This window comes from Zingiber officinale, chromosome 8A, assembly GCF_018446385.1.
Source record: "Zingiber officinale cultivar Zhangliang chromosome 8A, Zo_v1.1, whole genome shotgun sequence".
In the NCBI taxonomy this organism is placed as follows: Eukaryota; Viridiplantae; Streptophyta; class Magnoliopsida; order Zingiberales; family Zingiberaceae; genus Zingiber; species Zingiber officinale.
The window spans coordinates 309,013-381,101 of NC_056000.1; the positions used below are offsets into that span (position 1 = coordinate 309,013).

Here is a 72,089-nt window from a genome sequence, read left to right on the forward strand (position 1 = left end):
ATCTATTAAATTTTAAATTTAAGTCAACCGGAATAAATCCGAACCCAACTCGATCTTAACCCAACTAAAATTCTCCAATTCAAATCCAACTAGTTAACCCCTTGATATATTTTGGATCCACTTAAATCGGATTGTCAGGTTAAATTCATTTTTGACACCATATAAAATGCCTTAGTTTTCTTTAACAAAATATTTATAAAAATACAATTAAATGCCTAATATAATTACAGCTCTGAGATTATTTCTAAATTGCTAATATATAAATAAATTAATCAATGACCGTTTAAAAATATTATTGTTAAGTCAAATACCAGAATAAATTTTAATTATAGTATTAAAATATTATCATTGAGTTAAATAACAGAATAAAATTTTAATTATACCTTATTTCATACATGTTAAAGTGACTATTATGGCCATTTTAACACTATTGAGAATTTATATATAATTATTTTTACTTCGACACTAACCAAATTTTAATTACAATTTTGTTGAATACCAATCTTAAAAATTATACTAATTCTTAAACGATATTACAAAGTGTAGGCGAAATTAATTCCCATGCCAAGTCAAGAGGATTTTCATCGAGAACAAGAAGGTGGATCATCCAAGTAGAAACTAATTCAAATGGGCATGAAAATGACAGTAAAAAAGAGTTCTTTGGCATCTAGGATAATTTCAGATGCGCCCCTGAAGCATTTTTTAACTCTTATTGCATGATATGAAAAAATCACCAATTTTATTTTAAAAAATTAAGTAACTAATTATTGAAATAGTTCGAGTACCTTCATTTTCTTATTCTAATTGCATTTTTATACACGACTAATTTTAAACACGATGTGACTCGTGAGTCATTATCTTTGTGGAAATATACCCGTTCACTGGTTTCACCGTCGCGAGCAGATTTTTTTAGCAAAGAAGTGGCACAAATTTGGTTTCAGCAACGGTCACAGTAGTCTGCTGAGAGACTTGATTAACAACTTCAAATTCCTCCTTGTAGCCTCATCGCCGGTGAAGCTGGATATGTCTGAACTGATACTCTGGAGACAGATGAAGTACTTAGATGTATTTTTTTTTGTTACGAAGAAAGAATCAGGGAAGAGAAGGATGCCTAACCTCGATATTCTTCAAGGTGAAGATGAGGGTGAAAATAGATTGTTTAATTAAATCAGCATTCTCAGGAGTTAGGATGGCAGACTGAACCTTCCTACAAGATGACGGAAGATTGAGCCTACAAAATGCATAATGCAAGTAGCGTATGGAACTTGATGCATCATTTTACATTAACATAATGATAATCGTACTCGTGATATGGATGTATAACTATACAACTTAAAAAAAATGGAAAAGCTGTGTAGTGGTGATCAAGTAGAGTTTACCTCAAATCCTCGGTTGCCATGGCTAGGCTCTTGGTTAAGCTTTCCACATCCTTCAGCAGAGTACTATCGCGCACCTCAGCAAGCAAAGGTTGAATGTCTTCAGCCAATACTTCAATCTGTTGCATTACTACAACAAATTCTTCATACTTCAGATTCAGAATGCACGTACTTGAAAATGGCTAGCAATCAGAAAGACCCAAAGTAATGCAGGAATAGGCACAACAAATCAACTGTATGCTTAGAATGAAACTCTAGACAAAAAAGAGTGAATTATATGAAGTCATTCAACTACGATGATTTGCAGCAATAAAGCAATTTAACATGGCGATCTTAATATTGCCAAGATTATACTGCCTTCGCTAGATATAGTATTAGTATACATCAAAATTTTATAAACTAGAAAATTAAAATCTAGCACAATGGATCCTAAAAAATTATAAGTATCCAAGACTAGAGGTTATAATGTCCAATAACACACGTTAGTAGTAAAAAATTACTTTCACCTTGGCAAGGAGGGGTTGTGCTTCTTCAACAACAGATGCCACCTTTTCAGCCAATCTATAACTTCTTGAGACTCCAATTTCCTCCATTTCTCTTCCAAGACGTGTAAACACTCCAATCAAGGAATCCAAGCTTACTCCTTGTTGCCCTTTTATCTTTTGTCTGTCACACACAATTAGAGCTTCTTTGACACAATCAGTATCAAGAGGACCTACAGAAGGCTCAGGAAGTGGATCTCGTGGTGTAATATCAATCAATGTCTCCATAAGAAGGCCAGATTGATTCACCTCAACTAATGAATTTCGAGGTACAAAGATTTTATCATCCTCAACCTGCCAAGGTGAAGGTTAAAGTAGTTACAGTTGCTAGTCATTTAATTGGAATAAAGTAAGCAAAGAACAGATGTACATAATAATTTTCCAACTCTCAACAAACATAGCACATCAATATTAGTCCAGGACAGCATATTACATGTGAAAGCGACTTCATCACTAACCAATTTGAACACAATGAAGAAATCACTGGAAGTGCAGAGAACTAAGATTCTAGTCAAATAGCCAACAAAGCAACATAATATTTATTAACCAAGGCAGAAAAATGGCTAATGGAAAAGGCAACCAGGTTATGAGTGGCTCGCAAGAAAGCACCACAACTGTATAAAGGATTGCACAGCAACACACTGAACAAAATCTAAACCAGTAGCTCAAATTGTCACGCTTTTTGGTCAACTTGGAAGCTCTTCTATTATCATCGTTTTCATTTTTAAGGATTGGGACAAATTGTGTGTCAAATTTCAAATGATTCTTCTAAGCTGCATTATATTTATTCAATTAAATATTTGTCTCTGAATTTGATGAATGAAAGATAAACACATTAGTCAATCTCTGTGGTTTGCTTTTAGAGGTAGAAATATCATTCTAGTTATCATCACTCTCATGGAATAATAATTTTGACAAAACCGTCTCTTTTATCATAATCAAGGCTTCATTCCAATTTCCAACACAAGTTTTCATGTTCCCTATCTTGACAGATGACCTATCTCCTTGTCATAGAGTTCCCATTAGATAATATTTCTCCAGCACACAGTATCAAGAGGTGTCAGAGTGGATTTAGCTTATTGGAAGGATTATCATGGTAAAATTCTAAAACAAGTAAATAAATTTAACTGCCTTGATTGTCTACAATGATGGCATATCAGGTTGGCACACAGATGTTCAAAAATCAATCACCAACTAACCAACACTAATAAGTGTAGAAACAAAAAGTGGCAGATGATATATTGCTATCAAACATGTCACTCTTTGAGGACCATCCCTCTCTTTTTCATCAAGAGTATCACATCTTGAATCAAAAGAATGTTCTTCCATCAATTCAAAGACAAATACTTATCCGATAGCATGTGATAGAATGGATCTGATTATTTGCAAATATAATTCCCTGTTACTGATTTTTGTAATTAGAATAAAAATAAACACTAGATGTTAAATCCGAATATTTTAAATTACTTCTTTCTCACAGAATATGAAATCCGGCATATAAGAACAAGCTTTTTAAACAAACTATTCTAAATGTCTATTTCCTCGTGAACTTTAACAGGGAAAGAAACTTTTTTGAAAAATGATCAGTGTACATACCTCAACTACGGCATCGATGCTCTTCAAGCTGGAACCAACCCGCACCACGCTGCCCACAGTCACCCCCCGGATCCTAACAGGGGTGCCCACACAGATCCCAGCTGCCTGGGAGAACTCGAACACCACCTGATATTTCCTGAACCGCGAACGCATCTGGATACCACGCAGCCAGACTATGGCGAGGGCGAAGAGAGCTGTCCCGGAGACCATGAACAACCCAACGCCTCCCTCCCACACTCCTCGCCGCCCAAATCCGTAGTCTCCAAGAGGTTGCAGCGTCCTCCTCCACAGCGTCTTGGGGACCTCCAAAACGGACGCCAGCGTGCTCTTCCCCGTCGTTCGGCTCTCGTCGGAGCCGGCTGAAGAGGCCGTGATCCGAAGAAATTTCTTGGAGGGGCGGGAGAATCTTGGGGAATTGACAACCAAAGAGAGGATCGACGGCGACAGCGGCAAATTGACTGAGGACATCATCCGGACTCGGAGGACTAGTGCGCCGGTTGTATGGGGCGGATTGGTCTTAACCCTAGAAAGCTGGCAAAATGAACATAATAATGAGAGGAGACAGACAGACAGTCAAGTAGAGGAGAGAGTAATTAAGATCGAACAAACCAATGGCACGTGTGGAACGAGATCGGTCCGGTTCATTTTTTCGGGACATGAACATTTTGAGTCGCCCGGATTTGAAAACAAAATAAGTTTTTATTTTATCAAAATTACATCACCTATCAAAATATATATATATATATATATATCCACTATCTTAGCGGACCCTCTAGTGTCGGTCCCATGGATATGGAGGGAGGTTCATACAGGTACACAGGCCATAGGCATATGACGGGATAAACCCCAGGTCATCAGTTCCTGAGAATCGATCTCTGACCATTACACTAGAGATATCATACGTCAACCGTCTGTGTTACACCTTAGGGCAAAAATTATATCAGCTATCAAGCATATATTTGATGAGGAGCGGAAAAAAAAAAAGTGAATGAGAGGGAAATTCAATAGCGTAATCAGAATTGTTTTATAAAAAAAGAGAAACTTGGTGTTGATAAATTAAAATTAGTTATCAAATAAACAAGTATCTAAATTGATAGGACTTAAATTGTATATAGCTCCATAAAGGTGTCTAATAAAAGTATTATGTGTCCAAATAATTTTGGAAACAGATGAAAATTTGACACGTTGGATTATATTATATTTATAAAAAAAATAAAATAAAATAAAACGATAATTTTAATTAACCTTATTTAGGATTTTTGGATGATCGATCTGGTTCTATAGAAATTTTTTATCGGTTATCAAGATAAATCAAGAAGTTCATCCGACGACCAGAAGCACAATATCTTTTAATTATATCTTTTATTTTTAAAAAAATCTATAAATACATCATAATTAGAATTTAAATATCCAGGCCTAGCTCAAGGCATAGGCCATTAAAGCCTATTAATTAATTAAAAATATTGAAAAAATTAAATTAGCATCATTAATATTAATTAATTATAAATGTCTTGCTAATTCAATTAATTTATTATCGATTCCACTTTCTATTTATACTTGTACTTATCTTTATTTCCTCATTAATTGTCTACCATAATTTTATATGAGATTTTATTTGCCTTAAATATAATTTATTTTTAAATTGACATATTTCTTTCTTTTTTTTATTATTACTCCAATTCCCATTTTATTTTGCAATTAGTAATACTATTCTTATAAAACCTAATGAATTCTTTTCTCCTCGATAAAATGTATTAGCAAAAATAAATTTTTTAAAATTAAAATTAATAAAGTGTATTTGACATTCTAACTAAAAAGATTAAATAATTTAATATTTTTATTAATAAAAAATAAAAATATTATCAAAATACCCGTGAGAAAACTAAATTTTATATCAAAAATTAGTTTTTTTAAATAATATTTAATTGTTTTTAATAACTAATTTTAAAAAAAATAAAATTATTATTTTCGGTCTCAAATCTAAATGAAAAATGTTAAAGAAAATTAAAAATATATTAAAAAATTTTGTTTTTAAATTTTTTTTACCTAGGGCCTCAAGCACTACAAAAATGCCTGTATTTAACGACGGGAGTACCGACGGAATCTCAACTCCGTCGGCGTATACCGACTGAATATACCTCTGTCGGTAAATACCGACGGGATTTAAATCGGTCGGTAATTATCGACGGAAACACTATTCCGTCGGGGCGTACCATAATATTACCGTTAGAGTTTTGTGTATTTTCGACGGAATTCTTATTCCGTCAGTAAATAGGCGGGTGCGGGCGTAAACATGACTGACGGAATGATATTCAGTCGGTAATTAACGGATTTAGGGTTTTATTATACCGACGGAAAGTTAATTCCGTTTGTGAGTTTCCGCCTGTACCCATTTTCTTTGCATTCGCTAAACCTTACCCGATAACTAGCCGAAATCACCCTCGCGGATCGCTGCCGGCGACCTGCTCACGGCCGGCAGGGTGCTTGCGGCCGGCGCCCTGCTCGAGGCCGGCAGGGTCCTTGCGGCCGGCGGGCTGCTCGCGGCCGCTTGCCTGCTCGGGGGTTCCTGGGCTGCTCGCGGTGCTTTGTTACTGTTCGTAGCTGAGCACAATGTAAACCCTAGAAAATTTAAGTGTCGTGACATATTTTGATCCATTTCGCTATTGTACTTGCATAAAATGTAGTAGTCAACAGGTGTTTGATCGATGCTTCTCATATATATATGATTATTTCATTTGATAATGCTATAAGGAACAACATGTTTATAATAGTTTCATTTAATTGTTCTAGTGTAGAGGTGATTTATGGTAATATGATATGATGATCGTGAGATGAAATTGTGCACATAATTCTTTATTTAAACTTATTTCAAGTGATACAACAAGTTTAATAATGTTTCAATTTATATTCTCTTTAGGTTATAACAATGTATATGAACAAACCTTGGATGTACAATCGATTAGACAATGGTTTTATTAGAGATGATTTTATTGCTGAAGTTGAACAGTTTGTGATTTTTGCTAAAAGTCATCCAGAATGTATGAATGATTCTGAGTTACGGTGTCCGTGCAATCATAAAAAATGTCAAAATAGAGCATTTCGTGATGAGGATACCGTAAAAATGCACATATGTAGAAATGGATTTGTGCCAAATTACTACAATTGGTATTGCCACGGAGAGCCTTATTTATATGAACCAATTGGGTCATTTGGTGGTTCGTATTCTGGGACTACTGTTACAGCTCCTGAAGCATCAAATAATATTGATATTTCAATGCAATCAATGGTTCAAGATGCCATGAATGCAGTTGATTATTCGAATATAGATGAAATACCAACCCCTGAATATCAGCAACTATATGAAATGTTAAAGGCTAGTGAAAGAGAAGTGTGGAAAGGCATTCCTTCTGGTCATTCACAATTATCAGCTACAGCAAGGTTATTGAATATGAAAGCAGAACATCATTTCTCAGAAAGATGTTACGATGACATTTATCAATTGATGTTAGAGTTGCTCCCTACTGATAACATAATGACTGATAGCTTCTATGAAACAAAGAAATTGATCAGAGGTTTAGGTTTGTCTGTAGAGAAGATTGATTGTTGTATAAACAACTGCATGATATTTTGGAATGAAGACAGTGATTTGAATGAATGTAAAATCTGTACTCACCCTCGTTTTAAGCATCGTAATCGCATACCAGGGAAGAAGAAGAAAAATATTGCTTGGAAAGTGATGTATTATTTTCCGTTAACTGTTAGACTTCAACGCTTGTATGCATCTGCAGCTACAGCTAACCACATGTTGTGGCATCATGAGCATGAGCATGAGCATGAAGAAGGTATAATGTGTCATCCTTGTGATTCTCCTGCATGGAAACATCTTGATACTGTGTTTCCCTCCTTTGCAATGGAACCATGAAATGTGAGATTGGGACTTTCTACAGATGGATTTCAACCATTTGGTCAGTCGGGACAACAATATTCATCTTGGCCAGTTATATTAACACCGTACAATTTACCACCATGGATGTGCATGAAAGATGAATTTATGTTTCTTACCGTGCTTATTCCTGGTTCAGCCAATCCAAAAGATAAGATAGATATTTTCTTGCAACCTCTAATTGTCGAGCTTAATGAATTATGGAATGTAGGGTCGGTTACTTATGATATTGCAAGTAAAATTAATTTTACATTGCATGCGACCTTATTATGGATGATCAGTGATTTTCCAGCATACTCAATGTTGTCGGGATGGAGCACGGTTGGTAAATTAGCATGCCCACATTGCATGACAGAGTCCGATGCATTTTCATTGCCTTGCAGTGGGAAGATATCTTGGTTTGATAATCATCGTAAATTTCTACCACTGGATCACCCTTTTAGGCAAAATAAGAAAAATTTTCTAAAGAATGTTGTAGTCAGAAAACCTCCCCCAGCAGTCCATGCTTCAGGTGAAGAAATCATTGAACAAATAGATAGTTATGGATTACTCCCAGTATCTTAGCCTAATTCTGATGAGATAAATAAGTATCTTGTGAGGATGAGCAAGTGTGGTTGGAAGAAAAGGAGCATATTCTGGGAGTTGCCGTATTGGAAGTATATACTCATTCGACACAATATAGATGTGATGCATGTTGAGAAAAATTTCTTTGATAATATCTTCAACACTGTGATGAATGTACCTGGAAGAACTAAGGACACTGCAAAATCACGTGAAGAATTAAAAGAACTAGTCAACAGACCAGAATTGCATCAGAATGAAACAACCAATAAGTTTCCAAAAGCTTGTTATACATTGGACAAAGATGGTAAACAAGCTTTATGTAGTTGGTTAAAAGAAATCAAATTTCCAGATGGATATGCTTCGAATATAGCTCGATGCGTTGACATGAACAAATTAAAGATGTTTGGAATGAAGAGTCATGACTGTCATGTGTTCATGCAAAGACTTATTCCAATAGCTTTTTCATGATTTACTTCCCAATAATGTTTGGCAAGCACTTACAGAGTTGAGTCTTTTTTTTCAGAGATTTGACAGCGAGGTGTATTATGACGGTTGATATGATTCAGCTAGAGACTGACATTCCTCTCATACTTTGTAAGTTGGAGCGCATATTTCCACCAAGTTTTTTTGATTCAATGGAACATCTACCGGTACATTTACCATATGAGGCACGAATAGCTGGTCCTGTGCAGTATAGATGGATGTACCCATTTGAAAGGTTTTTAAGAAAATAAAAAAATAATGTTCGTAATAAAGCAAGAGTTGAAGGATCAATATGTAATGTTTATCTGGTGGAGAAAGCATCTTCGTTCTGCTCTTATTATTTTGCTGATAATGTTAAAACCAGACACCGCAAATGTCCTAGAAATTCCGATGATACTCAGAATATAGATCCATCGATGCTTTCTATTTTCAAATTTTCTGGTAAACCAATGGGTGCATCTGTTTCTAGATGGTTAACTCAACAAGAAAACCATGCTGCAATAACATACATACTCTTAAACTTTGATGAGGTCAAACCCTACATAAAGTAAGTTAACTTCTCTAATCAAGCTTTTATTTCGTTGTAGTTAATTGCTTGATATCCTAATTTTCTTATAATTATCTTTTTTCAAAGCTTGTTTGAGCAACAATTACATCTTCAAAATCCATCAATGACTGCAAGTGAGGTTGCTGAAAAGTTAGAGACCGAATTTGCATTATGGTTTCAAATATATGTGAGTTAGAGAAATTTTCATAATTATTTATTAAAATAAATTCGGTCCTAATTTTTCGTATTACTATTTTGATAGGTGAAAGACCGAAGAATATCTAATGTACAAGATGATAGAATATTGAATCTTGCATCTGGACCCCTACGCCAAATAATGGTCTATTCGGGTTACTATGTTAATGGTCTCAAATTCCATGTGAGACAACGAGATTCGCAGAGATTAACTTTTAATTCTGGTGTCTGCGTTAAAGGATCTATCGACACCAATAACACTAAGTTTGATTACTATGGTAGACTTGAGGAAATTATAGAGGTTGAGTATCCTGCATTACCGATAAAAAAGTGTGTGTTGTTCAAATGTTCATGGTATAATCCAACTCCAAGAACAGGTACCAGAATACATCCAAATTATAATTTAGTAGAGGTTAATGCAAACAGAATGTTCAATAAGTTTGAACCTTTCATTTTTGCAATATAAGCGGGTCAGGTGGTTTATCTTGAATATCCTACAAAGAGAAGAAGAGCTAGTGAATGGTTGTTTGTTTGTCGATTGAAGTCTCGTTCTACCATAGAAATCCGAACACTATTACTGCTCAAAACCATGATGCATTTCAGAATGACGAAGTAGAGAGATATTCGGTTGTTTCACAAATCCAATCTACATCACAATTACTTGTAGATGGTAATGCCACTGACGAGGAGATAGATGATGGAGAGAAATCCAGCAGTGAGGATTTTGTTGAACTAACAGAGTCTAGCGACGACGACTTATAAACTGTTAATGTTGAGTAGAAATGCTTCCAGAGTCTAGCATTGATTAAATTTTAGCATTATTATTCATCTAGTAAGTTATGCTTTAATCATGTTTTGTTGTTTATTTATCATGTTATTAAAGACTTATTATGATGTGTTGTAATATGTTTTTTTAGATATAAGGTATCATGGCAGATCTTCCAACACCACTCCGTGGATCCACCGTACTTAGGGTTGTTGGAGAGTCGTAAGTATTTTTTTTATTATTAGTAATTCAAGTTCTTTATTTATAGCATATATCTTATGTCTTAATATTGCTTATATGTAGGTTTACTCCCGACGGCCATCGAGTATCCACATATATCACACGGAAATTTAAGGAAAGAGTCTGCATATCTGGGACTACATGGAGACATGTAGATGCTGGAACTAAGGATTTCTATTATCAAGAATTTGTGGTAAGTAAATTGAATATGTACATTATATTTATCCTTTAATATTCTAAAATTTTATTTTTAAATTGCAGAAAAAATATACATGGGAGGAGGGGCACGAGGTAGAATTTGCAAAAACTTGGAATATTTATTGTGGCAAGTTGTACAAAGACCTATTATACTATGTGAGAAAGGATGACACACGACCTGCTTATGTATCCGAGGAGATTTGGAGTGCATGGACGACCACTTGGTCTGCAGAAAGATGGCAGACAAAGGCTCTAAAAGCTCGAGCGAATAGGAATACAGAGCCAGGTGGCCCGAGTACCGGATCTGCTCGGCATACATCAGGATCTCGATCTATTGTTGAGCACGCTATGGATCTGGTGATTTTAATTTAAAGTTATATAAATTAAATTTTTATTTATTAATGAACTTGTATAATTTTAGTCAAATTTATTTGTGCATGCAGGAGCGTTCTTTAGAAAGACAACCCACTTGCTTGGAGATCTTTCTCAAAACTCACAAGAGAAAGGATGACACATATATTGATGATCGATCAAAGGACATTGGGGTTTGAATTATTAACTTGCAATTTATATTTAATCTTTAATAATGATTAATTAGCTTTAATAATTGTGTATAATATATAAATTGTATATTTTTTCTACACGACAAGCAGGGTTGCTCAGGCATCTCAGCCACCAGTAGAGGGAGGGGAGTCACAGGATCTATCCACCCAGGAAATAAATGAAATTTATTATGATGTTGTGGGTGGAAGGACAAAGAACTCATCCTCTACGGCCTTAGTTCCCAGGACAAGGTGGTATTTGATCGCTTGAGAACTCCTAGGGGTCGTACGAGTTCCTCTTCTTCTTCTTCTGAGGTGGAGTCATTAAGAAAAGAAAACCAAGACTTGAAGACTCAGATGACTACCATGGATCAGAAGTGGGAGAAGAAGTGGGCTGCACAGGAGCAGGCATTGGCCCAGATGCAAGCAATCATTGCACGATGGGACCCATCACAGCAGCCCCAGTCAGAGGAGACCCCAGACCCATCAGACCCAGACCCAGACCCCGCTGATGATTAGATTTTGTCGAGGTATGTTTAACTATAACTTGATTTTTTTTAGATTTTTTTAGAAATTCATTAAGTCAAATATATTTATTGTATATTATTAGATGCTTATCTTAAAGTGTTTTCCATTTTTCAGGAGTTCATACTAATACATTCACCATCATCACTATTATTGGTTATCCAAAATATAATCCAGGTATTTTTTTTTACAAGTAAAATTAGTTATATATAACAATGTTTGAGTTATATTACATTTGCATCGATTTATTCTAATCATAATCTATTGTATTTGACTTTTACAGGATTATATTCGGATATATGTATAAGTGATGTATCATGGTATGTATTTTGGATATTTTGTATTTGTCGTTCACTTGTATACTTTTAGATACTTTTGATTGTGAGAACTTGATACTTAGATTTTATTATAGTTTGGAGATTTTCTATTTGTCGTTCAGTTATGTTTATATATTTGTTGTATGTTGTATTTTGGAGATTGTGGATTGATTTATATTGTGATCTTGTTGTTGTATGTTGTTAATATATTGTGTGGATTGTGTTTGTGATACCATCGCTTGTGATGGTTTGTATTTGTATTAAATTTGTATATGGGAAACAAGCAAAACAGGGGCTGGATTTCAAATTTTTTTCAATTTTTTACCGACGGAATTATAGTTTTCGTCGGTATATTATCGAAAAGCACAGTGTTTTCTACGATATATTCCCGACGGAATTAATGTTTCCGTCAGTAAACACCGACGGAATCACTGTTTCCGTCGGTGTCTACCGACTGAATCCGAGTTTCCGTCGGTAAACACCGACGGAAACAGTGATTCCGTCGGGAGTCTCCGTTTACCGTCGTTTGATTTTTTACCGACGGGTAAGAATCTCAGTTGGTAATGTACTGACGGAATTATATATTTAGTCGGTACTTACCGACGGATATATTTTTCCGTCGGTAAAGTGAATGCCGACCAAAATACTTTCGATATCAGAAATTCCGTCGGTATTCCGTCGATAATGTCATATACCGATGAAATACCGATAGAATATTCAGTCGGTAATAATGGTATTTTTTATAATGAAGGAATCTTGAGGCGGTCTGTAAATATCCTATCATAGTATATAGTCCCTGGACTATATTATATATAAATCTTTGAGATGAGCGGAATTAAATTATACTTAACTTAAGAATCATCTATTCCTGCTACCATAGTGATGGAAATGTACAATTAGAGAAAAAAAGAATGGAAAAACAAAAAAGTTTTAAAATCTCCATTTTGAATTTGGAACATACAGTGATTTTTGAGTGATGTAAAAAAATAAATAATAATTTTAATTGGTTTTATTAATTATTTTTAGATGATCAATTGGTCCTATAAAAATTTTTTATTGATCATCAGGATAAATTAGAAAGTGCACATGTCAGATCAAAATTCCAGCAGTCTTTGATTATGTCCTATATTTGGAGAAAAAATTCTTGTAAATACGTCGTAGCTGGAATTCGAACCGCGAGTACCTAGGACAACCTGGATGTCCTACCATGGTACATAGTCTCGCACCCGCGATTCGAACCCAACTACGATGTATTTGTAAAAAAAATTTCTCAAAATGAAGAACGTAATTAAAAGATATTGAAATTCTGAACTGACCACTACATGCACTTCTTGTTTTATTCTAATAATTGATAAAAAAAAATTTATAGGACTAAATCAATCATTCAGATAGTCAATTTAGTTAAAATTATTATTTTTGAGTGATGCAAGTATCTTGATGAGTTTGAATTAATTTATTTCATTGCACGAACCAAGCTTAGCAATTCCTATCCTACTATCTATCCTTTTTACTCTTCATGAATAACTTCTGTATTCTTTATCCTCAATGAAAAGTTAGAGAGTCACTATCAGTAAGAAAACAAAATAATTGAGGAATAAATATTCTTTATTTAATTTTCCAAAGAATACCTACTTTACTGGTGGACGAGCGGGTTAGCATGTTGGCTGAACCAGCCAGACCTGGCGAAGTGAATCATTATCTACTACTTGTGAAATTTTTACATTTATTGTGAAGACTTATTCCTATGAATAAAATACAAGAATGAAAATGGTCTATTTAATAATAATAAAAAAATAAATTTAATTAGTCTTATTGACTAATCTTGGATGGTCGATCTAGTCCCATAAATTTTTTTCACCATCTACTAAGATAAATCGAAAAGCTCTGGTTATTATATATCTAAGAATCTAGAATTAACTACTTTAGAAGAATTATTTTCAACATTTAAAGTCTATGGAACAAGATGTGCATATCTGAAGAAGGAGCCAAAACACAACATTACCATCGCTCATGATAAGAAAATTTAAAAAAATTATTTAAATCTAATAAATTTAATCAAATGCAGTGTACAAAAAGAAAAAGAAAAGTAACATGCTACCACTGCAATGAAGAAAGACATGTTAAAAATAATTGCCCAAAGTTGAAGAGCAAGGACAAAGACAAGGAAAAGAACAAGAAACTAGTTCAATCCAAGTATAATCTAAAGACGACGTGGGATGACACGTCATATGAATCGGAGATAGAAGCCCTCGTCGGACTTGTGCTAGTAGCAAGTCACCAAGAAGAAGAAGACGAAGCAAGCTCGCCCGAAATGAGCATCGAAAGCATCGATGAAGGGGGTGTGACATCGGAAGAAAGAATACTTCATGAGAAGTTTCAGATTACGAAATCGATAAGGTAAGTCAAGTACGATATCTATCTCCGGATAAAATATTTGAATTTATAAAACTATTATCAAAAAATTACTGGAAATTAGAGAAAGAAAATAAGGATTTAAAATCAACCTTAAGTGGTTCTAGTCTATTAGAAAATTTCGATAAAGTAAAATTAGAAAATAAAAAATTTAAAATTTAAAAAATCATACATGCTCAAAGTTTATTCCTTCTAATTTTAGAAATTATTCAGGACTTAACTGGTATCTCAAAAATCATAAGGATTAAATTAGAAAATTATCTAGAAAGTAAATTCCTCGAAAATTTATAATTAACCCAGTAGGAAGGAACCTATATTGGGTGTCAAAAACATGCTTAAGTTGATTGTTTTTTTTTGGACTTAAGACTTTTAGAGAGCAAATTAAATATCCAATTTCTTTAAAAAACTTTGTCTAGAAAGTGGTTATTGTTCTAATATCTAAGAAGATCTAGTGTCTCGCCGCAGCCTATAAGTCAATTATTGAAATAAGTATTTAATTGATTAACTGTTAAGCATTTAATAGTTATAAAAATGCTTTAAAATTATCAATTTTCTGATCATTAAAAATTTAATTAATAAAAATCAGATTTATTAGAGTTACTTTAGCATTTTTTTTTTTTTTTTTTTTTTGTGAAATCTTACCCAAACAATTTTTATTTTAAAATTTTTCGTTAGAAAAACTTTTTCAAAATGCAAATTTCTTTAAATTTCACTTAAACTTCCAATTTTACTTAAGAGTTTTTGAAACTAAGCCTTTCATAACTTTTTGATTCCCCTTGGACTTTAAATTTAGATTTTCCAAAATCATTTTAAAGCACTCTATTTAATATGATCAAAGGAGAAGAATAGAAGATTAAATATAGGAGGGTAATTTAATTTTTTGTAAATTATTAAGTTACAAATTTATTACCTTCTTATTTCTTTATGGTTGTTTACCTTAACTTAACTTGAGTTTCTCACATCAAAAAGAAGAATATTGTTAGTACTTCAAAGTAGTTTTGATGTGATTAACTAAGTTAGGTTAGGTCATGTTGGTTTCTAACCTCTGTGTCTAAGTGTATAGGAACTTAGGAACACAGGAAGTCAAGCGAAAGATGCAGTTAGCGAGAAGGACGACACGGGAGAGAGTCAACGGGCTTGGTGCGTCCGAGGCACGAGGTGCTGCAGAAGAGTACGTTGGCGGACGAGAAGGAGGCGCACGATGTCTTCGAGGGACGAGAAGCAAGAGCTGAAGTTTGTCCGAGAAGGTCGGAAGTTGGGTTCGAGTGAGTCATATTCCGGATGGCCAAGATCACCCAAGCGAGTGGAACCGGAGCGAAAGAATAGGACGAAAAAAATCAACAAAGGCTGATTTTTCGATCCGGGGCGCCCCGAGCTATCCGGGGCACCTAGACCTGTCTAGGGTGCTCGGGCTCCAGGCGCCTGGAACCCTTCCGGGCGCTTGGAGCAGGAATTTATCCAGAACGCGACGTGACACATTTTGATATGACGGGGATAAAAGTTTATCTCCTCCCAGGAGCCTAGAATCCTTCCAGACGCTCCGACCAGAGCTATAAAGACAGCCCTAGTCTCAATAATTCAGTACAACACTTGTAATCGATTCCTTTTAAGTTTAGCTTTCTAGTTATGAGATTTAATTGTTGTAAGAGGCTTCTCTGCCCAAAGGAGATTTTTACTGAATTTTTCATCTTTCTTGGATTAACAACCTCCCCGATTGTAACCAAGTAACTTTTTCTGAGCCTCTTCTTTTTTAAGTCTTTTAATACTTTTTATGCAAGTGTTTATTTTGATAAAGTTATAAGTCAAGGAAGGTCTTTTCATTTTATTGTGCAAGCTATTCACCCTCCCTCTAGCCGGTCGCCAAGGGTCCAACAAAGGGATGGATACCCAAGTTGTACTTGAGAGTGCCTTGAGTTTAGAGGTACACTGGACACGATTCATTTAAGAGGAGACCACATATTAAGTATCATTGGTCATTCCTCTTATGAACGAGTGTAACTGATTTTTTAACTTAAGACCTTCATTTATTATATGCGTGGAGTTATGTGCTTTGACATCGTTAAAAGCAGTATTTAATCAGATTATGATTAATACAGTAGTTGGTGTATGGAAAAACGTAGAGAGAATAGTGTTGAGCCAATAGAGGATTTATCGCTCTCTTGGATTAAGAGTTAACATCCTGACCGCTTGATAAAGATATTAGTAACTCGAAATGTATGACTATGGGAGGAATGATTTATCATTCAAGAGGAGACTATTATATATTGGAAATCAAGTAAAACAATTAATAATGTACTGAATTAATTGGGATATAGACTTAGATGAAGAGATTGAATTCCACAATAATCGGTTCATGGTGGTTTATAGTTTATAACTGATATTAATTTTATCACGTTGGGTGGCTAAAAATTGCTGTTAGACGGTTACTTTAGTCTGTGTATTAATTTACATTACCTTCGTGTATAAAACCTAGAGGATCACATGTATAGCACGTAGACATGAACATTATTTATAATTGATTGTTTTAATAAATATTAAAATTAATCAAATGATTATTTTAGAATAAAAATTAATTGGATTATTAATTAATTCTGAAATATCGAAAGTTAGTTGAGATCAAGATCAAATATGGATTTATTTGATACAAAGAAGAGAAAATTTGAATAGTCATAATCATGATGATTGATGGAGAATTCGAAAAGTCGTCATAATGATGATTAATGGAGAATTTGAAAAGAAGCTCATAAATGAAGAATTTATGGAAGTTATAACTCTTCATCTTCCTAATTAATGAATATCATAAATGATGAATTAATTGAGACTTTTAACTTTTCATATTCCTTGGAGGCTATAAGTAATCATCCTCAGAAAGATTCAAGTGACGAATTCATTCTCTCCATTTCTCCCTCGTCAACTTCTTCTTCGCTTTCTTCCATCGGAAGAGATCAGTAATGCTTCCAAGATTTTGTTGATCTAAGAGGCTAGTACCTAACAAATCATATCAAGTTCGTGATCTAGTGCGCGTGGGTACCGCTAGAGGAGTTACATGTAGGGCTCTTATCTGTCTGTGATATCATTTACATCTATCGATGACTCGAGGTATGTTTTTATATTATTTTGTATAAAACTATATGTACCACAAAAAAATCCATGATTCAGTATATATCTTCAGCTGCACTCCGAACCCAACAAGAGCAACAATGACGGTCCCCATTGTGATAGGGAATTCTTGAAGAACTATTAAACTTGTTGGATGCTAGGCTCCGAAGCCAATAGTGGAGGAGCCATCAGCGCTAGGCAAAGGGATTCGAAGGGGGGGTACAAATGCTTTCTATTCCTTGAGTTGTCATCTTTTCCTTGTAGAGGAAGGGGTTTTTTTTTTCCAAGATTGGTTTTAGTGTGCAAATCTGTAAAGGAAATTGTCATCTCAACCGCCAAGATTTCAATTTCTTTCTCCTTGTCTTGAACAAAACTCAAAGACGAAGGTTCTTTCTCTTCAACTTTTTCGTCAACAGTGTCTTCCTCGTAAATTAGATCACCGACAATTGTTATCTTATCATCCATATCTTTCTTACCAAATTTTTTATTCAAATTAAAATAAAATAATTTATGATCTTTAAGATTTCAGACAATACGATCATAATATGACACTTCCTCAGTCGGAATCTGTCTGTCACAACCACATACCTCATGATCTTCAAAATCTTGTGCTAGTAGACACTAGAATAACTTCGTGAGTTGTCTCTGTAGACCTTCAAGTATCTTGTATTGGATGCTACGATCACAGACCGAGACTTTCTCAGTCATAACTTGTCTTTTCACAACCACGATTACAACCACAACAATCATTCATGGATTTAAGTCTTTGGTACCAGCTGACTTAAGAAGGAACTCCAGGTGCGACGTTTAAACCATGCTACGTAACGTCGAGCCTGGAGTGATCGGCTCAATCCCACAGAAATTTCCCACCGGCCACTAAGATAAATTGTAAAGCACTTGCGGCAGGCGACCTAGAAGCCCAGTATTCCTTAGTGCAAGTCTCATTTGGAGAAAAAATCTCTGCAAATACGTCATACCTGAAAATTGAACTGTAGATGCCTGAGAGACAATTGAGCAAAAGGGAGTTTGGTAGCCTCAATTTCTTCCCGTCACAGTTTGAAAGGGAACATAGTGGATTTTTAGGACATAAATTGATTGTGCTACTAGATGCTCCTGCATCACCTAATATAGTCCGACTCACTCAATAGGGACTGTTGGATCTCTGCTTTTACAAGAGCGAGATAAATTTGCCTCCATAGGATAAAACATATGAAACAAATGAAATTCAAGTAATCATTACATAGTAAAAGACACTTAATCTTCTCTGTCGTTGGTCACATCACATTAATGTGATGCAATCTCAGAGACACGCTAGTGTATTTTAGGCTCGTGAATTAAGGCAGATGATGCATGCGACATGTTTTAAAGAAGTGACTGCATTTTAAGACATAATGATCAAGACATGCTGACATTTAATGCGTAATCTCTTCAGAAATACGCAATGGATCCCCCATGTAGCTTAAGCAGTCGAGACAGCTAGGATTATTCTCACCACACAATGGTCCAATCAGTTGTATTCTCATCTCTTTCGACTATACTTGAAAGGGAGATTTAAGATCCGAAGGGTAATTAATAGGCGTCACGTGAATAAAAGAAGTTGGTGACCATGTTGAGATGGTTGTTCTAACAAAAGGAAAACTGAGTCAACCCCCAATTTCTTGGACGCACCCAGACTTCTTGGGCAAACCCTCAACTTTTTGGGCGTACCTCAACTCTTTAGCGCCCCGACTCTTTGGTTTCCCATCTCCTTGGCGACTTAACTCATAATGCAGGACCATTTATGGAAAAAAATAATCATCACATAATTCTCGGATTATTTCATGAAAAGGATAATCAACACGTAAATTTCGGATTATTTTGAGAAAAGACAACGGTATGAATAAGTTTTGAATTATTTAAAGAATTAAATAATGATAACATAAAGATCAGAACGGAAGGAAAATGTCTATTGTTTTTCTATAAAAAGTAGTCCTTTCCGTCATCCAAGGTGCATGCACATTCCATCATCTAAACCCTAATATTATTTTTCTTCTTCAGAGTGATTGTACTGAAAACCCTCTAACCATCATTCTAACATGTTTCTTATTATTTACTTTCGTCCAAACTCACGGAACCATATCATCATCTTCGTTATCATTCAATTGATGATTAAGTTGACAATAAAGTCAACTCATCATCCGTCGTTCACAAGTAAGATCACATTCCATGAAAAAACTTAGAAATTCTGAATCTATTCCCTATCGATTTTATTCTTCGGATACAAATATTCAATTCTCTATCAATTTTGTTCCATGGATAGCATTAAATGTTCGAGAGTAGAATTCACCTGGAAGCAATATGATTAAACAATCAAGATAGATCCATCAGCCTCCTTGGTTTTCACCTTCAACAGTTGGAGCCAATTTAGGATCCACTGGAAGCAGATCCAACCAGAAGCCGCTTAAGTTGATTTCCTCCAAGAACAAAAGAAGACAATCCGGAGTTAGAAAACAGTGGACTATCTTAATTTAAATCTTGTCTCCGCCCTACTTGAATTTATCAGTAATATAAGGGTAAGCTCAAGAAAGTAGCTTGTTCAGTGTTGGATCATGAGACAGGTACATGCACACAAAGACATCGCACTTCCCTCATGCTTTTGTTTAGGGAATTCATGGAAGAATCCATCAAAATCGTTGTTCCATTAAAGAGTTTGCCTAAAAGAAAAATAAAATTTAGCTCCGTCGAAATATCATGAAGGAAACAGAAAGAAGTTTTTTTTTTTTTTTTAAACGACCTTAAAGATCGTCCAAGCACACAACAAACTGAAGCTCGGGAGACGAAGGATGAAGTAAAGTTGGACGATGTTGGAGTATCTGGAACGATTTACTACAAGTTGCCCAAAAAACCGATCTTTGGCGAAGAAAAGACTTGAATCTTCGGGGAAATGGACAGCATCGACAGCGATGACGAAGACAAAGATAGACATGGAATTATCAAACCTCAGGATCCTGTGCTGGAGTTGCTACCCGTGGTCGCATAGGAAGAGCTTCCAATGAATCTCGAAGGGAATTCAACCACGTCCGAGGGAGGGAGATCGGGTGGGTTTGGCGGCTCGAGATAATGGTTAGATAGAGGGAGGAAGGAGAGAACGAAGCCAGAAATCTTGCGAAACGGGCGCGATGGGATTGAAGGTCATCGGATCGAGCTCTCTTGGAAGTTGGAACCAATATCGTCTCCGGTGGCGAAAAACCCTACCGCAAGAGAATTTGGGGCTCAGGTCTCTGCTGGCGCTGTTTCGTCCCCGCCACCGAGGCGTCGGTTGGGGTCCTGATTGGAGGAGGAGAAGTCTCCTCCAGCAACGACGTCAGCGATGCTCTGGCGTTCGTTTGCGTTGCTTGCTCTACCATAAAAAAGGAGAGGTACAAAGAAGCAACTTGAAGCCAAAACAAGCAATAAATAAATAACTCTATGCGTTCATTCTTGTTTTTTTATTTTCTTTTTATCTGAAAATTCATTTTTACCAAAGCTAAAGCGTTAGGAAAATAAATTATCCGGCCAAAATCATCCTCGAACGAAACGGACCATATTTTCAAGCTGCAGGGACCGAGTTTCACACGAGGCCCATTTAAAGCCCAATAAATACTGGACCTTTCACCGCGGCGATCGGTGATGGCGGAATCTTGGCCCAATAAATACTGGACCAACACGTAGGGTTTTACTTCACTCTAGTGTTTTACGGCGGCGATCGGCGATGGCGGAAGCTTGGGAGCGAGCAGTGGCGGCAGCGCTCAAGGGGCAGGCGGAGCCGCCTCGGGCCCTCACCCTCGACAGCGTCCTGAAGTGTCCCGACGGCCGCCTCCCGCCGTCTTCACTTTTCGAGGGCAAGCTCGCCGCGCTGGAGCACCTCTCCGTCGCCAACATTCGCCTCTCCTCCCTCGAGGGATTCCCACACCTCCCTTCCCTCCGTCGGCTCGTCCTATCCGATAACCGCATCGCTAGCGGTCTCGCCGCGCTGGTGGAAGCAGGCCTCAACGCGCTCTGCGACCTCGACCTCTCCAACAACCGCATCGCGTCGATCGAGGACCTTGCCCAGCTGGCAAAACTGCGCCTCGAGTCGCTGGACCTCTACGAGTGCCCTGTGACCAAGATCGAGGGATACCGTTCCAAGGTTTTTGGAATGATCCCTTCCCTTAAGTATTTGGATAAAGTGGACAAGGATGGGAATGAAAGGCCGGAGACAGACGATGAGGAGGAAGAAGAGGAGGATGTAGCGGAGGAAGAAAATGATAATGAGGAAGAAGTAGAAGATGAGGAAGATGAAGAAGAAGAAGAAGAAGAAGAAGAAGAAGAAGAAGAAGAAGAGGGTGAGGAAGATGATGAGGAGGGTGAGGAAGAAGAAGAAGCAGAAGAAATGGAGGTATGTTTTTCTACCTTTTTATGCTCTGAAGTTATGCTTTTGACATCCATGAATTGTTTGCTCTTGAGATAAGCTACCAAATGCGGTGACATTGTAACGTATATATTATATTTCATTGGTGTTTGCATAACTTTGTCCATTTGATCTGACAGCACTTTTATTAGATGGATTGCTTCACATTTGGTATTGATGCGCTGAAAAAGTGTAGCATACATTCCATTGCCCTTATTTTACATTCTGATGGGTTTTGTGATGCATCCTTCTGAGGATGTCATGTCAGTCATTGAAGATCAATATATAATTTCTCATTCATATCTGTGACAAGTTTAAGAACCTTAAACTTACTCAGAAATGAACCTTTTTCCTTATTTTGACAAGGAATTTTTTTATTCTGTCGTAATTTGCAATAGAAAGCATAGTTTTTTGAAGTGTCAATTGCCATTTGGACTGTCTATGATAATTGTTTGTTTCCATGACTAGCTTCCTCTTTTTGTTATCGTTTTTTTTTTTGTCCCTCTCGTTAAAGTTCAGTTTTGCCTCTGGTTATTCTATGGATTTTGGCAGTGATATCACAATATAAGTAACATTCGTTGCTATAATTTTATTGTAATTATTACTAGACCTGGGCGTGAGATTATAGGGTTTGCCTTTCACCACTACTCGTACCAAAGGCTTACAGTAGTAATCTTGAATAATTAGGACATGATGCGTTCTTGGAGATTTCAGTCTATGTTCTCTTTTTTTTTAGTTTCCTGATATTGAAACCAATCCGCAGGACAATGCGGCCGATCATTCTTCAAACCGAGCAGCAAAGCTCAGACACGAGAATGGAGAATCCAAAAATGTGTCCAAGGATGATCAATCAGAACAACAGAAAAAAAGCATCATCAGCAAGAGGAAAAGGGTGGGAGATGGGCAGGCATAAAAAAAAGTTATTCAACCTTCAAGGATATTTGATGATGTTTAAAAAACAATCATACGGGAGTTAGATCAATGAGGTTTACGGATTCATTTTGAATCGGGAGAAATGTGAATGCGAAGCTGCCATCCCTAGTGCTAGAAGGTTGGTCTTTTTTCATCGAGCATGTTTCCGTCAACAACTACTCTAGTGTAGTAAAACCTGGTAAAATGGAAGTGGCATTTCCAACTTCCCTTTTGTCAGCTCAAGCACAGTTGTGTAGGCATCGCGTACATTGTCTCCTTGGAGATATTTGCAGTACATGCTCGTTTTCTTCTATGCTCCTCCGCCAGAACAAAAGAATTAAAGGATACGATTGGACGACGCTGACGGTGACGATGACAACCCATGATTCTCCTCCGCCAAGGCCGACAACCATTCTTCTCAACTTCCTCGTCTACCCGTGACGAAATCTCCTGAGCATGCCTGATCTACCACTTAAAACGCCACATCCAATCACACTCCCACCGCTCTGCATCCGGCATCTTCTTCCACCCCGCTTATTCCTCCCTAAGATATCCTCATCCTCTTCTCCTAAGACATACGATGAAGCGGTAAGGACGCTATAGTGGCAGTGGAAAATTTCATCGGATCAGTCATCTACCTTCAATGTTACCGATTAATCATTAAACTGAATTCGAATTGCTTGTGAGTTTGAACCGTCTGTCAGAACTCATTATGCTTCTCGATTTAAAAAATTTGTCTTCTCGATTAAATTTTTTTGTCAGGACTGATTATGTTAAAAAAATTTCCATAGGACTACTCGGTCACTTCTCTTCTATTTTGATTTGAAATTACATAAGTAAAAAATAATAATAAGTCCAGTTATCTTTATTAAAATTACGTAAGTATAACTATGACAAGAAGGTAATGTAATTTTAATCATACCAAACAAATGAAATATAAATATAATAGTATCTAACCTATCCAAGATCATTCTAGTTCTCAAATATTTTTACAATTTATTGACAAAACTTTCGGAGCATTTTAATGGGCAATTTACTGTGTAAATACTAAGTCGCATATTTGCATAATCAAACATCTATGCAATCCGACTGACTAACACTTAAATTAGATATCACAACAGAGCTAAGATTTAAATCCATTCTATATTTTAACCGCTAACCAGTTTGAAACCAAAATTATTCAAACTTCTGAATCGATTTGGATCAGTTTTTTTTTTTTACCGAGCCCTACTATTATTCTACACCGGCGAGTAAAATTTTTGATGGTGGGTGCTACAAACTTTTGAAAAGAATAACCTCAATTCTCCAAGAAAATACATGATGACCAGGTGATGTAACCCAACAAGACATGAACAAGCAGAGAGAAACCTTCATAAACAAATACTCCGCCAAAAATAAGATAATGATTAGGTTTGTCCTATTAATGGTGTACCATTTTGATTTTTCCCTTCACAATAAATTTCCAATAAGCCACACATCTTCCACAGCCATTATCTTAAAACAACAGAAGATTGCAAATGTTTTCCAACATTTTGGACCTAAATTGTGATCCGGAACTCTGCGCATATAGCTACAAACCATGAATAATAATCTATAAGAGGAGCCTCAAATGGATAATGCAAGGAAAGCAAAGCACCGTTGTACATTAATTTGTCATACTTGATTTCCCGGCGTGAACCTTTTGTGATCTCGTTCAACATGCTCCAGTCTTCCTGATGGTCGTAAATCATCAATGCCACTCAGGCGGCGTGACGTAGGGATGTTGTGATTTTGTTTCCCTGGGGAGCTGATTGTTTTCATCTTCTTGCTGCTCGGCTCTGGTAACTGAGCCTCTTGGCTATCCACAGAGAGCTCACCTTCTTCGGCATTCTCTGTAATATCAATGCTCTTGAGTTCTTGCTTGTATGAAGGTTTGGACCAGTTGTGGCTCTTCTGCTTGTTTCGTTCGTCCTTGACAGCTAATTCCACACCATGTTCCAACTCTCTCTCAATGAGGTCATCTTCATCCATGTGATCCATTTTTCTGGAGATATCGGCCCGAGATCTTTTTGTTTTCTCCAATGCGGCCTTCACTTTCTCTTTGTCAATCTTCTTTATGGCATCCATCGCAGGTGACTGGACTTTGGTAGTTTGACTCTGGGTGAACATCCTCTCCCTTGTTTCGGCCATACCATCTGCGGAAAGAGTTGCAAATTCTTCTGCTGCTGGTTCAGATCTGTTGGACCTACTGGCTAGAATATCTGGATTATTAGTGGGTTCATGATGCCAACCGTCCCTTGTTATTTTGTTTCCAGAAACTCCGGCTTTCATCTCATGCCTTCCCTGATCATCCTGCCTTCCGTGATCATTACCATCATAACTTCCAACATGCTTGTCCGAGTGAAATTGGTCAGAGTAAGTGGATGAGTTTGCAGGGCAAGCACTCTCCCCGGCAGTATTTCTAGACACCTGAGAATATCCGCTTTGTGTAGTAGGCTCCTCGATATCGACAGGGACTTTTGCTGGAGCTCGGTGATTCACGCCGCTAGCAGAACTGCCTTCAGTTTCATTTCCTTGGGATGCTGGTGCTGGGCGGTTTTGTTCATATAGTTCCAACATTTGATTGCTTATCTCTGAGAGGAGAGAAGTTAAGAAAACACAATAAATGATAAAAGAAAAACATGATGCATAGAAGAATACCAAGTAAATTGACAAACAAGGAAGATGAATATGCTGAATTGCAAACTATCAAAATATAAACTTTCCAATAGATCTATACACGCTGAATCTCATAATATCAAAACAAAAACAAATAATAAGACAGAGAGCTATACATTATGCATTTACAGGGATATCAATGGAAAAATACCTTCCAACTGCCGCGGAGTAACATCAAATTCCTGCCACCAGACCTTCTCACCATCAGAGGGAAGCTTTACTTTAAGAAACTTGGCAGCCAGGAAGATTGCACCGGCTGCGATATGATGGGGCTTAAATTGCAAGCAAAGCGATGTTCGCAGCCTGCATACCCCTTTCCAGCGTGTAGTTAATACACATTTACGGAAATTAACTGAAAAGCAGAGAAATAGTTTTCTCATACCCATCATTGACAAAATTCCATGCAACTTGTGCAAGAGCATTTTGAGCAATCTTAAACTTCTTGATTGCTTCAACTAGGGGTTTGTATGGATGTAGCACATTTAGGCTAAAACCTAGAGTTGCAAGTACCAAACGCTCCCCAATCAAAATCAGTTCCTTTTGCTGTTCATATATTTCCTGCAGAGCAGAATGGTTGAATATAAAAAAATACAAGGAAAAATGTTATAAAAAGTCGATAGGATGATATAGACCGTTGATAGCAAAGAAGAGAAGTTGGTGAGAATTAATGCACAGGTAGTCAAATAAGAAATTTAATTATGCAAACTGAATAAAAACTTATTCATTGAGACATAATAAAAACTTCTATAGAAGAGAAGCTTTGGAAGTAACCAACAGGTTATTCATGAAATCAATTAACATAATTATTGAGTCACCTAGACAAGATAATAGAATGATCATATATGATTTGTCTGTTGAGTCTTAGACATTAAGTTGTATCTAATGCACTATTCCTCTCTTTTTGCCCTGCATTCTCAGTCTCTCCAGCTTATCTAAAATTAAAAAGTTTAGAAATAGCTCCTTTATCTCATTAGCAAAATCTTGTGAGGCTTGGAGGAGGATCAAGTAAAGGGGTCACATTATTCAATCCGCTCAAAGCATTGCATAACTGATGAGCAAGACTGCTCAAGGTCCATACCTTCAGCGAAGCCAGTTACAAAGATCAAAATCAAACCAAACAAACAAAGTGCATTGTTAATCACCCAAGTAAATTTTGCTTATTCCTGGCCCCATGGTCTTTTATGTTCTCAATGCCAACTTCCGTAATTTTTCACTTCAAATTTATGTATGCACAATTCATAAAGAATTCTTTAATAAATGGCACGCTGACTTAATAGGTAATAAGTTTATGCTGATGCTGAGTGATTGGTATTTTACAGACTAAAAGCACAATAATGATAAAGTAACATGCAGACCAAAGCTAATATTTTCTGACATATCAACCAATAATAATCCAACATTTTCCTTCAGATATAGTAAACTTCAATGCCTAATGAGGCAACACAATGAAACCTAGATCTACTACAAACACAGATGACCTGGTAATGCAAGAGAGCAAGTGATAGTAATATATTTTCCTTCGGATGTAGCAAACTTCATTACCATGAGCGTGTACACCTGCCACGACAATGAGGCAACACACTGAAACCTAGACCTACATTGACCTGGTAGTGCTAATTGAATATCATAGGTCATAGTGAAATGTCCAACAAAGCACACATTAGAAGGATGTTCAGGGCCTGCCAATGAGGAAACTAAGTAGGGTAAAAAATAAAACATGAAAAAAAGCAAAAAAAAAAAAAAAAAACTATATATATATATATATATATATATATATATATATATATATATATATATATATATATATATATATATATATATAGATAGATAGATAGATATCATGTTTTACCCTTTGTTTGATTCTTTGAACAGCAGTAGGATCCTTTTTGTGGATAATCTCATAAGAAACAAGAATGACATCCTTTAATGGCCTTGGTGATTCTTCTACCTTTCCCGCCAAAAACATGCAAACAGTAGCAATGATCTGCAAAAATTGTCAAGAAATGTTAAACAAAATAGGAAAGAAAATTTGAAGGATCACAGGTAGCACGCCGCCACCGTAACTATGGTCAATAGCTGAAGCACATATGTGGGCATTCCATTTATTCAGAGATAAGCAACAGGTTGAAGGAAAGGATGTACTGCTGTGAAAAAAAAAAAAGATCTAACATAGGCGAGTTTTTTTAATGGAATCAGCAAATTAAAAGAAAAAGGAAGACTGATATACATAAGTAATTTCTTGAAAAAAAAAAGACAGTTGGTGCATGAAACTCCCGCCATACGGGATCCCGGGGAAGGATCCATTATACGCAGCCTTATCCTGCTTTTTGCAAGAGGCTGTTTTCAGGATTCGAACCCGTGATCTTTTGGTCACATGGCAACAACTTTATCGTTGCGCCAAGACTCCCCTTCAATTTCTTGAAAATAAGCTTGATAAAATAAATAAAAAGTGAATAATATTTATCTATGAATGAGAACTAGTAAAAAACAATCTACCTACGTTTTAGTATATTTATTCATGAACAAAAGCCAACCAAATTGAAAATAAATAAACTAATTAAAAGATTAGGCAAGATTCTAAAATTCACTAGGCGCTAGTCAGGTGCCAAACCAACACTTACCGCCTAAGTCATCTAGGTGGGGACTAGGCGTCGCTAAACGGATTCATTGGTATCAACATAATTTATATAATAAATCACATATTATAATTCCAACACAATAATATCAAATTCAAAATGAGTTCAAAATTACAAAACTAATAAAATATCATTGGATACAAACTCAATATCATCAGACACAAACTCAACATCAAATTTATTCTACTTCTTCTTCTCCATAATTTTCAACAACTTGTTTTTCATCGGACACAAACTCAATATCATCATTGTGATCCTCCTCTTCTTCTTCAGATGCAAAATCATTCTCGTAAAGTTCTCTCACTCTAGAACTTCTTCGGAGTTGTAGATTTTCATCTGCTACACTGGCTTCATCGACCATTTGTCATGTGAGCCTAGAATCTACTTCAACTTCATCATCTTCCCCACCATCCACAATCCAACCTTGTGCATTTGAAGCATCTTTTGCAAGAAAGACATCGACATTCCTTTCTTTCTCTTTTTTGTTTATTCAACAATCTAGCATTAAATTGGACAAATACTAGATTGTTCAACATGTAGACATCCAACTATTGCTTTTCTTTGCATGAATCTAAAAAAAAAATAGTAAATATTAAAAATTAATAGTTTGCTTTAATTAAAGACTTGAAAGTTTAAAGTTTACTCTTTCAAATGCACTCTAATTTCTTTCGCACCCAAATGCACTTGTAGTTAATGAAAGTATCCTCAATATCATGTGATACCCCAAAGTTGTTTTGATGTGATCAAACAAGTTAGGTTAGATCATGTTGTGTTTAATCCTGTGTCTAAGTGTGCAGGAACTTAGGAGCACAGGATGTTGAGCAAAAGACGCAGCTAGCGAGAAGGACGGCACGGGAGAGAGCCGACGGACTCGGTGCTGCGGAAGAGTACGCGGACAGACAAGAAGAAACGCGCGGCGTTTCCGAGGGACGAGAAGTCAGGAGCGGAAGCTTGCTCAAGAAGGCCGGAAGTTGGGTTCGGGTGAGCCCTATTCCGGATGGCCGAGATCACCCAAGCAAGAGGAACCGGAGCGGGAGACCCAAACCGAGACGAGTGAAACCGGAGCGGTCCTGGTCTGGGCACCCGGACTCCGGGCGCCCGAAATTCTTCCGAGCGCCTGGAATAGGATTTTATCAGTATCGCGTTTGACCGTGATCCATTGCAAAGGGAATAAAATTTTATCCCTCTCATTCCAGGCGCCCCGAGCATAGCGATATAAGCAACCCTGCTCCCAAAGCTAAAGAACAACAAGAAAGATTAATACAACACTTATACGCACGCATTGTTCTGTTTTAGCTTTCTGTTTCTGTGCTTTCATTGCTGTAAAGAGACTTCTCCGCCTGAAGGAGAAAGTAGTGTGTTTTACTTCCTTGGATTAACAACCTCCGCAGTTGTAACCAAGTAAATTCTCGATGCCTCGTCTTTTTAATTTATCTCTTATTCATTTTTATGCAAGTGTTCTTTTAAAGTTCAAAAAAGGTGTTCTTTTGTTTTGTTTTTGTACAGAGGCTATTCACCCCCCTCTGGTCGGCCGCCAAGGGTCCTAACATATCACTCTTAGCAAGTTAGGTGTGTGAGTACCGTATGTGCTCCAACCATACACATGGATCAAATATATCATCATTTTTTCACATATTTTTGCGGTCAATGCTTTTCTAAATAACTCAGTCTTGTCTCTATCTTTTGTAAATTCCTTATTAATAATTATATCCTGTAGATCTAATTCATTGGCATGAAAAATTTCTATACATTCAAAAATCTCCATCGCAACCTCTTCATATAGAACAATAGAACTATCTTTATAGTAAAAATAAAAATTCAACAAAAAAGACAGAGGTATACAATGATGTATCAAGTCTATCCTTCATTTTTGACTCAATAATCACTATGAGAGGTTGATAATTTGATTTCACGTTGTTTAGGATCACCTTGATATCTTCTTTAACTTGAATAAACTCCCCATATAGAAATCTCATTAATAGCTTTCTATCTCCATCTATCAATCGAAAAACTTTTACTAAAGGAGCAAATATTTTCAAACATAGTGTCACACCATTTCAAAAACTCATACTCATCTCAGTAGAGTAAGCCAATTTCTCTTTGTTTGTTTTTGAACATTTACATTTCTCTCACATATCACTTGTAAACATGACCCTTCAACTTGATTATTTTTCAATCAAAATTTGCAATGTGAGGAAATTTGATGCAACCCTGGTAACTTCTGGTCGATCTCTCTTCTTCGTGAAACTTCTCATCAATGACAAAAGCTTAAGATGAGCACATACACTCCAGTAAACTTTTATATCGTGGAAGATTATATCGTGGAAGATTATATCGTGGAAGCTTGACAATACTTTCAAGCATGAGATTAACAGTGGGAGTTCAAAAAGAGCTCAGGTCACTTTTCTCTCATCAATTTAGCTGCAGCCATATTGTTGGTGGCATTATCGGCAATCTGAGTATTATTATGAGTTTCTACTTGTTCAACACACTTATCAACATACTTAAAAATAAGTTAAGTTATATATGCTTCATCTGAAAACTCCTTAGCCTCTAAAAATGTAGTACCCTCTTTGCAATTAACACATAAATTTAAAATGCTTCTTTTTCTATCACTCCATGCATCTGTCATGATGGAACACCCATTCTTTGCCCATTCTTCTTCATGTTTCTTCATCAGTTGTTTTGTTCTTTCAACTCCAGCTTTTAACAATGATTCCCTAAGTTGATATTGAGTCAAAGGCTTGAATCCTGGTCCAAATTGACCTACTGCCTCCATTAGTTGCTTGAAGCTATCATTATCAACAACATTGAATAGGATTCCATTTTTATAAAACTCATTTCCCAACATATTGTTGAACTTATTGAATTCTCTTTAAAAAGAGCCTCATTTATATTTTTTTAGCGAAGCACTTTACTCCCACTTGAACCTACATTTTCTGGAGCAATTACTGATGCATATCTATCCATGGGGCCAAGTGGAAAAGGTTTTTTAGATGGATCTATTCTTTCAATTTCAAAACCTTCTTATTCATCTAGATAAATTGTCACCACTGCTCTACAACTTTGTTCTTCCATTATTTTTTTTTTTTCTATTCCTCCCTTCTAAAATAGCATGTTTGCATTTATTTTTATCTTCTTGAGATACTTTTCGACAACCAGATACATTTCCAAGTATATTTCCCATGTGCTCCTTGATCCACTCCCCCGACATCATTTTTCTGCACAACTTGCATTTAATTTATCGAGGTTCTTAGAATCAATTAACATCCTAAACTCCCATCCGATGTCATTTGAGTTTCTTCTAAGAATCCCGAATTTGGATTGACTGACTAATGCTGTCAAAGATGGATTGCTTGCCATTGTAATTGTGATAACTTAGAAAAAAGATTTAAAAATAATAAGTACTTTAGAATCATTAATAGCAAGTCTAAAAAAAACTATATATATAAAATATTTATATTTTAAGACTTAAGAGCATTGAAATCAATAAATAAAAAAAATAAATCAAGAAAATAAAATTATCATAATATAAATTTAATTTATATGAATTAATAGAATTTATTTTAATTTTAAATATAAAATTATGAATATAAATATGATTTATATAATTAATAAGATTTATTAAAAATTTTAAATTTTAAATATAAAACTATTAGAATATAAATAAATTAATAAAAAAATTAATTTTAAATATGTTTTTTATATAATTTATTAGGATAATTTGATTAGGATTTCTAGAAGCATATTCGAAATATCGCATTTAGTTGAGGAAATGTTTAAATTAAATAAATAATAAATAATAAAATTTTAAAAAAAATGACACGGGGCGTAAGCGCTAGCAGCATCAAGACGCCTCCGGCGGCGCTAGACGCATCCCGCGACGCGTCTAGCACCGCCGAAAGCATCTCGTGACGTTGGACGCACGACGCATCCGACTCCATCAGACACGTCAAGGGATGCTTCCGACAGCACCGGACACGTTGTGCATCCAGCATCGTGGGATGCTTTCGGCGACGTGTCCGGTTCCGCTAGAAGAGTCTGATTCCGTTGGAGTGTCCCACGACGTTGAAAGCATCGTGGGAAGCGGAAAAAAAAAAATTTCAGTAATAAAAAACTTACTGGCAATTGATGCCTTCTAGAGATGAGAGGAGTTGAACAAGGCATGAGGGGGAGATGAATCGACGGAACATAGGTTTAGGGCATTAAAAAAAACAAAAAAAACAAAATTTCCGCAATGCCTGGAGCCGCACAGGGCCGCCTAGGCAGATGCGCCACCTAGGCTGGCCGCACACCCAGTTGCCAACCATCGAGCGCCTAGCCAGCCGCCTAGGCCGCATATTCGAACACTGAGATTATGTCACCGTAATCATCACAAAAATCTAAATGGAGTCAATATTTATTTAATAAAAAGCGACAGTTCATATTCAAGGACAAAATCAGTGGATACTATAACAATAACCTCACTTTTCACATTGTAACCACTTCCCTAAGTAGATAAACAGAAATCTATTTCAAAAGCAAAATAATATAATGATCACTAAAACATCAATCATAGATATTGATAACAGAACCATGAAACAGGAACAAGGATCCCTTTCTAGCTGCCAGTCCTGGGCTGGTATTAGGGAATCTGCCTACTTTGAACAGAAAATTCAATTAAATGGCAATGGTCCCATTGCTTTCCTTATGAAGGAAAACCAGCATGAAAACTGACATATAGCACGAGTATTCTCGTACCATACAGCTATTAGGAGAAATTATCATAATAATGTATTTAGTTGTGTTTTTTGGGGCAGGATAAGTCAAAAGGAGAATTCAGCAAACGAACTCTTTATATGTCAAGTTCGTGGGCTTTATCAAAATGGTGCTGGTTGAGGCATAACATCCAGAGCTACAGTCAATATATTGTTTCCTACATGATTTTTAGGTGGTCACTCTAGATGACTGGGGTATAACCTTGCTCTTAGTCATATTGGAATCACAAGGAGAACCCATATCAAAGTATAACCTTTTCGTGAATGAATTTATGTTGATATCTCCACATTCAGAAGAAACAAAAGAAGTCTATGGTGGACTAAAATTCATGCAGCCAATTCCAAATAAATGAGAATAATTGGTGGTGTTGTACACAAAGCAATACAAAAAATACAAAATCATAGTATTGAGGATGTGAAAATGAAGTGATACTTACTCTTCTATCATTTCTTGCATGAGATTGGCGAAGAAAAAAACGGTGACAGAATACAATTGCTGTAGCTATCGTTACTTGAGGTCTGGATCACAAAGGGCTCAAATTTGTAAGAACAATAATGCAATAGAAGCTATGCTGGAAAACCTTATAACAAAAATGTTACATTCAAGACCATAATAAATAATCATACAACTAAACATTTTCCTCTTAAGCAGAATCAGTTGTGTGTGAGTTAATGATATTAGAGAGTAGATACAAATGTTTAAAAACAGAGTTCCGAATAACAGAAATTTCAATGTTTTTGTTGACTTTCTTGTGTCTTTTTTGACTACTGTTGCAGGTTGAACACATTATTATCTGCACGGCACAGAAACATACTGGGCTTGCAGTATCCATACATGTTCATATGAATCATTATCTAAGTATAGAGCATGTAAATAAGAAAATGATATTTAAAATACTAGTAATCTGAGTATTGCCAGTGGCATACATTCTGCTGCAGAGCATCTTAAATTATTATTATTATGGATTTTATCAGTTTAGAAGGTCTCAGCAAGTATAACAGGCTGACGAACTACATATCGTGTAATATTTTCATCTATCCTACTTCCAAATTTTCATTTATGTGTCCATATTAATTGTGTTTCTTCTATGTGTGCATGCTTCATTGTATATCCCTTAAATATTGTTCCTAAAAGAACTGCCTATGCTTAACTCAAAATATCCAATATGAAAGTAGTTCAATTCACAAATGCATTACAAGTGATCTTTATAAATGTACAAGCAACCGTCTATAAATTTAATGAAAATAGTACAAGTCATGGCCGGTCCCAAGCCCGGATAAAGGAGGAGGGTTGCGTTAGGTTGCCAGCCAGCGTCAAACTATGGCAAATATTTCATGAATGAATCCATTAAACTATTGTGCTAATGCTAGGTTGTTCCCCGGAAGGAACGCGTTGCAGGGTCCGACTGTAACGTCTCGGCAAGGACCGTTACATCTCCAGAACTCGGGTATAGTGATAAATATGCAAGAGTTCGCGTTACAGGGTCCGACTGTAACGTCTCAGCAAAGACCGCTACATCTCCATAAGAACTTGGGTGTAGTGTTAAATAGGCAAGAGTTCTCACACCATAGGTTAGATAAGAACAAATATGATAGGAAAACTAATAATCTAAGATTTGGAACTTGGAACATAGGAACTCTCACTGGTAAATCAATGGAGGTAGTAGATATGATGATTAGGAGAAAAATTAATATTTTGTGTGTACAAGAGACAAAATGGACAGGTGAGAAGGCAAAGATGATAGAGAACAAGAAATGGAGTGGGTATTATTGTAGATAGCAAAGATGATAGAGAACAAGAAATGGAGTGGGTATTATTGTAGATAGCAAAGATGATAGAGAACAGGAAATGGAGTGGGTATTATTGTAGATAGTTTGTTAAAGGATGAAGTTGTAGGAATAGTTAGAAAAGGGGATAGAATTATAACCCTTAAGATAATAATGGCGAAAGAAACTATGAACATAATTAGCGTATATGCACCACAAGTAGGATTAGATGAAGCTACCAAATCAAGGTTTTGGGAGGACTTAGATGAAATATTACAAAATATTTCACCAAATGAAAGGATTTTAATAGGAGGTGATCTAAATGGACATGTCAGAGTGAAAAATTAAGAATATGAGAGAGTACATGGGAGTTATGGGTTTGGAACGAGGAATGAGGAAGGGAAAACTATATTAGATTTTGCGATAGCATATGACCTTATATTAGCTAATACATTTTTTAAGAAAAGAGAAGAACACTTAGTCACATTCAAAAATGGGAATAATAAATCGCAAATTGACTTTCTTATGGTTAGGAAGAAGGATAGAAAGATTTGTAAAGATTGCAAAGTCATCCCTGGAGAAACTTAACTACCCAACATAGGGTAGTAGTGTTGGATATACGTCTTAAACATAGTATCAATAGAAAGAAAATATATACAATTCCTAGAATTAAGTGGTGGAAGTTAAAGGATGGGAAGCAACATATATTTAAGGAGAAGGTAGAAGTACAAGCATTAGGTGAAATATACGATGACTCTAATACAACATGGGATAAGATGGTATCAAAGTTGAAAATAGTAGCTAAAGGTTTCTTATCGCCGGATCACACCGCTAAGTAAAGAATCTTGGTGGTGGAATGAGAAAGTACAAGAGAAAGTGAAGGAAAAACGAATAGCTTATAAGGAATTATATATTCGTAAGAATGAGGAAAACTTAAAAAAATATACAATAGCCAAGAAAAAAGCTAAGAAAGTGGTGAGTGAAGCAAAAAATGAAACTTTTGAACGGTTATATCAAAAATTGGATACAAAAGAAGGAGAAAGAGACATTTATAGAATAGCTAAAGTGAGAGAAAGAAAAACAAGAGATCTTAGCCAAATAAAATGTATTAAAGATGAATGTAATAGGGTATTAGTAAGGGATGGAGAAATAAAAGAACGGTGGAAGAGGTATTTTCATCAACTTTTTAATGAAGGTTTAGGAGACCAACTTAACTTGGGTAATTTAATTAGGTCAAATGAGCATCGAAATTTTAATTTTTATCGTAGAATTCAAACTTCAGAAGTAAAACAAACTTTAAATGAGATGCACAATGGAAAGAGGTAGATGATATTCCAATAGAGGTATGGAAGTGCTTAGGGAAACAAGGTATTGAATGGGTTACAAAATTATTTAACATGATATTGGAAACGAAAAAATGCAAAACTAATGGGGGATAAGTAATCTAGTTCTCTTATATAAGAACAAGGGAGATGTATAAAATTATGTAAACTATAGCAGTATTAAACTAATGAGTCATACCATGAAACTTTGGGAAAAAGTAATAAAAAAAGATTAAGGAGACCTTGGTGATCGAAAATCAATTTGGGTTTATGTCTGGAAGGTCGACAATAGAAACTATATATCTTCTTAGACAATTAAATGAAAAATATCGGGAGCAAAAATAAGATTTACACATGGTATTCATTGACTTAGAAAAAACTTGTGATAAAGCTCAAAGAGAAATTATATAGAGAATTCTAGAAAAGAGAGGTATTAGCGTAAAATATACTAAGCTAATTAAGGATATGTACGAGGATGTAACGACTAGAGTAAAGACTTCCAGCGGAGTAACCGAATCATTTTCAATAAAGATAGGGGTACATCAAGGATCAATTCTAAGTCCCTATCTTTTTATACTAATTGTGGACGTACACATTCAAGATACAGTACTGTGGTGCATGTTGTTTGCAGATGATATTGTTTTGCTAGATGAGACACATAAAGGAGTAAATGCTAAACTTGGCGTGAAATACTAGAAGGGAAAGATTTTAGGGTGAGTAGAATAAAGATAAAATATATGTAATTTAAGTTTAGTAATATTGGACGTAATGAGACATTTCCTGGGCGAGGTAAGCCCGGAGACATTTCCCATGTCCAGTTCGCCCGGCTCCATGCCGCCGGACACCCATTCAAAGCAGTGGGTTGTCTGCACCACTGCCTCTACCCCTTAAAGCCTCAACTAAATCTAAGACCACCTGATTAGACCTGCTATATTATATGGAGCTGAATGTTGGGCTATGACGCGAGCAAACGAGCAGAAGATGAGAGTTGCAGAGATGAGGATGTTAAGGTGGATGTGTGGGCATACGAAGATGGACTAAATAAGAAATGAGAGCATTAGAGAGAAAGTCGGAGTTGCATCTATTGAGGAAAAACTCCGAGAGACACTTTTAAGTTGGTACGGACATGTACTTACACGACCAATAAATGCTCCAGTTAGGCGATGTGAAACTATGATAAACATGCATATCAAACGAGGAAGAGGAAGACAAAAAAAGACTTAGTTAGCAACAATAAAACAAGATAAAATTTATTTAAATATAGATGTTGATATAATAGGAGATAGAGCTCAATGGCGTAAAAGGATTCATACAGCCGACCCCACCTAGTGGGAAAAGGCTTGATTGTTGTTGTTGTAGTAATAGTTAGTGGTTAGTACCAAAATCAAAAGACATGATCATTACTTAATGAAACTTCCAAGACAGACCATGGTTTCAAATTTATTTGAAAAGGACCATCGAACTTTGTGTTATCACATATCAATTACCTTATTCTTTATCTGGTGGGGTTGTGCTATTAGATACGACAAATAAATAATAATAAAATAATAAATGTTAATTAAGAAATAACCTTACAAAATTTTCTAAAATTTTTTGGAAATTAAACCAAATTTGTATAACATATTTAAGGAGATAAATCTATTATGCTTTGAGTGAGCCTGTTTGGAATATCGCTTAAGTTAGGAGTTGATTGATTTCATTAATATAAAGTTATAATCAAATAGCTTAAGTAATATTTAAAATCTAATTTTTCTCTCCCTATTCTTCCCAATCCTTTTTCTTCCCCTCTCTATCGCTGCTGCCCCTCTCACGTCGCCTGCCCCGACCCGCTTCCACCGCAAGCACGGGTCATCGTCGTCGACCCCTCTTCAGCCACAAGCAACAATCCTTTGGCTGTTGTTGCTAGCGTCATCATCCCGTTGTCGCTGCCTTCCCCCTTGTCTAGCCATCAAGGTTAGACACGACCACTGCGGCTCGACGCGGGCGGCAAGACTTGGCCACCGCTGCTAACCTGCAGCCACGGCCAGCTCCGCAGCATTTGCTGCCAGCCCGCACCTGCAGCTAGCACTGTGGTTTCCGCGGTCAACCACGACTTGCTGCCTATGCTTAACTCAAAATATCCAATATGAAAGTAGTTCCATTCACAAAAGCATTACAAGTGATCTTTATAAATGTACAAGCAACCGTCTATAAATTTAATGAAAATAGTAGTAGTTAGTGGTTAGTACCAAAATCAAAAGACATGATCATTACTTAATGAAACTTCCAAGACAGACCATGGTTTCAAATTTATTTGAAAAGGACCATCGAACTTTGTGTTATCACATATCAATTACCTTATTGTTTATCTGGTGGGGTTGTGCTATTAGATACGACAAATAAATAATAATAAAATAATAAATGTTAATTAAGAAATAACCTTACAAAATTTTCTAAAAATTTTTGGAATTTAAACCAAATTTGTATAACATATTTAAGGAGATAAATCTATTATGCTTTGAGTGAGCCAGTTTGGAATATCGCTTAAGTTAAGAGTTGATTGATTTCATTAATCTAAAGTTATAATCAAATGACTTAAGTAATATTTAAAATCTAGTTTTTCTCTCCCTATTCCTCTCAATCCTTTTTCTTCCCCTCTCTATCGCTGCTGCCCCTCTCTCGTCGCCTGCCCCGACCCGCTTCCACCGCAAGCACGGGTCGTCGTCGTCGACCCCTCTTCAGCCACAAGCAACAATCCTTTGGCCGTTGTTGCTAGCGTCATCATCCCGTTGTCGCTGCCTTCCCCTTGTCTAGGCATCAAGGTCAGGCACGACCACTGCGGCTCGACGCGGGCGACAAGAGTTGGCCACCGCTGCTAACCTGCAGCCACGGCCAACTCCGCAGCATTCGCTGCCAGCCCGCAGCTGCAGCTAGCACTGTGGTTTCCGCGGCTAGCACCGTGGTTTCCGCGGTCAACCACGACTTGTTGCCTATGCTTAACTCAAAATATCCAATATGAAAGTAGTTCGATTCACAAATGCATTACAAGTGATCTTTATAAATGTACAAGCAACCGTCTATAAATTTAATGAAAATAGTAGTAGTTAAGTGGTTAGTACCAAAATCAAAAGACATGATCATTACTTAATGAAACTTCCAAGACAGACCATGGTTTCAAATTTATTTGAAAAGGACCATCGAACTTTGTGTTATCACATATCAATTACCTTATTGTTTATCTGGTGGGGTTGTGCTATTAGATACGACAAATAAATAATAATAAAATAACAAATGTTAATTAAGAAATAACATTACAAAATTTTCTAAAAATTTTTGGAATTTAAACCAAATTTGTATAACATATTTAAGGAGATAAATCTATTATGCTTTGAGTGAGCCTGTTTGGAATATCGCTTAAGTTAGGAGTTGATTGATTTCATTAATCTAAAGTTATAATCAAATAACTTAAGTAATATTTAAAATCTAGTTTTTCTCTCCCTATTCCTCCCAATCCTTTTTCTTCCCCTCTCTATCGCTGCTGCCCCTCTCTCGTCCCCTGCCCCGACCCGCTTCCACCGCAAGCACGGGTCGTCGTCGTCGACCCCTCTTCAGCCACAAGCAACAATCCTTTGGCCGTTGTTGCTAGCGTCATCATCTCGTTGTCGCTGCCTTCCCCTTGTCTAGCCATCAAGGTCAGGCACGACCACTGCGGCTCGACGCGGGCAGCAAGACTTGGCCACCGCTGCTAACCTGCAGCCACGGCCAGCTCCGCAGCATTAACTGCCAGCCCGCAGCTGCAGCTAGCACTGTGGTTTCCGCGGCTAGCACCGTGGTTTCCGCGGTCAACCACGACTTGCTGCCTATGCTTAACTCAAAATATCCAATATGAAAGTAGTTCAATTCACAAATGCATTACAAGTGATCTTTATAAATGTACAAGCAACCGTCTATAAATTTAATGAAAATAGTAGTAGTTAGTGGTTAGTACCAAAATCAAAAGACATGATCATTACTTAATGAAACTTCCAAGACAGACCATGGTTTCAAATTTATTTGAAAAGGACCATCGAACTTTGTGTTATCACATATCAATTACCATATTGTTTATCTGGTGGGGTTGTGCTATTAGATACGACAAATAAATAATAATAAAATAATAAATGTTAATTAAGAAATAACCTTACAAAATTTTCTAAAAATTTTTGGAATTTAAACCAAATTTGTATAACATATTTAAGGAGATAAATCTATTATGCTTTGAGTGAACCTGTTTGGAATATCGCTTAAGTTAGGAGTTGATTGATTTCATTAATCTAAAGTTATAATCAAATAACCTAAGTAATATTTAAAATCTAGATTTTCTCTCCCTATTCCTCCCAATCCTTTTTCTTCCCCTCTCTATCGCTGCTGCCCCTCTCTCGTCGCCTGCCCTGATCCGCTTCCACCGCAAGCACGGGTCGTCGTCGTTGACCCCTCTTCAGCCACAAGCAACAATCCTTTGGCCGTTGTTGCTAGCGTCATCATCCCGTTGTCGCTGCCTTCCCCCTTGTCTAGCCATCAAGGTTAGGCACGACCACTGCGACTCGACGCGGGCGGCAAGAATTGGCCACTACTGCTAACCTGCAATCACGGCCAGCTCCGCAGCATTCGCTGCCAGCCCGCAGCTGCAACTAGCACTGTGGTTTCCGCGGCTAGCACCGTGGTTTCCGCGGTCAACCACGACTTGTTGCCTATGCTTAACTCAAAATATCCAATATGAAAGTAGTTCGATTCACAAATGCATTACAAGTGATCTTTATAAATGTACAAGCAACCGTCTATAAATTTAATGAAAATAGTAGTAGTTAGTGGTTAGTACCAAAATCAAAAGACATGATCATTACTTAATGAAACTTCCAAGACAGACCATGGTTTCAAATTTATTTGAAAAGGACCATCGAACTTTATGTTATCACATATCAATTACCTTATTGTTTATCTGGTGGGGTTGTGCTATTAGATACGACAAATAAATAATAATAAAATAATAAATGTTAATTAAGAAATAACCTTACAAAATTTTCTAAAAATTTTTGGAATTTAAACCAAATTTGTATAACATATTTAAGGAGATAAATCTATTATGCTTTGAGTGAGCCTGTTTGGAATATCGCTTAAGTTAGGAGTTGATTGATTTCATTAATCTAAAGTTATAATCAAATAACCTAAGTCATATTTAAAATCTAGTTTTTCTCTCCCTATTCGTCCCAATCCTTTTTCTTCCCCTCTCTATCGCTGCTGCCCCTCTCTCGTCGCCTGCCTCGACTCGCTTCCACCGCAAGCACGGGTCGTCGTCGTCGACCCCTCTTCAGCCACAAGCAACAATCCTTTGGCCGTTGTTGCTAGCGTCATCATCCCGTTGTCGCTGCCTTCCCCCTTGTCTAGCCATCAAGGTCAGGCACGACCACTGCGGCTCGACGCGGGCGGCAAGAATTGGCCACCGCTGCTAACCTGCAGCCACGGCCAGCTCCGCAGCATTCGCTGCCAGCCCGCTGCTGCAGCTAGCACTGTGGTTTCCGCGGCTAGCACCGTGGTTTCTGCGGTCAACCACGACTTGTTGCCTATGCTTAACTCAAAATATCCAATATGAAAGTAGTTCGATTCACAAATTCATTACAAGTGATCTTTATAAATGTACAAGCAACCGTCTATAAATTTAATGAAAATAGTAGTAGTTAGTGGTTAGTACCAAAATCAAAAGACATGATCATTACTTAATGAAACTTCCAAGACAGACCATGGTTTCAAATTTATTTGAAAAGGACCATCGAACTTTGTGTTATCACATATCAATTACCTTATTGTTTATCTGGTGGGGTTGTGCAATTAGATACGACAAATAAATAATAATAAAATAATAAATGTTAATTAAGAAATAACCTTACAAAATTTTCTAAAAATTTTTGGAATTTAAACCAAATTTGTATAACATATTTAAGGAGATAAATCTATTATGCTTTGAGTGAGCCTGTTTGGAATATCGCTTAAGTTAGGAGTTGATTGATTTCATTAATCTAAAGTTATAATCAAATAACCTAAGTAATATTTAAAATCTAGTTTTTCTCTCCCTATTCCTCCCAATCCTTTTTCTTCCCCTCTCTATCGCTGCTGCCCCTCTCTCGTCGCCTGCCTTGACCTGCTTCCACCGCAAGCACGGGTCGTCGTCGTCGACCCCTCTTCAGCCACAAGCAACAATCCTTTGGCCGTTGTTGCTAGCGTCATCATCCCGTTGTCGCTGCCTTCCCCCTTGTCTAGCCATCAAGGTCAGGCACGACCACTGCGGTTCGACGCGGGCAGTAAGACTTGGCCACCGCTGCTAACCTGCAGCCACGGCCAGCTCCGCAGCATTCGCTGCCAGCCCACAGCTGCAACTAGCACTGTGGTTTCCGCGGCTAGCACCGTGGTTTCCGCGGTCAACCACGACTTGCTGCCTATGCTTAACTCAAAATATCCAATATGAAAGTAGTTCGATTCACAAATGCATTACAAGTGATCTTTATAAATGTACAAGCAATCGTCTATAAATTTAATGAAAATAGTAGTAGTTAGTGGTTAGTACCAAAATCAAAAGACATGATCATTACTTAATGAAACTTCCAAGACAGACCATGGTTTCAAATTTATTTGTAAAGGACCATCGAACTTTGTGTTATCACATATCAATTACCTTATTGTTTATCTGGTGGGGTTGTGCTATTAGATACAACAAATAAATAATAATAAAATAATAAATGTTAATTAAGAAATAACATTACAAAATTTTCTAAAAATTTTTGGAATTTAAACCAAATTTGTATAACATATTTAAGGAGATAAATCTATTATGCTTTGAGTGAACCTGTTTGGAATATCGCTTAAGTTAGGAGTTGATTGATTTCATTAATCTAAAGTTATAATCAAATAACCTAAGTAATATTTAAAATCTAGTTTTTCTCTCCCTATTCCTCCCAATCCTTTTTCTTCCCCTCTCTATCGCTGCTGCCCCTCTCTCGTCGCCTGCCATGACCCGCTTCTACCGCAAGCACGGGTCGTCGTCGTCGACCCCTCTTCAGCCACAAGCAACAATCCTTTGGCCGTTGTTGCTAGCGTCATCATCCCGTTGTCGCTGCCTTCCCCCTTGTCTAGCCATCAAGGTCAGGCACGACCACTACGGCTCGACGCGGGCGGCAAGACTTGGCCACCGCTGCTAACCTGCAGCCACGGCCAGCTCCGCAGCATTCGCTGCCAGCCCGCAGCTGCAGCTAGCACTGTGGTTTCCGCGGTCAACCACGACTTGCTGTCCACACGTCGTGCACTTCACCGCCGTTCAACTGAGAAGAAGGAAAAGAAAAGGGTATCACTGTTTCACATCATCCTTAATTAATCGATTAATTTGTTGATGAGTTCGATTGAATTAGAAGGTTGACTAAATCCTGTTAGTTTCAATTAACCGAGTAAACCCTTGATTAGCAATAGTATTACGTTAGTTAGAATTGTATTCGGTTGATTAATTCCTCAATTAATGGTTGTTAGATTAACAGGATAATGGAGTTAAATTGGAGCATGTTAATAATAAGGTTTACTTGAATCCGATTACTAAATTGGTTTGAGAATTGGATAAGGAAATTGATTAGTGGGTTAAGGATAAATTTTTATCTGATTGATTATAGGTTGAATTAATTAGGATTTCCTAATCGATTTAGGATTAGGTTTCGCTACTTGTTTTATGGTAGAACTTGGCTATAATTTGGGTTCTATGTTACAGGATTCTGATTTGAGACAGGCGCTAAAACCTGAAGACATTCAACAGGATCTACAAGCGGGTATTTCTTTCCATGTTCTCTTAGTATATTGATCTTAGTGCAGGAGTAATGGTTTTGATCGGTAATTTTATTACCTTGACTCTATTCTTATTTTGCTTGAGCTTAATACTTAGTTGCTTGACCTTAGAGTTGATCTACTTGATGTCTACACAGTCCTTTTTTTTTACACCTGTTACTCTATTTATATATATTGTTCATAAATTATACTTATGGATATATTTGTGTTATTATTGCATAGTGATGACTATATATGTGGATATGATTATTTACATCTTGCTTATCATTGCATTGCATGCATACTGTCGACCATTATCTCCCTTGTTGTTAAGAGAGTCGTCAACCATATTTACCCACTCGACCACCGAGGTAGTGGTAGATGGAGTTGCGTGCAGCATGTCATGTCGTGCCCACTTGGCCACTCGGGGTAATGGTAGCTAGAGTTGCGTGCAGGCAAGGACATTTTCCTTTTTAGAGTATGTAGCTAGATAGCTACTTTGCATACTGCCCACTCGACCACTCGAAAGTAGTGGTGGCTAGTGTCATACAGCTGTCATGTTCTGCCCACTCGGTCACATATATATCGTAGGAGCTGGTGTGGTGAACAGGAGTGAGCATGCATATGCATGTGATGTGTGTTGCATATGCTGGTGATATATATTACATATGCCTATGATATGTTGCATATGTTTGAGATATGGTTTCTGCATGTGTTTGACATTGTCATTAATGTTATTGATATGTACGTGCTATATATGTGTGGTTACGAGCAGTACTGTTGTAGATCCTTATTTATTCTTGTCCATTATTTTATACTTGGTGGATCAGATTGGGTATATGCATTTATTATGTTCTTTTGTTATTTATGTTGATATTACCGGTGAGACTATGTACCTTTGAGCTTCTTACACTTAGTTTATGCACCATCTTTTATTATCCGCTGAGTCATCTATCCCGTTATGTTCTTTTTGCAGATAGCAGATAGAGGTATATGGAGTCACTTGAAGGTTCTATCCGCAAGTCACGTCGAGAGTTTTCCATTTTACTTCATATTGCATTTCTCTTGCACTTTGGTTTACGAACTCGTTCGTTTAAAGATCGACGTGTTTTGATTTTGACCCTAGTTGGCACTTTGTCTTGGTCATACTACTTGTTATGTTTTAAGTCGTGCCGGCACACAAAGTATTCAGTTTACATTTGAGTGGATTTTATATAGCTTTACATTTGATAGTTGGATATTGTTATTTTGTGTGGTTATGCTTATACCAGCTATGTGGTCTTGTATCATGTTGTATCTACTATTGTCACAAGGGGGAACTGTCCGTTTGTCGGACGAGTATACCTTCAGGGCGTGACAATTTATTGGTATCAGAACTAGAGGTTGTGAAGCCTTTCTTCGTGTTTCGTGTTTCGTCGTTTGCTTTCTCGATATAGTCAATGCATAGTGATGACTATATATGTGGATATGATTATTTACATTTTGCTCATTATTGCATTGCATATATATTGTCAATCATTGTCTCCCTTGTGGTTGAGAGAATCGTCATTCATATCTACCCACTCGGCCACTTAGAGTAGTGGTAGATTGAGTTAAGTGCAGCATGTCATGTCGTGCCCACTCAGCCACTCGGGTTAATGGTAGCTGAAGTTGCGTGCAGGACATTTTCCTTTTTGGAGTATGTAGTTAGATAACTACTTTGCATACTGTCCACTCGGCCACTCGAAAGTGGTGGTCGCTGGAGTGTTGTACAACTGTCATGTTCTGCCCACTCGGCCACATAGATGTCGTGGTAGCTGGAGTGGTGAGCAGGAGTGACCATGCATATGCATGTGATGTGTGTTGTATATGCTGGTAATATATATATTGCATATGCATGCGATATGTTGCATATGTTTGAGATACGGTTGTTGCATGTGTTTGACATTGTCATGCATGTTATTGGCATGTATGTGTTGTATATGTTGCTCATGTGGTTACAAGCAGTATTATTGCAAATCATTATTTATTTCTGTCCATTATTCTATACATAGTGGATTGGGTATATGCATTTATTATGTTCTTGCTATTATTTATGTTGATATTATCTATGAGACTGTATACCTTATCTCCTTACACTTGTTCATGCACTATCTTTTATTACCTGCTAAGTCAATTGAGCTCACTATCCCGTTACATTCTTCTTTCCTCATATAGCAAATAGAGGATATGTGAAGTCGCTTAGAGATTCTGTCCGCTAATCCAACATCATGTCAAGAGTTTTTCATTTTACTTCGTATTGTATTTCTCTTGCACTTTGGTTTCCGGACTCGTTCATTTAAAGATTGACTTGTGTTTTGATTTTGACCTTTATCTTGGTTATACTACTTGTTAGTTTTAAGCCATGTCGACCCGCAGACTATTCAGTTTACATTTGAGTGGATTTTATATAGCTTTACATTTGATAATTGGATATTGTTATTTTGCGTGGTCGTGCTTGTACCAACTATGTGGTCTTGTATCATGTTGTATCTACCATTGTCACAAGGGAGTACTATCCGTTTTATCGGACAAGTATATGTGGCAGGTGGTCCAGTATACACTTTTTGACATGCTTGCCATGCACACCCTCCACATCACTGATTGGTCAAAAAAAAAAAACAAAAGAAAATACAAACTATACTACAAAACAAGGATGCAAAGTCAATCAAGTTCAACTCCTTTCAAGCAGGATTTAGACAAGTTAAATGTCAACCTTAAACCTAACAGTTCAAGTCATAATTGTTATTTTAAGAGAGAAAAAATGTAGAGATGCAAGCTAAAACCAGAATCAGCAAACAAAGGCCTAGTGTTTCTACCAGCACATAAGGCATAATGATTCAAAAATTATACAAACAAAAAAAAGAAAATGGATATTAGAAGGACGAGTAAGAGGGATCCTTACACATTAAAAATTAGTAAATTGAAAGTACGCTCATAGCATTTCTTGATTGGACAACAAATAGAGAACATATAATTAGAGGAAACTTACACTTTCAATCTCATGCCTAAATCCTGAAGAAATGTGCAGTAAGACTTCCGGAGATAATTTTCTTTCTTGAGATCAATGCCATCTTGTCTGGATGGGGAGTTTTCTTCAATATCCTTCCGGCTCAAATACCAAGTAGCGCCCGGCAGTTTAACTTCCTCATGCCTGTCATGGGAGGACCTGAAGGGGCTGTCATCCGCCATTTCATGAAGTGAAAAATCTCCAGCCATATTGATAACAGTATTGAGCAGGCCAACTCAAATTGTTGAATTGCTTTCTGGTTCAGTATCTGTCACAGTAAGCTTGTCAAGCCAATAAACGCAATGGTATCATCCTGCACATGATGGTTAACAAACAAGTAATATTTAGAAATGAAACATAAATTATTAGCACAAAGGAAACAACATGTGACTATATAATTATTATGATTTTTCCATATCAATATTGGTGGCTTCAGTGTTTTTAAATCCAGATCAGACAAGGAATCAGAAGTCTTCTGGTTCCCAGTTCTTCCAGTAGAAACCATTACTAGGTGCTCTCCATTAGAACCAGACCAGCTCCCATTTATGTAAGATATCGAAAAGTGGCGAATGACGATGAGGGAATTTTCCGGAATTTTTAAAAATTTTCTGAGAATTTTTCGGAGACCGTATGACTTCGGTTACGGGGATAAAAACTGGGCCCCGGGAAAGCCTGTTTAGGCTACCCCGGTTTAGTGAGGAAAAGTCAAATTTTTATTTTTATTTTATTTTCTTTTTTTTTCTATTTTCCTCTCCACCCGTCGTCGTTTCCCTCTCCCACGCGCCTCGCGAAGCCGTGCCCTAACCGGCGGCGATTCCCTTCTCCTCGCGATTTAAGCGTGGCCGAGTGTTCTTGGCATATCCCTCTTCTTCATTTCCTTCATCGCGCCGCCGCCACCACAGTCGACCATCTTCTCCTTCCTCCCTGAGCCCTAGATCCTCCTTTCCCTCATTCTCTCCCGAATTACTCCACTGCCGTTGTCAATCGATCGGCACGGCTTGGAACAGTCGGCACCTCCTGGCGCAGACGACACCCTTCAGTTTTCCTGCCGCCCCTTCTTCCCGATCCGAGTTGTAGCCTCGGCACGGGCTGGTCTTCGGCCAAGAGAAAGAATTCAAGCCCTAGGTTCTTTGCCGACGCATTTCTGTTGGGGTTTGCTTCTGGCCAGGAGCAAGGTATCAGTGCCCTAGTTTTGGGTTCATAGCCGCTGCTGCACCTCTGCACAGTGTCGATGTCGCTGCCCTAGTGCCCTCTGCCCTTGATCAATCCACGGTGAGGTTCAATTTTGGTTGGTATTAGGTTAATAGGGATTTGATTCTATGCTATGGTTGAATCCCAAATCTGATCCGTGATCTCCACTCTTGACCTCACCTTGATCCGAACACTGTACTGGAATTTAGAAGAGAAGTGCTTGCAGTGGGGTGTTTCTTTGGTTCAGCGGCCGTGTTCTTGACTGTGGATCAGTAGAGGAGGGTGTGAAGTGAGATCTTGTTCTCTGAATCGCGGCGGTGAGTTGCAAATTGACTGCTATACCTTAAGGTGGGCATCTATACAATGATAAATTTTAGGTTAATTGGATTTGGATTTATGTTAGCTTCTCGAGAATTTGATTTAGCTAATTTATTTATATATATAATTAGTTAAATCTGGACATCATGTGCTACAGGACTTTGACGCGAGACGAGTATCTCGACGTCGGATTTGGATCGGATTGGACTTTTCGATTGGAGGCGGGTACTTTGACTTTATGTCATTTGATATGCATAGTAGTGTTTTTAACAAATAGCAATGATTATGTTTCTTATATGCTTCGGTTGATTACTACCCGATCTGTTACATGCTTGTTTTATTTATTTGTTATACATTTTATGTTAGTGTCTACCTGATGATACATACCTATAGGGGTAGTGACACAACCATGTTTTTATTGTGTTCAGGACATAGGTTTTGATACCTTATCTGACCTGTTTACCTTGACCATTGATTTGGTCAATTTGTTTTAGGGTACACATTATATATATGGATAGGTTCTGGATATTTTCTATGCTTAGTGTAATGCACCATCTCGCATGATTGCATGTTGTGCGACAGTCGGCTCCATTATTGTTGAGCACATCACCAGTTACATAGATCTGCACACATCACCACTCATGGGTTAGTGGTATGTCAGGAAGGTGTGTGGCAGTTCTGCTGTTAGGCTCCGCTAGTCCGGTGACTCAGCGTGGTAGTCGACAGACAGTTCTGCTCTGTTAGGCTCCACTGGTTTGGAGACGCAGCGTGACAGCCGGCAGACAGTTTGCTCTGTTTGGCTCCGTTGGTCTGCTCATGGGTAGTGGACGCAGCGTGGTAGCCGGCAGTAATCCCTTCTCTGGACTTGCTCAGGGAGATGAGAGCATTGAGCTCCCCCACTTATGATTTGGGGTAGGAGGATAGGTGTACTCCGACAGCATCCCGTCCACTTGGTCACTCATCAGGAATAGTGATGGCAGAGTGCACGGTTGTCACAGCCCTACCCACTCGGTCTCACCATCGTGTGTGACGGCTGACTGGAGAGTAGGGGTGACCAGGACATGTCATTGACATCATACGCATTGACTGCATTTATTTGCTGCATATTGGTTGGATGCATATGTTTGACATGCATGCAGGATTTTGATACCTCTCGGTCTGATGACCTTGTTATACTTATACCCAGGTTTTTGTTAGTACAGTTTTCTCCTGTTTATTTCAGTTGCATTTATCATTCTTATATCAGGAGACTGTACGCATGATTAGTGCTAGTTGTTAATTTCTTTATTATGCATATCAGTTGTTACCCGCTGAGGAGTTGACTCACCCCGTGGTTATTATTACATTTCAGGTTGAGGTTGTCCGGAGGGTTCTAGTCGCTAGTCCCCTACAGGTCGCAAGAATGTGTTGTTTTTCGGACTTTGGTTCTTATTTTCTTATTGCACTATCTGGACTTGTATTAGTTTACTTTATGGATGTTGTCGATGAGTTTATTTGGATTTGTTTTACTACATGCCTGCCTGGATGGCAGAAGAGGTGAGTGGATTCTGGTTCGTTGTGTTTTGAGCTTTATGGGTGTAGTTGAGTAGGGTTGTTTTTGAGTTTTCTTATCATTGCTTTAGTTTGTTTCCTATTAAACTGTGTGGATGCTTGCTTGTTGTATTTTTATTATTGCTTATTGTTTCGGCCGTGTTGGCCAAGGTATATGTAGCCCTGAGAGCAATGTATAAGTTTCAGATTGTCACTCGTACAGGGGAGATGCTGTCGAAATTTTATTCGGGCAGGAACTACTTAGGGCATGACAATTTAACTGGATGAACCAGCCGGCTTGGTCTGGGATTAAAGCACTAGCTAACTAGAAGCAAGCTAAGATTCAACAAACTCAAAAGATAGAAACATTAATGAAGTGCGATTATTCCAGTTATATAACTTCCACTGTGCACAGATGATGTTTCCAGAATTCTGCTCTTGGATAATTTAGATTCCTTTGCTTAACATAATCTTTTACTATGTATGGCCATAAACATAATTTTTAGCATAATAGAAGATTGAAAATATCAGTAGAACAACGACATTGACATGCTGAAGTGAGAACTATAATAGAAATCAAATAAAATTGAAACTTGATCATAGAAAATAGTCCAACTTACAATTATAAAGAATAAAAAAAAACAGCAAGATGAACATATGTCTAGGAACATCCCATTTTCCCAAGATAAATGAGATACAAAATTTCAAATCACATTTCTCACTTGATCTAGAGTATCCCATTTTCCCAAGATAGTAATTCAGACTTAAGAATCAATCCAAAAATAAAATAACAATAATTATAAAAACAAGATAAAAAATGGCATCTCCCAACTGTGTTTGATATATTATATGAGTATAATATGATAAGCAAAAAACCCATCTATGAATAGATCAAATTTTGTTTTTTTATATTCCAATAAAAAGCAAGAGATTGTTTTTGGTAGTTTCAGCAAAAGCATAGCAATCACATGTAGATGTTGTATGGATCCAAACAAATATTAAAATTTTATTTATCGCTTACATAAACATATGAACTTATGATTTACTTTGTTTTCTTGAGGAAGATGATGTTTTTATTGAAATCTATAATTTTTATATATGCATGGAAACTAAAAACAAAAATACAGGTTCTTTAAAAAAAATCAGAACAAAGTTTGAAAGAGACCTTTGTTGAGTTCGCCAAAGCAACAAATAAAGCCAATGATTAATTGAAGCACACATCCTGCATTCAAAACAAAGACATATCAGTTCCACCAAAGCATCAACTTTCCCTTACTCCATCATTTCTCCTCCCCCATAACAAACAAAACGTCTATTCATAGAAAATAAGGCTAAGTAAGAGCAACTTACTATTTAAGAATCACAATAGAGATCAAGTTGTTAATTGTATGCAATAAATTTTTGAATTTGTTCATATAGGAAAATATAGAATAAAACACAGCATCAAAATAACCTAGAATTAAGCATATCGATTGAACAAATAGTTATATTTGACCTAAAAAAATCCAAATGCACATGTAGAGTTCCAAATGTCCACATAATTGAAACAACAATTGTAGTGGGATTAAATCTTGGTAATTTCCTTTAACACCAATTTGTTTCTTGATAAACTATGCTTGACACAAAAGCTAATATAAGTTTTTATCAACATGTAAAGTCCAGCCAGATTCATTGGGTACATTAGAGATTGTTGCACCTTGCTCTAAAGAGAGCAATGATAGTGAAACCGATCAAACCATGAGTCCTGGTTGAATAATAGCAACTAGCAAAAAAGGCAACCATATACTTCCACACACAGCAAACAAAGGATTTTGTTGGCAAAAAAAACTTATTTCCAGACTATAATTATTCTTCCGGACACCTAATTTGCTATGATATCATGAAAGTATTTGTTTTAATCTCAATAAAATCTTCAAACGTAAAGATAAATTGAATTAACAGATAGGAGACGCTTTGGAAAGAGTGAACTGATCAGCCTAATACGTGCTCCATTTGCTCATTCTTATATGTCAGAAACTTTAAATCTGTAGCTGAAAATGTTCTGACGCCTAATTCAATCAAAAAAGTAATGAGCACAGTATTGAAAATGGTTTAGCAGGTCATCCCTTTACCAATTCATCCGACGAGTTCTTGAAAATATTGTAATTTAAACAAAAACGTAATTAGCATGGTATTGAAATGGCTTCCCCGATGGCGTACGCGGAACAGGAAGGAGAGGAAGAAGGTGTCGACGAAGTGATGCGGCATGATGTTGATGGTGGAAGAGGAAGACAGTGGCAATATGGGGAGGACGACTAGGATGCGGCAGATGCGGATGAGCTGTCGGATCGGGCCTCGCCGCGATGTATAAGAGGGAGGATAGCAGATGTCGGAGAAAGTCGCCTCTACAAGGTGTAGGGTTCCGGAGGCAGGTGCAGAAGAGGAGGAAGAGGATAAGGTGTAGGATCGGGACTCACCGCGGTGGGAAGGAGGTGTCGCCTGGTGGAGAACGCGTGTCTTTGACGGAGGTGGAGACTACGGAAGTCGTCGAGAACCCTCTCTTCGGCGGATATGAGATGCTTCTCCTTCTCTTCGAGCCGGCGGCCGCGTCGACGGCGGTGAGAGAAGACGGGGGAGGAGGAATCGGGGGATTAGGCGTGCCCTAGAAAAGCCTCCGTTGGGGAGACGAAGTGGGGGAAACACATATAGCGAAGGAATTGGACCGTCCGATCGGTGTCCGCGCCGCTGGTAGATGGGATCCGACATTCCTGTCCGTCGATTCTTACACAGACGGTGTGATCCCACGGCAAAAAAAAAATATCGTCGACGCGTATGGCCGTTGGCCGTAAACAATCGTAATTTTTTTTTTCTTTGTTTGTTTGTTTACAAGATTGATGCTTATTTATTGCTTTGTTTGTAGAGGTGCGAAGTCGGCAAAAGAAGGAAAGGGGGACCGGATGCTACTTGCCCGTTGAGCGCTCGTCTTTCATGTGATTTACATGCTCCCCGACACACTGATAGTCGCTCATCGCTCGCACGACGCACGCCCACGCTCCTAGTCGCAGCTCAACAATCGTCAATCGCTCGCTCGCCAGCTCGCTCAACTCTTATTTCTCATCGCCCAACTTTGACACAGAATGCTCGCTCGATGCACATTCACGTTGCTCGTTCAACAACTGCCAGATGATTGACTCCAACACTGCATCAGTGGAGGAAGACGAGAGACTTGATCAAAGATTTACTTCCTTTTTCGTGCTATGATTATTCCCAGTATATCATCAAATTTATCGTAAGATTGGCTGCGATAGGAATATGAAAAGGATCCGACAAAGTTTCGGTATTAAAGGTCCGTACCATCGACTTCTTGAATACATTCTCTAACTGCAAATAGAATCCAAGGAAAATAAATGGCATGTCCTTGATGTCTAATGATTTAGTTAACATTAACAATTAATGGATAATGTTGATGAGGTGTGCGGTAGTGAACGAACACGCACAAAGTAATTATAGCCTTGATCGAGACGCCTGAAGGATTACAGGTGTCTGGAAGATGATAAAATTCTATCCTCTTCATAACAAATCGCGGTAAAACACGATCTGGTCAAAATCGGATTCCAGGCGCCCAGAATCGCTCCGGGCGCCCGGACCACTAAAGTCAACCTAGTTGACTTTTAGTCTGGATCCTTTGCTCCGGTGCTGCTCGCCTCGGTCCGAGTCTTCCGCTCCGGCTCCGCTCGCTTGGTGATTTCATCCAACCGAAATAAGGCTCACCCGAACTCAATTTTGATCTTCTCGAACAAACTTTCGCTCCGGCTTCTCGTCCCTCGGAAATGTCGCGCGTCTCCTTCTCGTCCGCCCGTGTACTCTTCCGTAGCACCTCGTACCTCAGAGGCACCGAGCCTGTCGGCTCTATCCAGTGTCGTCCTTCTCTCTAACTGCGTCTTTTGCTTGACTTCCTGTGCTCCTAAGCTTCTGCACACTTAAATACAATATTAAAACACCACAAGACATAACTTAACTTGTTGATCACATCAAAATAACCTTGGGGTTCCAACAATCTTTTCCTTTTTGATGTGAGCAACCTAAGTTAAGATAGGGTAAATAGACATAAAAGTAAAACAAATAATATTGCAATAAAGTATAAAAGAATAAAAAAAAATTGTAATCTACCTCCCCCTAGACTTAACTTTTTCTTTCTCCCCCTTTGATCACATAAAAAAATGGGATACCAAGTGAAAATCCAAGGGAAATAATTTTGAAAAACTTTAAAAAAAATTTCCTTTATCCCGCTTTGTAATAAATTTTCAAAGAATAAATTTATAAGTAAAACTGTTTAACAAATATTTTTGAGAAATTTTTCTAAAAGTTTTTACAGGTAAAATTATTTTTGAGAATAAGAGAAAAAAAATTAAGTAAGAAAATTTTCTAAGTTAAAAATCCTATGGTTAAAAAGAATTTTAAGTAATTTTTTAAAAAAAATGTTTGAAAAAAAAAATTAAAGCATTATTTAATTTTAATGCTTTATCAATAAGTTAATTAAATATTTTATTTTAATATTTTGGCTTCCAGACAGTGGCGAGGCACTAGGCCTTCTTGGTTATTGGAGCAACAACTACTTTTTTAGACAAAGCTTCATAAAGAAATTTAACGTTTAATTTTCTCACTGAAAGCACTAAGTTTAATCTAGAGTTCTGGTTAAACAAGACTTTGGAACCCAATATAGGTTCCAACCAACTGAATTAACTAAGAATTTCTTGGGACATACTTTTTTAAAATATTCCTAATTTGTCCCTTGTGATATCTAAAATACCAATTTAAATTGTTGTATTTTTTAAAATTTGTAGTATGTGAACATGCATGATTTTTTAAGTTATTTACTTGTATTTTTAAAATCATTATTTTTTAATTTTAATTTGTCTAATTCTTCTAATGGGCAAGACTTAGCTAGAATTACTTTTAAATTTTTAATCTCTTTTTCTAACTTACAGCAATCTTTGGTTAATAATTTAATAAACTTAAATAATTTATTGGGAGGAAAAGATCGTACCTAACTAATCTTGTCGATCTCGTTATCCGTGTCTTCCCCTGAACTGCTGCTTTCTTCGGATGTAGTTCCCCCTTCATCGATGCTCATTTCGGACGAGCTTGAATGATACTCCTCGTCTTGATAACTTATCATTAATGCAAGTCCGAAGAAGGTCTCGACTTCCGATTCGGACGACGTATCATCCCACGTCGCTTTTAATGTCTTGAATTTGTTCGATTGGGCAGACTTCTTTCCTTTGTCTTTGTTTCTTAGCTTGGGGTAGTTGTCATTGACGTGCCCTTCTTCGTTGCAGTGGTAGCATCAGATCGTCCTTTTCTTTCTACCCTGCGGATGGTTAGTTTTCCTAGATTTACACAATTTCTTAAATCGTCTTACCATCATTACCATTTCTTCATCGTCGAGAGAGGATTCTGACTCTTGTTCGTCTCTCGATGCCTTTAGGGCGATGTTGTGCTTTGGCTCCTTTGTACCTGCACATCTCGATTCATGCACTTCAAATGTGGAAAATAATTATTCTAAAAAAATAGTTTCTAAGTCCTTAGATATATAAAGGGCATCTACTAGTGATGCTCATTTAGTATTTATAGGAAATGAATTGAGTGCGTACCTTAGCGAATCTCGATTACTTACCTTTTCTCCGAGATTCGACAGTCCGGTGATAAGCTCCTTAATTCTCGAGTGCAGATGCGTAACTGTTTCGTCTTCATCAAGTCTCAGGCTGGTGAGCTGGTTGCGAAGCAAATCCTGTCTTGCGAGCTTGGCTTCGGACGTCCCTTCGTGCAGCTCAAGGAACTTTTCCCACAGTTCCTTTGTTGAGTCATAGTTGCCAATCTGGTTGACTTCTTGTGGTGGAAGGACGCTCAGCAGATGGAATTTTGCTTTGTCGTTTGTCACGTAGTCGGCCTGCTCCTTTTTCGTCCACTGTATTTTTCTTTGTCCTCCGGTAATACAAAACCAAATTCCATGATTAAAAGTAAATCAAAATCCGTTTTGAAAAATACCTACATTCGCTTTTTCTAACTGACAAACTCCCCCTCGAACTTTTGTGGGTATATGCTTGGTCCGACCATTTGTTCGGTGCTTCGATCGATGGTTAGTCCTCCTGAAGCGTCCTGACTCTGATACCACTTATTGGACCGGGTTGGCCGACTAGAAGGGGGGTTGAATAGCCTGCATAAATAAAAAACTACCCTTCTCAGACTTTCAAAAGAACACTTGCATTAATTAAAGAAAGAACTTAAAAAGGCAGAGGCACAAGAATTTTGACTTGGTTACAACTGGGGAGGTTGTTAATCCAAGGAATGAACCATACTAGTATCTCCTTCAGGCGAAGAAGCCTCTTACAATAATGACGTATAAAAAATAGAAGCTAAACTAAAAATGGAAGCGCACAAGTGTTGGTTTGTTAATTGCTTGAATGAATGAATAGCTTCTGGACCAAGGTTGTATTTATAGTCTTGGTCGGGGCTCCTGGAGGGTTCCAAGCGCGTGGGAGGGGATAAAATTTTATTCCCTTCGCAACGGATTGCCATCAAACGTGATCCGGTCAAAACCGGGTTCCGAGCGCCAGGAATCGCTCCGGGCGCCTAGACTGGTCGAGCGCTCGGACCACTAAAGTCAACCTAGTTGACTTTTGGTCCGGGCCCTCTGCTCCGGTGCTGCTCGTCTCAATCTGGGTCTTCCGCTCCGTCTCTGCTCGCTTGGGTGATTTCATCCAACCGAAATAAGGCTCACCCGAACCCAATTTCGACTTTCTCGGGCAACCTTCTGCTCTGGCCTCTTGTCCCTCGGAAACGTCGCGCGCCTCCTTCTCGTTCGTCCGCGTACTCTTCCGCAGTACCTCGTACCTCAGATGCACCGAGCCCGTCGGCTCTCTCCCGTGCCGTCCTTCTCGCTGGCTGAGTCTTTTGCTCGACTCCCTGTGTTCCTAAACTCCTGCACACTTAGACACAAGGTTAAAACATCACAGGACCTAACTTAACTTGTTGATCATATCAAAACAACCTTGGGGTTCCAATAAACATGACCAAAGCACGACTTGTTTAACTTAAATGAACTTATTCAAGTTGAAAACAAGATCTTAAGCACATAAACAAGGCTCTTAATCGCTTAAAACCACTCTTAATCGATTAAAGTTGAGATTTAATCGATTACCACCGTGTTAATAGATTGATGTAATCAATTAAGATCTTTAATCGATTACTGTAATCGATTCCGTAAGCTACTGTGCTCACGGAAATTCGCCTAATCGATCAACCTGATCGATTAGGATGTGGTAATCGACTAGCTTAGTCGATTACCATTTCTAATTTCTAAATTCGATCTCTGTCGAATTTCATAAATGTCCCAAAAATTCTACAAAATTTTAAAATTCATGAAAATTCATGTAGACATTATTTAAGGCATATATTTTTATAAAGAAAATAGTTTTCTAAGAAAATACATCTTATTTTTAAAAATTGACACAGAATTGGAAACTTGTAAAAAAAACTTCAATGGTTCTTTCAAGTTTGTATCAAACTATACAATGGTGATTACTATCAAAAGATAGCCTTCACCAAGGTTTTCCAAAAGTATTTTGAAATCATTTTCAAAACCAATTTCCAACCATGTTCTTTGGGCTCAATGCACATGACTTGTACATTAGTTTTCCTAATGATTGGATAACACATAACTATGTGTTTTGATGAAATCAAAGCTCAAACAGATGCACTAAATCAACATCTTAAGTTTTGTTCATCATTCTAATATTTCACTTGTATCTAATGTGTACTAAACCACATACAAGTCACCTTATGGTTCTTTATGAGATGTAGGTATTGGTTTTCCTTAAACTAAGTGTCCATGCATATCTATCTAGGCATATGAAATGTGATCATCCACCTTGGATGTTATTTGTTAACTAATATCATTATCCTTAATTACATGAAATTAACATAATGTATGATGATTTATAGCATACATCAACATGACTATTTTTCAAAAGAAGACTACTATGACTATATGATATATGTATGACATGACATGGTATTTTTGTAAATTTTTCATAAACATGTAAATGCAAAATATAATGTTAGCATATGATAGGCAAACAATCATGACAATTTAGCATAAATAAATATACCTAGATTATCTATCTAAGTACCCTTAATTATTGCTAAATTAAAAAAAAGTTCTAGATTGCTCCCTTTTTTCTCTCAAGAAAATGTCAAAATCCCAACTTGACATTTATTTTTCTTTTCTTATTTGTGTCAATTTTAAATTAGACTCAATTTCTCAAATTTTGACATATTTTACTCTTCCAAAAAGTAAATCACTTAATCCTTCTCATTTTCAAGAAGTGCAACTATCTTGAAAATGTCCACTAAGTGTCAACTTCACCAAAGTTGAGTTAACTACCCTTCCAATTAGAGTTGACACTCTCTAACCCATCTAGGGTGTAGAGAAATTGCTCCAAGAAACCCAAAATCGATTGGTGCTCCTTAAATGTTCTAAGTATTCACTAGGGATAACTTCCCTAGTTACCTTCCCAATGACCTTTCTAAGCTTCTTAGAAGCCTTAGTCATGCTAGACTCCACTAGGTCAACTCTAGGGATAACTTCCCTTGTAACCTTCTTAGTGATTTTCTTGAAGCCTTAGTCGTATTGGGTTTTTCAAAAATACTTCTAGGGATAACTCCCCTTATATCTTTGACTTGGCCCCTAAACCTAGGGTTAGTTCCATAAATATATGGAACCCTATAGTATAAAGCTACGTCCTTCTTAGCTTTAGGTTTGTATCCTAAACCTCTATAGCCATTGGATGGCTCTTGTTCTCCTAAACCTAGGTTATGCTCATTTTGTCCTTTTAGAATATTTTTCATTCTTTTTAGGATCTTTTCCAATATATCAAGTATTGACCTCAAGACTTGATTTTCTAATCTTAAATCTTTAGATTTTGATTTTTCTTTAAATCCTTGAACATTTTGATTTCTAGGTTTATATCTAAAATCCTTAGAATTTTTACCTAGATTGTTTTCTACCTTCCTAGCATTAGGTGTGATTGTTTTAGCATGATAAGCAACATATTTTTCTTTAATTTTATCATGTCTCTTATTTTCATGATAAATTGTGTTAAAATGATATAGATTAGATTTAACATGCTTCTTATCATGACTCAAAAGAATTGGCTCAATAAATGATACCTTAGATTTCCCCTTAGAAGCTCCCCCTTGACTTGAGCTTCCTCCTTTGAGCTTGGTCGGTTTCTTCCCCTTTGGACATTGACTCCGATAATGTCCTCTTTGATTGCAAAAGAAACACATAATATGCTCCTTGCCTTTGTGTACCGAGGGACCGACCTCCTTGGCCTTTTTCTTACTCTTGGGTGTCACTTGACCTTTCTTCTTGGTCAATTTTGGACACTTACTCTTATAGTATCCATGTTCCCTACACTCAAAGTAAATGATATGACTTTTATTATTAACAATTGAAATTATTATACCTTTGCTTGTAAAGGTGGCATATGATTCTCTATTTGATTTCTCTTGATTTTGGAGGTGGCATCATCTTCTTCTTCATTTGACCCGGAGGTAGAGACCTCTTCTTACTCCAGTGTCGTTAAATGCCGCTCCCCCTCAATTCTAGAGGTGGAGGCTCTTCATCTTCATCCTCATATACATGACACAAAGAGCATGCATGCTCCCTCTTTGTCTTTATTGTTACACTCTCTTGAGAATGAACTTTCTTCTTCTTTTTCTTCTTTCTCTTGACCCAATAAGTTGTCCTCTTTGAATTCCTTCACTTCTTATGCTTGTGTAGAGTTTTCATGAAGAGCAATCATCTTGCTCTATAGGTCATGAGCACACTCGTATTCACCTACACAAGACATAATATTAAGAGGTAATAAATAAGTAATATTTTCGTTACCTCCTTATCCGCCTCTACTTGCTCCCTTTGCTCCTCGATCTAATACCAAGGACAGAGGTGTTGGAGGATCTTGCGGCCGGCTTAAAGGGAGGGTTGGATAGACGGCACCCCCAAATCCTTGCTTCCTACAATGTTAGCGCAGCGGAATACAAACGAACACAAATAGAAAGCTAAACACCAAATACAAGAATGGAAATGCAAACCGCTAACACGTTCGTTTACGTGGTTCGGAGATAACTTGCTCCTACTCCACGGCGTGTCCGTAAGGTGGGCATCCCTTAATTCGTCGGTGGATTAGTCCCCGGCAAACTCCGGCTAGCTCAACCTCCTTGTGGGTGGAGAAACCTCACCACAACACTCACAAAAAACACTTGGACACAAGGGAACCTTTGAGCACTTAGTGACTACTAATTAGGCTTTAACCAAGTCTAATTTCGTCAACATTTGTTGGCCATCCCAAGCTCCTTCTTATAGAGCTTGAGGAAATCAGCCTTGCTGATTTGCCCGTTACCAGTAGACTGGTCCTTGCACCAGTCGACTGGTGCCAGCCCAATGTCTCTCTATCAGTCGACTGGTCCCAGGACCAGTCGACTGATCCCAGCCATTTCGGGCACAGAGAGCTTCTGTGCTCAACACCAATCGACTGATCCCAGTACCAGTCGACTGGTACAACCCTATACCTAGGGTTCCCATCCCGAGTACATTTCTCTCAGCACTCGGACCCTCACGACTCACTTGACTCTTCTTTGCAGCTTTGACTACTTGCCTTCAAGCCTACTTCCTTTGGCTCTCGTCCCTCGAATGCATCCAACGTCCCCAATGTCATCCTTCGCGTATGCCTCAAAGTCGCTTCCATCGGCCCTTGTCCTTGCTGCCTTGTCCACGGTCCCTCGGATGCTCCATCCTTCACCGGACCCAAAGCCATTAACCTGAGTCACATGTGTCACCTGCAGTCCTGCACAACTCAAGTACACATATCAAATAACGAGAGTAAACCTAACTTAAACCCTTTGCCCAAACATCAAAACACATGGTCCCGCGGACCATTGGGATTGCTCCAACAATCTCCCCCTTTTTGGTGTTTGACAATACGTTTAAGTTAGGGAAAATAAATAGCAAATAAACATGCTAAAAACAATGAACTTACGATGTCAAGGCTACACACTTGGACTTACACTGCCGAATGAACTTACGTTGCCAAGACTACACACTTGAACTTACACCGCCGAATGGACTTACGTTGCCAAGGCTACACACTTGGCAACCGCCGAAACAAAATGCAACATGCATTGGAACCTATCCCAAGGCTCCCCCTACACCTAAACTCCCCAATGAGCTAGGATTTTCCCACAGGGATTTTTAAGAATCTATCACAAGGCTCCCCTACGCAAAGACATTTAAGGTTTTCCCAACTAAACCTTACTTCTCCCCCTTTGCCTAACATTCAAAAAACTCTCCAACAATATCCCAATTGTTGAAAATTTATCATCCAAACTGATCCAAACTCATGTATTTATCCCCCACGGATCTCATACATTTAAACGAGTTGACACGGTCACAAATAGCACTGAAAAATACTATCAGACTGGTATCAGTCGACTGCCCCAAGTGCCAGTCGACTGCCCCCTTCGACAGAACCTTACAGAAGCATTCTGTGGTCGAAATCTACTGTTATCAGTCGACTGGTATCTGTACCAGTCGACTGGTACCCTATTTCTGAAAAAATAAGCCTTTTCAGGCCAACTTCATAAATGCACCAGAAATTCCCTAGACCTCCAAAAATCTCCAAATTTTGTGTAGAGGTCTATTGTACTCTTGTCTACTTGGAAAAAATACATTACAAAATGTATCTATCACCAATCCCAAGATTGACACAAAATCCAAAACTAGCTAAATGGTTCAATTGAACCTTGACCTAAAGTCCTAGTTTTGGCTTCCTCTTGATGTATTTGTCCATACTAACCCATAATGCATCTCTAGCATTGGTTTATATAGCATCTATATATCCAAAACTAATTATCATGCTATATGACCCCAAATGTCATATTTCTTGCATGAAACACAAACCATGTGTGTCAAAACCCTAGGTTTGAGACTCAAATCCATCTCCAAACCTTTTGGCACATTTCATGACTTATCTAGAATCCCAAGTAGTACCCATTTGAGATCCATTGGTCATGGGTCCCAAATTGACTCTTTGAGCTCCCCCTAGAGCTCTTAACCTTAGTCACCTCCCTAGGTGACTCATCCACAATGGCTAGGCCACATCGGTGCACCTCCGGTGACACTTGGCCTACAAACCTAACTTTCTTAACCTTGGACACCTTGTCCTTGGTTAATTTCTCCTTACCTTTAAATGACTTTCCCTTGACATTTATTGGCTTCTCCTTGCTATAGTCATATGCAACCCTAGCATACGATTTTCCCTTAGCATTGGAGACACTAGATTGGTATCCTAAACCCGATCTATCATTATTGGGTCTTTGGCTACCCAACACCATACCTAAACCCTTAGATCCAACATTGAATCTTTCTAGGGGTTTCTCCAACTTATCAAGTTTTGCCTTTAAAGCTTGATTTTCTCTTTCTAGGTTCCTAAACCTAGAGTCAACATGTCCACCTTGGACATTCTTAGACCTACCCATTTTTCTAGGCATATGTCTCCCCTTCTTGGGATTAATGCCTTGAGTCTCCTTAGGTCTACCATTTCTAGAGTTTTCATGCATAGATTTCCTAAGGTTTTGATCGACAATTACCCTACTTCTATCATGATATTTAAATCCAAAATTTTTCATTGCGACATAATGATAATCATTATTTTTCCTAGCATGATTGGAAGAATGAAAATTTGAATTACAATTCAAATTAGGGTATACCTCCCTTACCCTTGAAGCTCCCCCTTGACTTGAGATTTTCTTCTTCTTCTCTTTCTCCCATTTCTTCAATTGGGCAAGCTTCTTGATTTCCCCCTTTTGGGGGCATTTGGTGTGGTAGTGACCCTTCTCTCCACACATGAAGCATATGATGCACATCTTCTTCTTTTGGACTTCTTCATTCCTACAACCCACATTAGAATTTAAAATAACTTGATTGGGTTTAGGATTTACCTTCTTCTTACCCATAGGACATCTATTCTTGCAGTGTCCCTTCTCATTGCACCCGAAGCATATTATATGGTCTTTTGACTTCACTTCGGTGGAGGTGCTTGCTAGGTTGATTTCCAAGACTTCTTCTTCTTCTTCGCTTGTCTTGGATTGTTCTTCAACCTTTGAGGATGTCTCCTCATCCACACTAGTGGATGACATTTCTTCATCCTTCTCCTCCTTTTCCTCAGAAATTGAGTGCTCGTCACCTTTCGGTTGCTCCTCCTCTACTTGAGCTTCTTCATCCGTTTCTTTGGATTTTTCTTCTTCTTCTTGTGTAGGCAAAAATTCCTCTCATGAAATTTCTTCACTTTGCTCCATAATGATAGGACCTTCGGATGCGGCTAGAGAGGGGGGTGTGAATAGCCGACCCCAAATTTGCGTTTCTTTCTACAAATCAAGTTAGCACAGCGGAAAAATAACAACAGAAACGTAAATGGAGAATTCAAACCTCAAGCACAGCGATGTAACGAGGTTCGGAGATGAAACTCCTACTCCTCGGCGTGTCCGTAAGGTGGACGAAGCCTATCAATCCGTCGGTGGATGAGACCCCGGAAAACCGGCTAATATAAACTCCTTCTGGGTGGAGAAACCTCGCCACAATAACTCTTGCAACAGCAAGATAGAAGTACACAAAATACAAAGAAGCACAAGACAATATGAATGTAAAACAAACAAGCTTGCCTTCTCGTCTGGAGATCCGTTGATGAAGCAGCAGCTTCACGGATGCCAGCAGCAGGGAAGCTCACGCGAAGCTTCAAGAAGTACGAGCTCAGCAAAGCTCGCAGAAGGAACCTAGAAGAACTTGCAGAAGCAAGAAGAAGAGCCTGTAGAGTCGCTCGACCCTTTATATAGCTGAACCTGCAAACCTGTGAAGGCAGAAGAAGACACAGAAGACCGAGATCTAGCCGTTGTCACTCACAACGGCTAGTCCTGGACCGATCAGGCTCCAACCTGATCGGTCCACACTGTCCCTGATCGGTCTTGGGGACCGATCGCTTCTCTTTCTCCTTCTTGCTTGTCCTGATCGGTCCTGGACGATCGATCGATCCCTGATCATCTGTTTGGTTACTGATCGGTCACCAGACCGATCAGCCGTATCACTGGATCGGTCCCCAGATCGATCCGAGCTTGGTTTTCCCAATACCAAGTCCCAAGTCTCCCACACCAACATCCGGTCAACCTTGACCTGTTGGTACATCATGCTTAGCATCCGGTCACTTCCCTTGACTCACCTGCTAGTGTCGGTCAACCTTTGACCCACTTGACTTTTCTTTCGTGCCAAGTATCCGTCACTCCCTTGACCTACTTGACCTTCTCAACACCGATGTCCGATCATCCTTGATCAATCTGGATTTTTCCTTGCCCACTCACCGGGACTTTCACCTAGCTTCACCGACTAGGGTTTCACTTCTCACAAGACTTTCCGCTTCACTCACCGGGACTTCCAAACCGCCTAGCTTCACCACTAGGACTTTTCCGGCTTCACTCACCGTGATTTTCTATTCGCCTTCCCGGTCTAGAGAACGAGCCACCGAGCCCTCTCGACCTAGCCAACGAGCAGCCGAGCCCTCTCCGACTTCGTCTCGTCCAGAGAACGAGCTACCGAGCCCTCTCGACCTAGTCCGGAGAATGAGCTACCGAGCCCTCTCCGACTCTCCGTGCCGCAGAACGAGCCACCGAGCCCTCTCCGACCGGTCCGGAGAACGAGCCACCGAGCCCTCTCCGACCTAGTCCAAGAACGAGCTACCGAGCCCTCTCCGACTTCGTCCAAGTTTCCAACTTGGACTTTTCCTTCCACATGATCAACCTTGATCAAGAATCAACCGAGTTCAATTAATATCGATACAAACTTAAATCGGTGTCAACATCAAAACAACGATCAGATCAACAATCTCCCCCTTTTTGTTGTTTGACAACACGATTTAAGTTTAGATCAGAAATGTTCTTATTTTCATAATTTTAGGGGAATCAAGATCCTCCCCCTAAGATGAATACACCACGATGTAAGGATGTCGATAACGGGAATCAAGATCCTCCCCGTTATCTTCTCCCCTAAAATCAAACCTTCATACATCTCTAAACTTAGATATCCTCTCCCCCTTTGTCAAACACCGAAAAGGTGCGAATGGGGTGATAAGACTCAAAAGACTCCCCCTTAACCCATACTGTCTTTTTCTTAATGCACCTAGAATTCACTCTAAGTGTATTATGAGACAGTAATAAAGAAATAAGAGGCAGTCAAGACAAAGCATATGAACAGCATATCAATAGCCAATAGGAAATGGCACATAAAGACAAACAGGAAAATGAGCAGCATAAGTAGATGAAATAAGCAAATATCCAGGTCATACAAAAATATCCAACAAAATAGCATCCAAAACACAGACAGTCAAAGTGACAAACAGAATGTATCAATCAATGTCCTCAACACGAGGAACATCATCATCATCTGCGGGAGGCACGTAACCCTGAGGCGGCATGGTGGAGCTCGAAGGTGGATGGCCCGAGAAATGCTGCGGAGGTGGGTAGTTGGCCATCCAGCCTAGAAGCAGCTGCTGCGTCACCATCTGTTGACTGCGTAGATCATCATAGCGCTGGTCGATCCGAACGCGCAGTCCATGGAGCTCAGTAGCCAGTAGCTCATCGTGCCGATCGAAGCGGCTCTCCAGCTCCGCAATCTGTCATCGCAGGTCAGAGTCGGCCTCATCAGCAACAGGAGGAGGAGTAGCAACCTGTCGAGGAAGTGCCCGTGGTAACTCTCCCAGACCTCTCCCAACCTTCCATCGAACAGTCCCATTCTGTCCCAAGATACCGGACTTGGAAAATGTCCGTTTCCCAAGTCTGCAATCCTGTCTGACCATCTTCACTATCCTACCCTTAGACACATCTATCAGAAGGGTCTCGAGCCAATCTGTAATTATATGCCCATAAGGCATATAAATAGTGGAGCTGCTAGGCTGAGTATATGAGATGATCGAAGAATAGATGCTCGACATGATATCAAAATCGAGACGCCGACGCAAACCATAAAGCATCAGGCAGTGGTATGGTCGGATCTCTGCTAGAGGTTTGGATGTGATTGGAAGAAGATAGTTTGTGACTATCTTAAAAAGAATATAGTCAGGAGGAGATAGTCTTAGAGCCGCAAAAGTAGGAAACTCGACATCCAACTCATCCAGTCCATCCTGTCTAGGGTGTCCAAAGAAATACTCATAGATAGTGTCAGGTGATACATCAAGTGGAGGAGGTAATGGGTCTGGTAAATCAGGATAAATGGGAAAAGGATCTCCTGAACACATTCGGCAACCTAGATACCCAAAGAATTCTACGACGGAGAAATCGATAGTTCTCTTAGCGATTCTGGTTCTATAAGCACCATCACTGGTCTGATGAAAATTGTTGTAGAATTCAGATACTAGGTCATAGTTGATGTCCCTTTCTAGGTAGACTAACAAGTCAAGTTTATAATATGCCAGGGTTTCGGATACAGAGGGACAAAACTCATCCATGTACTTTCGATTCACAGATCGACATGAGAGTAGCTTGAATGTCCTCTGTTGAATCGTTTGTTCAAACTGTCGGTTCGGGAATCTCGAAGAAAAGGAAGGTTTAGGTCGGGAGGGTGCCTGGGACTTGGATTTCTCAGCAGATGGCTTAGAAGTACCCTCACCGGCTGATTTCTTCCTAAATAGGCCAAAAATGGGACATGATCGGGACAAGTGAGAGTGCACGGGAGCCCCAAACAATCAAGAACCGAGACAAGAGACAATATACAGAGATTCAGTGAGAAATGAAACCAAAATGCCAGCAATGAACAGATTTCGGGAAGGAAAAAGGAGTTACCTGGGCGCCATTTGTAGCTTTCGGAGAAGGTGGAGAGAAGAATCGGAACTGAGGAGAGTGCTGAGGAGAATGTCGGCTAGGGTTCTTTGGCGTGAAATGAGAGGAGAAAGGGTTGGGGGAAGTTAAAGAGGGTGATCAGAGCATAAGATCGGACGGCTGTCCGATCAGGAGAAATCCTGACCGATCAGGGAACGTCCTGATCGGTCAGGGAGTGTCCTGATCGGTCGTGGAGACCGATCAGGGAGCTTTCTGATCGGTCTCTGGAATATTCAGATGTGGATCAGTAAAGTCGATGCGTGCCAGTGTCTCCTGATCGATCCCTGGATCGATCAGTGAACCTTCTGTGGTCAGGGAATGTCCTGATCGGTCGTGGAGACCGATCAGGTATCGAACAGAGAGGTCAAATGGGTCTGGAACTCTCCTGATCGGTCGTGGAGACCGATCAGGCAACCTCCTGATCGGTCGGTAGACCGGTCAGTGTCTGATAATACTGAAATTCTGATTTCAGTAACTGAAGTTTTGAGTCGTTGTCTATCGAGAATTCTGAAAAGTTCAGAACTCAAAAATTCAGAATCTCCCAAATTCATAACCTAGAACCTAAGAATCATCACCCACAAATATATTCAAAAAATGAGCTCTTATGGTCTGAGCTTGTTTAGAGCCCGAAAGTTTCAGACTTTAAAACCAAAAACTCAGACATTTGGAATCTTAGGGTTCCAATCTCAGAAAACCTTATAAAACTATTACCTATAGTGAACCAAGGTATTAATTAAGACTTAGGATTGCTATGATCAGTTTCAAATTTGTTAAAATATATCCAAGTTGCTATTATTTCCTTTAACAACCTATCTTATTATCAATCAAAGTCATGAAATGAATCAAACAACAATATCAATCAACACATCAACCATCAACCATAATTAGATAATTTCTAGGCAAAAGTCCAACCAAGATTCCTTGGTTGGTATATATGAGTAAGATCTAGGAACCAAATACACATGAATTATGTAATGGTCTTCCCCATACTCAGGGGGTGCTTGTTTGGGAGGTTTGGAATGGGAATGGAATGAAACCTATGCTTGGTTTGGGGAAATGAAGGTGGGACCCACGGATTCATTCCTCTAAATAGAGGAATGGGCCATTCCCCACTAATATGAGGGGTATGGGTATTATTCCCATTTCATTAATATTTGCAATCAATTCCATATCCTTTCCTATTCCCTTACCCGAACCAAGCACCTCCTCAATTTATGTCTCTTCAACCTAATTATTCAAGGGATGCATGATACATTTTGAATAATTTGGTTAATCCTAGCATCTCACCCCATTTCTAGCAAACAAAAATATTTTGTTAAACCTTATAGTTTGTGTGAGATGTTCCCAAGTTGCCCAAATTAATTTCCCAATTTCTCTTGTCATTTTAATGGTCCTTATTGATCATGATGTGGTCAAAATGACTTATTGAGCCAAACACATTCCCAATTCCCTCCTTAAATGACTAAATTCATTTTCCGGAAGGGGTTTGGTGAAGATATCGGCTAGGTTTGACTTTGACTCAACATATGTGAGTGCAATGTCTCCCCTAGCTACGTGATCTCTAATGAAGTGATGACGCACTTCAATGTGTTTGGTCCTAGAATGATGGACTGGATTTTTCGTTAGGTTTATTGTGCTAATGTTGTCACACAACACTTGCACTCCCTTATACGAAAGTCCATAATCTTCTAGAGTGTGAATCATCCACAACAATTGTGATACACTCTCTCCCATGGCAATGTATTCAGCCTCGGTCGTGGAGAGAGCAACACAATGTTGCTTCCGACTTGACCAACTAACCAATGATGACCCTAAGAATTGACAACCCCCACTAGTGCTTTTCCGATCCAATTTGCACCCAGCATAATCGGAGTCGGTATAACCTATCAAGTCAAAAGACTCAGTACGAGGGTACCAAAGACCTACTCTAATTGTGCCTTTAAGGTATCTCAGAATTCTCTTAACTGCAATTAAATGAGATTCCTTGGCACAAACTTGATATCTAGCGCACATGCCCACAGCAAAGAGTATGTCCGGTCGACTAGCTGTGAGATATAGAAGACTACCGATCATGCTTCTATAACGCGTTAGATCAACTGATTTTCCACTCTCATCATTGTCCAGACGAGTGTTTTTCGCCATTGGAGTGGACACTTCCTTAGAGTCACTCATGTTGAATTTCTTGAGCATCTCTTGAGTGTATTTCGTCTGATGGACATAAATGCCATCTCGAGTTTGTTTGATTTCAAGTCCAAGGAAGAAAGTCAATTCTCCCACCAGACTCATCTCAAACTCACTCTCCATGTGAGTGATAAATTCATTCAAATAGTCCTTGTTATTTGAGCCACAAATTATGTCATCGACATACACTTGGGCTACAAAAATATTTTCACCATCTCTACGTAGAAATAGTGTTGGATCTATTTGACCTCTCACAAAACCCTTTTCTAGTAGGTAAGTTAACAACCTTTCGTACCAAGCTCAAGGTGCTTGTTTAAGCCCATAAAGAGCTTTCTTGAGCTTGTACACGTGGTTTGGAGCTTTGGTATTCACAAACCCTGGTGGTTGTTCAACATAGACCTCTTCTTTGATGAATCCGTTTAAGAAGGCCGATTTAACGTCCATTTGATAGAGCTTGAAACCTCTATGTGCAGCAAAAGCTAGCATTAAACGAATGGACTCTAATCGTGCCACGGAAGCATAAGTCTCATCATACTCGAGGCCTTCGACTTGACTATAGCCCTTGGCTACAAGTCTCGCCTTGTTCCTTACGACTTCTCCCTTTTGGTTTAACTTATTTTTGAAGACCCATTTAGTTCCAATAATGGTGATCTTCTTAGGTCTAGGAACTAAGTCCCACACTTGGCTCCTTTCAAATTGACCTAACTCATCTTGCATAGCTATGATCCAGTCAGGATCGTGCAATGCCTCATCAACTATTTTTGGTTCAATTTCTGAGATCAAGGCGACCTCATTAGACTCATTTCTAAAGAATGATCTAGTCCTAACCCCTTGTTGGATGTCTCCCACAATCTGGTCTTGGGGATGACTAGAGGCTATCCTAGATTGCCTTGGTGTTGGCGGTGCCTCATGAATGGTCTCACTAGGCACAGGCAGAGACTCAGTATCAGGCAAATGATCAGCCTGAGCCCTTTGTTGCCTTTGCTCATCGTCATCAGAGTCAACCTCGACTCTTTCTTCATTTTGATCATTCAAACTTAGATTTCTAAGTTCAAGTTGAATTTCTCCTACATCCCTTGATTGATCATTCGATTTAGGAATTTCTTCAAATGCTACATCTGAGGACTCTTCAATCAATTTAGTCCTATTGTTGTAGACTCGATAGGCTTTCTGAAGAGAGAGTACCCGACCAGTATCCCTTCATCAGCCTTAGCCGTGAACTTTCCAAGATGATCCTTGGTGTTCAAGATAAACACCTTACAACCAAACACCCTAAGATGTTTAATTGTAGGGGGTTTCCCAAACCAAAGTTCATGAGGAGTTTTTCCTAAAAACCTATGTATCAGGACTCGGTTTTGCACATAGCAAGCTGTATTCACAGCTTCAGCCCACAAGTAGCTCGGTAGTGAGTACTCATTGAGCATGCTTCGTGCAGCCTCTTGCAAAGCTCGGTTCTTTCTCTCCACAACCCCATTTTGCTGTGGGGTCCTTGGAGTAGAGAACTCATGCCTATATCCTTTTTCTTGACAAAACTCTAAAAATCTATGGTTTTGAAATTCTCCACCATGATCACTTCTAATTGTTTTAATTGTTGTTGATTTTTCATTTTCAGTTCTTCTACAAAAAGAAATAAAGATATCTATGGTTTGATCCTTATTTTCAAAAAGAAAGTCCATGTATATCTAGTAAAATCATCAATAATCACTAAGCAATATCTACTACCATTCAAAGAAATGACACTACTACAATCAAACAAGTCCATATGCAGTAAATCTAAAACAGTAGAGGTACTTACAGCGCTTTTACCTTTATGAGTTGCTTTTGTTTGCTTACCCTTTTGACATGCATCACATAGTTTTGTCTTTTGGTACTTGATGCTTGGTAAGCCTCGCACTAATCCTTTGTTGGCCAGCTTTCTAATATTCTTCATGTTCACATGAGCCAACCTCCTATGCCAAAGCCATGATTCTTCTTCTTTTGACATGAAACACTTAGCAGAGGCATTAGTAGCACTTTTAAAAGAAATTTGATAAATGTTATCTACTCTTGTGCCTACTAGTACCGTGTCAAGTGTGTCAATGTGTTTGACCAGACATTGACTTGAATGAAACTCAATTGTGTAACCCGTATCACACAATTGACTGACACTTAGGAGATTAAAAGTCATCCCCTTGACTAGAAGGACATTCTTGATTTGGAGGCATTCGGATATATGAATGTCTCCAACTCCTATAACCTTAAGACTATCATTGTTACCAAATGACACATTACCTCTATTTTTGTTTTGAAGGGTAGTAAAAAGTGACTTGTGTTGGTGCGGGTAGCACTAACGGTCTAACCCAGGTTTTGATGAATGACAAATAGGTTAAGTTAGTTGTGTTGTTGTCTGACACTTTGATCAAGTATGCAGGAAAAGACTAGCTAGGTCGACGGGCTGACCGGATAGCTGGCGAGAAGTCCAAGCGGGTCGATGGGCTGACCGGACGCTTGGCGAGAAGTCCAGCTAGGTCGACGGGCTGACCGGATAGCTGGCGAGAAGTCCAAGCGGGTCGACGGGCTGACCGGACGCTTGGCGAGAAGTCCAGACGGGTCGACGGGCTGACCGGACGTCTGGCAGGTAAGCAAGGTAAGTCACTGGAAGGGAGTGACTGTGAGGACGCGTTCCCGGGAAGGGAACATTAGGCGTCGATCCGACTTAGATCCATTTCGGATATCTAAGTCGAGATCGTGACTAGATTCCGGTCTCGGAAAGACGGAATCTAAGTCATACTCTTTTTAATTATCTGTTGAACCTTAACTGTGCTGACAATCTGTTTTACAGGATATACATTTGCCTCGGACTAACTTTGTTTTGCAGGAAAAGGGAGTTTTCTCCAGGTGCCCGGAAGGCGAATTTTATCCAGCCAAGTCGTCGCCACGTGGAGCATCTTGGTTTGAGCAGATACGTCACACTCCAGGCGCCCGGAACAGCATATAAAAGAAGCCCCAGGCAGGAGCTTCAGAAATCAATCAAGCTGAGAACTCTTCTACTGCTGGTCTTGCTGCTCGACGCTCAGTGCGACGCCAACAAAGCTCCGACACTACGCTCCGTTCTTTTCCCTTTTGTCGGTATTTGTTTTTCAGTTTCATTAGCATTCCCTGTACGGTTCTTTTGTAATTATTATTCCGAATTGCTAGTGATTGCCCAACGAAAGTGGTCAAGGACCACGGGCCTTCGAGTAGG

At 38.4% G+C, this 72,089-nt stretch overlaps 3 protein-coding genes and 1 long non-coding RNA gene across 10 annotated transcripts; 1 reads left to right on the forward strand and 3 right to left on the reverse strand.

Annotated features, from left to right (window-relative positions):
* Window positions 1-717: 717 nt before the first annotated feature.
* Window positions 718-4,075, reverse strand: LOC122011920 (protein TRIGALACTOSYLDIACYLGLYCEROL 2, chloroplastic-like). 4 transcript variants are annotated; one of them, XM_042568355.1, is made up of 5 exons: window positions 3,515-4,075; window positions 1,883-2,212; window positions 1,380-1,495; window positions 1,117-1,207; window positions 718-1,040 (listed from the first exon to the last, which is right to left on the reverse strand). In XM_042568355.1, exons 1-5 carry the CDS (start codon window positions 3,983-3,985, stop codon window positions 948-950), a joined length of 1,101 nt encoding a protein of 366 aa, XP_042424289.1. In that variant the 5' UTR covers window positions 3,986-4,075; the 3' UTR covers window positions 718-947. The 4 variants fall into 4 exon arrangements, with proteins under 4 accessions (XP_042424289.1, XP_042424288.1, XP_042424287.1 ...); XM_042568354.1 differs by having other exon boundaries at window positions 1,117-1,231; XM_042568353.1 differs by having other exon boundaries at window positions 1,380-1,558.
* A 15,399-nt stretch (window positions 4,076-19,474) lies between these two features.
* LOC122011400 lies at window positions 19,475-20,750 on the reverse strand. The gene is made up of 3 exons (XR_006119942.1): window positions 20,119-20,750; window positions 19,875-20,038; window positions 19,475-19,798 (listed from the first exon to the last, which is right to left on the reverse strand). It is a non-coding gene; the product is annotated as an uncharacterized LOC122011400 (long non-coding RNA).
* A 263-nt stretch (window positions 20,751-21,013) lies between these two features.
* Window positions 21,014-22,888, forward strand: LOC122011721 (acidic leucine-rich nuclear phosphoprotein 32-related protein-like). The gene is made up of 2 exons (XM_042568093.1): window positions 21,014-21,741; window positions 22,517-22,888. The coding sequence occupies exons 1-2, from the start codon at window positions 21,076-21,078 to the stop codon at window positions 22,664-22,666; spliced, it is 816 nt and encodes a 271-aa protein (XP_042424027.1). The 5' UTR covers window positions 21,014-21,075; the 3' UTR covers window positions 22,667-22,888.
* Window positions 22,889-24,034: 1,146 nt separating this feature from the next.
* On the reverse strand, window positions 24,035-52,398 carry LOC122011719 (cyclin-T1-3-like). Of its 4 annotated transcripts, none has more exons than XM_042568092.1 (9): window positions 52,183-52,398; window positions 51,926-52,110; window positions 50,892-50,948; window positions 46,670-46,955; window positions 33,193-33,274; window positions 27,212-27,346; window positions 25,745-25,920; window positions 25,514-25,665; window positions 24,035-25,277 (listed from the first exon to the last, which is right to left on the reverse strand). In XM_042568092.1, the coding sequence occupies exons 4-9, from the start codon at window positions 46,894-46,896 to the stop codon at window positions 24,319-24,321; spliced, it is 1,731 nt and encodes a 576-aa protein (XP_042424026.1). In that variant the 5' UTR covers window positions 46,897-46,955; window positions 50,892-50,948; window positions 51,926-52,110; window positions 52,183-52,398; the 3' UTR covers window positions 24,035-24,318. The 4 variants fall into 4 exon arrangements, with proteins under 4 accessions (XP_042424026.1, XP_042424024.1, XP_042424025.1 ...); XM_042568090.1 differs by having other exon boundaries at window positions 46,670-47,000; XM_042568091.1 differs by lacking the exon at window positions 51,926-52,110.
* Window positions 52,399-72,089: the final 19,691 nt, after the last annotated feature.

Bases quoted from the DNA above. Each gene is read 5' to 3' on its own strand.
- LOC122011719 (XM_042568091.1), bottom strand. From the start codon at position 46,896: ATGGCTGGAGATTTTTCACTTCATGAAATGGCGGATGACAGCCCCTTC. The intron at 33,275-46,669 runs GTAAGTTTCCTC...TTTGTGATCCAG, and splicing joins TTAGGCATGAGATTGAAAGT to ACCTCAAGTAACGATAGCTA. The intron at 27,347-33,192 runs GTAAGTATCACT...CAATTTTTGCAG, and splicing joins ATGCAAGAAATGATAGAAGA to ATCATTGCTACTGTTTGCAT.
- LOC122011920 (XM_042568352.1), bottom strand. From the start codon at position 3,985: ATGATGTCCTCAGTCAATTTGCCGCTGTCGCCGTCGATCCTCTCTTTG. The intron at 2,213-3,514 runs GTATGTACACTG...TCACCTTGGCAG, and splicing joins GCATCGATGCCGTAGTTGAG to GTTGAGGATGATAAAATCTT. The intron at 1,041-1,116 runs GTTAGGCATCCT...ATCTGTCTCCAG, and splicing joins TCACCTTGAAGAATATCGAG to AGTATCAGTTCAGACATATC.
- LOC122011721 (XM_042568093.1), top strand. From the start codon at position 21,076: ATGGCGGAAGCTTGGGAGCGAGCAGTGGCGGCAGCGCTCAAGGGGCAG. The intron at 21,742-22,516 runs GTATGTTTTTCT...ACCAATCCGCAG, and splicing joins AAGAAGCAGAAGAAATGGAG to GACAATGCGGCCGATCATTC.